Source organism: Delphinapterus leucas, chromosome 7, assembly GCF_059928025.1.
Source record: "Delphinapterus leucas isolate spDelLeu-1000000601 "Yukka" chromosome 7, BTC_Dleu_Yukka2, whole genome shotgun sequence".
Lineage (NCBI taxonomy): Eukaryota > Metazoa > Chordata > Mammalia > Artiodactyla > Monodontidae > Delphinapterus > Delphinapterus leucas.
In genome coordinates, this window is record NC_143135.1 from 4,409,619 (window position 1) to 4,479,519 (window position 69,901).

Here is a 69,901-nt window from a genome sequence, read left to right on the forward strand (position 1 = left end):
GCATCACCCGCAGACTCCAGCCAGAGGGGCCAGGACCACCTGAGGCTTCCCAGGGCCAGGTGTGGGTGATGCGGGAAGGGGAGAGGATGCTGGGATGGAGCCGTTTGAAGACCTGCCCAAAGGGACCCCTGGGAGAACAAGGGTCTCCAGCGGCGAGTGTCACTCCCGGGGACGGGCATGGCACCTGTCACAAGAGGCACTGGACGGGTAGGAGGGACCCAACAGAGCCCCAAAGAGTCAGCTCTGAACTTGTGGCACCTTCATCCACCCGGGAACCCGTGCCCTTCACCTGGAGCCTCCTCTCCCCTGAGTCCACTGCAGGGTAGGGCCTCCGTCCGCAAATCAGGGAGGAAGAGCCTGGGCGGGAGAAAGCAGTGACCATGTACCAGAGCTCCGGCAGGGACCGCGGGATGTGTCCGGTGGAGCTGGGAGCACCCCAGCCTCCTCCCTCCCCCTTCCCCCTGCTGCACCCTTCTCCAGGCAATGTTGTGGGGCAGGAAAAAGGAGAGCACGCGAGCCTGTGCTCGTCCACATCCTTGGACACAAGGTCCTTCGTGCCTCCTTCCCTTGAATGGTGGGACACCTGTATGGACTTTGGAAACTGACTATCAGAGCCAGAGTTTTACTTTCTTTTTGGTTGTTTTTCTGGTTGGTTGGTTGGTTTTGTCTTTTTCTTTTTCCTTTCTCTTTTCCTTTTTTTTTTCTTTTGGCCGTACCATGGGGCATGCGGGATCTTCCCCGACCAGGGATCAAACCCGTGCCCCCTGCAGTGGGAGCGCGGAGTCTGAGCCACTGGAATGCCAGGGAAGTCCTATTTCTTTTTGTTTTACGTTAAGAACCTGTGAAATTTTGGAGAGGCTAAATTGACCGTGTGTCCTGGGTGTGCCTCACGACCCCGTCTGTGTCCAGGGCTGGACCCTGTCTCTCCCCTAAGTGAGAAAGGGAGCTCGTGAAAGCTCACAGGTGGGGCGGGTGAAACTCCCAGACAGAGGGAGCCTACTGGCCTCAGTGACCCAGCCCAGGGGCCTGGACTCTGTCCCCAGGTGGAGGAGGTGGGGCTGACGGGGCCCCTGAGGATGCTCCTAAACGTCCAAGTACAGGTGATACACTAGGTATCGCCGGGTACCTGGCACTGGGCCGGGGGAGGGGATAGGGATCCCCAACGGAAGGTTCAGCCCTTCCAGGTGGGGCCCACCCAGAGCCCCTCCCTGCCTCAGCCACTGCCAAGCTCAGGGTGACAAGGTGCTCGCCGAGCGGCCCGTTGACAGCTGAGGACATGAGTACAAAGAAGCCAGTGGTCCACTAAGACCCACTGTCATTGTGGTCGAGCCAAGGGCTGGAAACCCAGGAGCCAACACATGAGAAATTCATGGCCACAGCCGTGAGGACAGCAGGCTGAGAGAGCACCTGGCCTCCGAGACAGCCCGGGGCTCATACTCGGCCTTGCCACCTGTGGGCTTGGGCCCCTGAATCTCTTGTGCCTCAGTTTCCCCACTTGCAAGACAAGGACAATGACCCCCACCTACAAAGAGCTCAGAAGTGCTGTTTGCACGTGTCTGAAGTACAAATACTGCACCTGAGCCGGCACAAGGGCTTCCTAGACGTCATTTCTCCAGCCGCCTACCCATCTCCTTCTCCAGTGAGGGAACCAGTGCTCAGGAAGGCCAGCCATGCATCCCGGCGTGCAGAAGGCGGGGTGCAGACCCAGGCCTAGATTCCGGGTGCCCTGGGCTACTTTGGATAGTGGCTAAGACGGGAGAAAGTCACAAGGAGCCCATCCTGCGTCCTGAAGGTCACCTCATCATGCGTGCCACCTCCCACCTCCTGTGCTGACACACGGAGCCCACCAGGGCCTCAGTGACCCTGCCAGTCCTGCAAGTTACACCTGGTGCTGCAGCACTTGCTCTGTGAACTCTGCCACTGATGCACACGGGGATGGAAACAGAGACAAGCCTGGGCCAGAAGAGGAGGCAACGCCATCACCAGCTGTGTGGCCATGAGCAAGTTACCCAACCTCTCTGTTGCCTCAGTTTCCCCAGCTGTCAGCGGCGCCACAGCTGGGGACTTCTCAGGGTTAAACTAGCCAGTGTAAAGTGCTCAGAAAAGCACCTGCAGAGAGCAAGCACTCAAACCGTGGTTTTTATTGTGACTGATTATCACTGTAACTATTATTCTCCTGAGGGTTCCCTTAAGGGAAATAAAATGCTGACGCCTTCTGTGTGCGCTGCTTCACAGACTTGAAAGGAGGTGTTTTCACATCCTTACCTCGTGGGGCCCCCACGGTGAGCCCTGAAACACGCAGATGACAAAACCAAGGCTAGGGAGGCTGCTGTGGGTAGGAGCTCATTTCCCTTTTCCCAGAGGCTGCCAGGAAGCTCGGAGCTGGCCTGCAGCAGCAGAAGGTCCTCAGGTGCGTTTGCAGTCCCTTCTCTTCCTCCCGGCCCCGCCTCTTCTGTTTTCACCCCTTTCACTTCTCTCTCCCACTTCTCTTGTTGGCTGCCGGCTTGAGTGTGGCTGCCCATGTCTCCTGCTGCTCCGTTTGTGTTCTGGTATATAGTGGCCCCCAGGACATATTTGTAGAGCAAATGCTACTGTTTGACACGGGACTCGTGTCGTCTCCTGCATTAGATGGTGTGAATAGCTGCGGATTCTTTCACGCACAGATGTTGGCTACGAGCCAGCTACACGCTAAGCACCGCAGGCCCTGGGGACAGAGGAGGGAGTGGAAACACCCCACTGTGGGCAGGGGGAGTGCAGGGGGGCAGCGTGAGAACACAGGACTGTGGACCTGGGAGCGGGTGGCTGGACCCCCACCTCTCCCCACTTCTAGCCCGGGGGTCCTTGGTGCTGTCCCAGCCCACTCCACCCAGCCCACCCGAGACTGGGAGGGGCCCTCAGGGTCCAGCCGGCTCTCCACGGCCAGTCATGCAGTTAGGGCACAGACCCTGAGCCAAGGATGGGCGGCACCGTCTGCCTGGACCCTGCTGACCAAGACGTGTGTCCTGTTGAGCTGACATCTTTCCCTGAATCCTCTGCCCAGAGCGGACAGTTTGGGCAATTCTGACCCCCCAGAAAGGAGTCCTTTCTGTCATAGCTCCCTCCCAAAACGTTGCTTTTTAAAAATTTACCAACAGCAGCTATGTGTGCTCGTTACATACGTGCTAAAAGAAAGCAAACAAGGGAAGGGGTGGGAAGTTCTCTACCTGTGGTCTCTGGACCGGCAGCAGCATCACCTGGGAACTCTTAGGGATGCAGGTTCCCAGGCCCCCGGATGCTGTGTGGTTGGGGCCCAGGACTGGTGTTAACAAGCCCTCCTCCAGGGCATTCTGAGGCTCCCGCAGGTCAGAGCCAATGGCAGAGACTCCTGCCCGATGCTCAGCCCTCAGCCGGCAACAGGCTTCAGCAATGGGTGCGGCTGTAGAATGGCCTCGGCCGTGGATTCTGCTGTCAGCAGCTCCCGTATCCCCACACGTCTTCCTGCCCGTTAACTGCGATGAAAAAGCAAAGGCCAGGCAGGTCTGGCTCACCTGGCGACAGGTGTGGCAGGGCCCAGGCACGGATTAGCCAACTGCTGTTGGACCCGGGGCAGCAGCCGGGCCGCCCAGGTCCTGCAGGTGTGGGCCGGCCGCCCTGGGGCGGCTCCGATTGTGTTTCCCAGGAGGACAGCTCGGCCGAACGTGATCAGAGGGCCGGGGGGACGCAGCATCTCCCCGCCACTTTGACGTGAGGGGCGTTGTGAGCCCCACGCCCCCTTCTTTGGTTTTTAAGAGTGGTGCAGCGCGCCTGCCTTCCACCGTTTTGTTCTAAGCGAGGGATTGTTCCGTGTTTTAATCAGAGCCACCAATTATCAGCAAGGAACGAAGCCAAAGCCTGGCTGTTCTGGTGAAAGACCAGATTCGGAGGAGACCGCATGAAAGACCCACACCCGCCTGCTGGGACTCCGCTCCAAGGTTCCACCGACAGATCGGGCCCCGGGCCTGGACCCTGCCCGGCTGCCAGGGCTGGGGGGCGGCACGTGGGAGGGGGCCCGGGAAGGGACCTCAGTGGCCTCTGTTGCTCCCACGAGGAACCTGGGCCTGCGGGGCCGGCAGAAACCCCACACACAGATGCTGCTGGCCGCCTCTAGGGCGCACAGAACCCCCCAGCCTGCCCCATGCCCCCGCTGCTGCCCACTGCCCTCGTCCAGGGGGCCACGCCTGTCCCCCACTCAAAGCCAAGGCTACAGCCACTCCCCTTCTCACCCCTGCGTCCCTGGATCTTCCCCACAGTCCACACAATTCCTCCCACGTAAATAACCAACGTTGTCTTGACCCCCCTGCCTTCCAACCATCGCTCTCATGTCTCTGCTCCCTTGGCAACAAAATTCCCAGGGGGAGCTGCCCATACCCTGTGTCTTCAACTCCCCTCCTCTTGTGCTCTTCCGTTATTACATTTTAATATATTACATTTTGGTATGTACAAAGGAATATACGGTAAGTCCCCTACATACGAACGAGTTCCATTACGAGAGCGCATTCGTAAGTCCAATTTGTTCATTAAGTCCAACGAAGTTAGCCTAGGTACCCAACTAACACGGTCGGCTATATACCGCTGCTTTTACACTTGCTTCTGGACATCCTGGGCTTGAAATAAAAATACTGTACTACCGTACTCTATACAGTAAAGTACACAAAAGCACAGCCACTTGTAGAGGACGCATGCACGTGACCACGTACACCAGACACATGAACTAACTTATGTGACTGGACATATGTGAACACACATTCGCATCTTTGAAAGTTCGCAACTTGAGGGTCCATTAGTAGGGGACTTACTGTATGTAAATGTGTGTACATTATAAAGTTTAATTACACACCCATATCACCCAGACGGTCCTTCTCACTCTGCCCCCGTCTCCGCAGCGCTGACCCCTCTGCTGGATTACAGGCTGCCCCTGAGTTTCACTTTTCAGTAATCCTACTGCCATTGTGTACATGCCCACACTGTAGGGTTTAACTGTGGTTTTGAATTTTATAAATAATATGGTGCCACACAGAGTCTCCTGGAACTTGCGTTGTTCACTCGACATTGTGTTTCTAAGACTTGGCCACGTAGCTGTTTGTGGCTGGAGGTCGTCCATGTTCACTGCTTCATAACAAGCCACCGCATGAATAAACCTCAGCGTCATGTGCCTTCTGTTGGGGACATCTGGGTTGCGTCCATCTTCTCTGCAGGGCTCGCTTTGCTCTTTTGGACATTTTACCACCTGGCACAGGCAGGCAGGGGGTTCTCTTGAGTGTGTACCTTGCAGGAGAATAAGGTATGTCATATTCAACTACAATAAATAAAGCCAAATTGTTTTCCAGACAGATTAAGTCCATTTAAATTTCCTCCAAGTATATATAAAAGTTCTAATCATTCAGTTGGTTAGACTTCTTCAATTCTGACCTTGTAGTGACAGTGAAATTATTGCCATGTGGTTTTACTCTGCATGTCACTAATTACTGGTGAGATCGAGCATCTTTTCACATACTTGCTGGACTTGGGAGTTTGCTTTTCTGTGAAAAGCCAGTTCAAGCCCATTTTTTTTCACTGGTTTGTCTTTTCCTTGCTAATTTGTAGGCGCTCTATACGTGGTCTAGATACAAGTCCTTCATCAGTTATATCTGTTACAAATATCTTCTCCCAGGTTGTGCCTTGCCTGCCTTATGGCATCTTTTCTTTTTCTTTTATTTACTTGGCTGCGTCAGGTCTTAGCTGCGGCATGCGGGATCTTAGCGGCTTCTCTCTGTTGTGGGCAGCCCCGGGCCCAAGGTCCAGGCCACGGGCACCCACACCACCCCGCCCCACCGGTGCCCCTGCGCTGCCCCACAGCCCTGCCCTCCCGCTCCAGCCATGCTCCCAGGTGGGTGCCAACCCCTTCCCCCTCCCCCCGGGCCTGCCCCCCCAACCAGGCCGGCTGTCTCCAACCTACTTCCTGCCAACACCCAGCCCAGGGCTCCCCGGTCCCTGAAGACGCAGGCCCCGCCTCACCCCCTAACCCAGGCCCCAGGGCTCCTCCAGCCACAGCCGCCTCCCAGCCTGCTTCCTTCTGTCTTCATCAGGGCAGACACAGCAGCTCCCGGTGTCCTCGACTCCTGCCACTGTGCTGGGCAATCCCAGGGTCCTCCAGGGCTGAGCCCCCCGCACCTGGCACTCAGCCAGAGCGCTGGGGGGTGACCAGAGACGCTGCAGCGCAGGAAACAGCAGGAGGCCTCACCAGGGCCGCAAGGGTGTAGTGAGAAATGCGAGCATGTGTTCTCTGTCAAGCGCATCTTTGGTGCGGCCGCGATATCCTCCTGAGTTCCACGGAGCGCCTGGCTGGGGACAGAAGACACCGGCAGCACTGCAAAGCGGGTGACCCCCACCAGCCCTGCCCCCCTTAACGAGCAGCCAAGCCCCAGCTCGGCCTTGAATTCGGCCCTACTTCCCATTCAGACAAAGGCTCAGAGGCTGACATCACTTGACACGGGGAACTGACGCAGGGACGGGTGCCCCAGCTTGTGTTCAGAAGGCACCGGCACGGCAGGCGCCAGCAGCGGCTTCAGTCGTGCCCCCCACCCCCCGAGGGCAGAGCCCGCGTCTCCCAGGGCCCAGCGTGGGCTGTCCGGAGTTATCTGCCGCAGGACAGCATAATCCGAGGGGCCTCTTTGCACACAAGACATGGAACGTGGACCCTCTGAGGTGGACCCTCAGCTGGGACCGGCACAAGGACAGGGCAGAGGGCACATCGCCCACAAGAACCAGGCTCACTCTGGGTGGACAAGCTTGCAGCCCAGTGAGGCCGGGCTCCCAGCCTCGGATCACAGGCGGGTCACAGAGGAAGCAGGCCTGCAGGGGGCCTGGGAAAAGCAAGGAGCTGTCCCCTGGGGATCACGAGTCAGGTCAACTGAACCTGAATCCACCACTAGATGGCGCTCAGACCTGGGTGGGGGGTGGACATACAGCCAGAAGGAACAGCAGCTGACCAGACAGGCCTCACCCTCGTCCCCAGAAGAGCAGGGCCTTGCTGAGGCAAGCTGGGTATCCACTTCTAAACCATGTTCCATGAGAGCCTCCCCACCCAAAACCAGCCTTCCAGGAAGGCAGCCTGCACAGGGCGGCAGGTCTGGGAGAGTCCTGTCTACCTCCACAAAGGTCCCCAAAACCTGAGGAATGCCCACAATTTCAGAAAAACTCCGGGATCAGAAACCCAATGTGCTTGGACACACAAAACGTTACCAGCCGTTAGAAAACCTCAAGCAGTTGGATTTCGTGACATTTTAGAAGTGCCGTTTTTTAGTTAAGCTTTCCTCTCATCCCATTCCCCAGACAAGCTGGGGAAGATTGAGATGACTTCCTGCAGTGGAGTCGGCATCTGTACCCTGATTTCCCCTACGGTGCCCACAGCAGACATCACTAATAGATCCCAGCACCCCTTCCCATGAAGATTCCAATCCTTCTCAACAAAACCGCCAGGAGCTACCACCAACCACTCGAACTGGCCCTTGAAATGAGAAACCCATTTATCAACCTGGATCGATGGCAGACCAAGTGGCAACGTGGCCTGCCACGCACTGCTCACTTCCCCCTCCTCCCCACCCCAGCCCCCTCTGTCACACACCCTGAGGACACACAAAGTAGGGCCACCGCTGACTTATACATGTCTTTATGCAAATTAGAAAAAGGTGTCCCCCTCCTGGTGTAGACAGTCAATGCCAGGACACACCCTTGCAGCCAGGTACCCTTGTAGAGTGCACAACCTACACAACCATACCCGGGGTAGTGTTAAGCCCCGACAGTTGTTTTCTTCTTTTCTGTAATGCAAGTACCTGTCTTAAGCTTTGATTGCAGAGGCGTCCATTTCAAACACGGCATCTCAAATAAACACATGGGCAGCCGCTCGATGAGATAAAGAGCCAGGCCACCTTCCTCCACTGAGGCTCCTTTATTTTAGAAATCTTGGTTGAGTTTGATAACTGACCATTTGGACCACATTTTTTTTTTTCTTCCTTGGCTTTAAATTCCTGCTCTTATGTTTTAAATTCACCAATAAAGAGTGAGCCCCTGAAACCCTCGACCCCAACAAAAGCATAACCCCAGGCCCACACTCTCTCTCTCTCTACCCGAGACCTCACTGTGTGGCCCCAGGTGTACTATGTAATTTCCAGGTCTCGTAAGTAATAAACCTTTATTTTTTCAAAGTTTCCTGACGGTGGTTGCTGAAAGGCATCTTGCTAACACAGTACGAACCACAAGGGCTGGTCCAACCACAGCACTGGCTTCTGACAGGCTGAGAGCGGGTGGCCCCGTTCCAGAGAAGCACAGTCGTGTCGGAATAAGGATGACCACCTCCTTCTTTGCAAGACTTATTGATGAAGATGACTGGCATTCTCACCCATAAAGAAACGCACCCAATCACACTCACACGAGCCATAAAACAATAAAACACAGTCCAGATTCTTATCATGTAAAACCAGGATCCCAAGCTTAACGCCCCGGAAAGCTGCCGGTTGGCCTGTGCGGGCCCCACGTGGGCCTCTGGTCCCTGAAGGCCACCAGCAGTGAAGGCACCACGGAAATCCCAGGGCCCAGGGGGAGGGCCACTGCATCTCCCTCCCAGTCACCCTCTTTCAATATTTAGAAAAATAAGTCTCAGGGAAGCAGCTTATAAAAAGAAAGTGGCATGGACAGCGCCTGAGGGGCCGCGGAGGTGGTCCAGCTCGGCTGCAAACCAGGGCCTGCGTGTGTCCCAGCGTCGGCACGCACGGTGGCTCTGCCCAAGGGAGAAGCCTCTCCAGTGGGCCGCGGCCGCCTCCTCCCCCGGCCGGCGCCCATCCCGAGGCCGCATCACCTGCCGCCGCCCCAGCCAGGAAGGCGTCTGGACGTTCACCTGCACAGCTGCAGGTGCGGGTGGTGGCTCAGCTTCTCTGTCAGCTCTTCCTCCGTGGGCTCCTCCAGGACATCCCTGCGGAATCGGGGACAGGATGGATGGGGAGCCCTGGGCACCTCCAGAGGAGCAGGGAGCAGAGCCGATGCAAGCAGCCCCGTCAGTGCTCGGGACGAGGGGCCCCTCGGAACCACCCCCCGGGGACTCAGGTCCACCTCTGGGATGCTTACGTGGCGTCCCTCAAAGCCCGGGAGGACACCTCTCCGCGTGGCTGTAACACAGCAAACGCTCAGAGACGGCAGTTTGACCACCCGGGGCTGACTCTGGGACGGCTGTCACTTCTCTGCACCAGCAGAGGGACAATCTCCAGGTTACCACGGAGAAGAGAAGGGCGAGGCTTCCTCGGGCCACCTGTCTACACCCACCAACAGAATCACCTGGAGACCAACGGAACCTGAGGGTGCTTCCCGAAAGACGCTCACCGGAGAGCAGGACAGAGGCCCGGCCCCGCAGCAGGAGCAGAGGCAGACCCCGGGCTCGTGGGGACCAACCGCCCGCCCACTGCCTCCCCCCTCCACGCACCTGAACAGGAGCTCCACGGTCACCTCAGAGGTGGCCCCTAGGTCCCCTGTGAGGGACTGCAGGTGACTGCGGCGGTCCCACTTGTGAAGGAAGTTCTGGCAAGAGGGAGGGAGGGACGGGTGGCCAGTAGGCGTGGGCCCTGCGTGGAACCAGCCTTGTCCCCCTACCCCAAGGACACCAGGATCCAAGGCCACCAGCTCCTACGGCAGCAGATGCCTGAGAGCCCTCCTCCAGCCCCCCTCCCACAGGTCAAAGGTCAGGAGCATTCCAAGAGGCCCCCAGCAGCCAGGGCGAGCAGCCCCAAGGGAGGACGGAGCCTGAATCCACCAGGGCTGCCCGACCCCAGCACGGCCTCTTTGGACCAAGTTCCGGGTGGGCCCCCATCAGCAAGTTAGCAACTCCGACTGAGAAGAGCCCGGGCAGGGTTGCCGATACCTCCAGAATCAGAGCCAGGAACAGGTTGACCCAGAGGACGGACGACACCAGCCACCACAACACAAAATAGATCTTGGACCACCTGCGGAGAACAAGGCGGCCACCGGGGCCGCCCGTGAGCCGAGCGCGGCTGCTCCCCAGACCCTGCTGCCCCGCCTGTGCCATCGCTGTTCCCGCCCTCGAGCTGGCCCAGCCTGGCCTTCAGGGGCGCTCGGCCAGCGGCCGGGCGGCACGGCCAGCGAGAGCGGGAGCCGGTCTGAGCTCTGCAAGCTCCAGGCTGAGCCCCGTCACCCCACGAGCCCCGCTGTCACGGCCCCCAGAAGCCACCTGCTCCTGCACGCGCCCCGCCATCCCCGGGAGGCGCAGACCCAGATGCGCACCCCACGCAGAGCCGCGGCCGGGGCCGCCAGGACGGGTCACTCACGGGCCTGCGTAGCGCCGGAAGGCGTCCAGGAACACCTGCCAGTTGTTCACGACCATCACGTCCCACAGAGTGACCAGGGCGGCCTGTGGGGCGGCAGACGCAGGGTCCAGGAGGCCGTGGGAGGTGGAGGCGGGGGTCCCGAGGGGCGGGGGGCGCAGGACTCACGGCAAAGTCGTCAAAGTTGTTGGTCCAGTACTCCAGCTGTTCGAAGCTCCCGCAGGGCGCGGAGCCGTTGTCAGGGGCCAGGCTGGGGGGGCACAAGCCGGGTCGGTGGGAGGCGGGGGCAGGACACACACCCGGGTGCCCTGGCACCGCCGCGGCCCCTGCTCGGCGTGGACCCAGCTGGGCCCCTGAGGAAGCGGGGGAAAGGGGAGATGGCCCCCGACCTCGGAGGTGCTGAGTGCGGCGAGGAGGCCAACGCTGTGGACACACACGGCCAGCGGCCGGCCCGGGGGGGCCCTCGGCCCTACAGTTCAGGCCTGGCCCTGGACGCCCCCGCTGCCGGCGCGCGGCCTGGCCTGCAGGCCCAGAAAGGGGCACGGCTGGGGGCTCTGAGCCGGCACGGGAAACACCCTCAGTGCAGGCTCGAGGGAGGGCTTCGGTGAGGGGCGGGCGGGTGGAGAGGCCAAGGAAGAAAGGGGCCTCCTGGCTCCCTCCTGGGGAGCTGCGTCTCACCCCTCCACCCCCCCGCCCGGCCCTGTCACCCGCGGCTCCAGCGCCCCCAGAGGCGGGGCGCTCTCTGCACCTCGGAGCCCCCCTCACCTGCTGTTTCCAGGAGCCACGATGACACCTCGGAACAGGGTGACGCCAATGATGGCAAAGACGTAGTAGGCCACCTAGGGAGGCAGGTGGGGCCTGTCAGCACCCCCCGGAGGGACCCCCGCAAAGCCAGGCTGAGGCCTGCGAGGGCGGCATGCCAGCAGGGATTCCCAACTGCGGGCACTGCCGGCCTTCCCGGGAACACTGGGGCTCCCAGGCACCTGCGCCAGAGGGAAGCGGGGAGGAGCCCCTGTGGGCAGAGCCCCAAGATAAACCGGGGGCCCAGGCATAAGAACGTTGGCTGTCCACCCCTCCTCAGGGCTGGTATGGCAGGAAGAGGGTTCCACTGAGAACAGGGCAGCGAGGGCCAGGGAACGGTGTGCCATGGAAGGGTGACCGGGGGCTGGCCAGGTCCCTCCAGAGAAGTCCCACCACTCTCCCCGCATCCATCAGGAGACGTCTGAGCACTGGGCAGCCTTGTGCCACAGTCAGAGAAGGGGCTGCTGGCCGCCCCTGACCTGTCCCCAGCATGCCCGGTGGTGGGGGAGGGCTGCAGGGAAGAGGCACACACCCCAGGCTAACCCAGCCCCCCTCTGGGCCTCAGTTTCCTCCACTGTGCAAATAGGGGTCTGGGGGGCAGTGCCCGAAGCAAGGTGCCACCTCTAGCATCCCATGACAGCCCAGAGCACCACAGGAGCCCCCTTACTGTCCAAAACAAGAAGCAGCAGGGCTTTGTCACCTTCCCTCCTGCCCTCCAGGCCTCGTGCCTGTAGCAGCACCCAGGGCCCCTGCTCACCGGGCCCTGCCCCGCCTGGGCCACAGGGTAGAGTCAACAGCGGCGGCAGGGGAAGGGCTGACCCCAGGGGTGGCGGGGGGACATCACGGCTCTCTCAGCAAAAGTGACTGTGAGTTCCCCAAATCCCTCTGAGCAAGGATGGTCGACCAAACCCCACTGGGGGCTCTGTGGGCCCTGAGGGGTCCCTGGTGCCTCTTACGTCTTTCATCTTCTCAGTGTGGCCCCTGGCCCAGGACACAGGAGGGATTCAGAAGTGACCAAGAGGATCTCCGGCTGGGGAAGGGGTGTGGTCAGGCAGCGCCTCCAGCCAGACCAGCCCTGAGCTCCTCTCTCTGGCTTCCTGCCCCACCCTGTGCTTCCTGGGCCCTGGTCACCCGCTCCCCTAACACAGGGACCCTCCTTCCGAAGGCCACCAGCCTCCTGTTGAGCCCTGGCTCCCCATCCAACAGTCCAGCTCCGCTCCCCCGAGGGGCCAGCGCAGGCAGCTAGACTCACCGCCAGGATCCCGCCGAAAGCCCGCATGTTTCTGATCAGGTCCAGGATGGTACTAGCCACCACAGCCATCAGCTGAAACGGGGAGAAAGCACAGACCCAGTTCCTCCTGGTCCCACTGAGGTGACACCAACCCGCCCACCACCCAACGCTGACCTAGAAAGGTAAGAGGAGACTGGTGACTTCCCAACCCACACACCTGTACACAAACCCCTCAGGCATCCAGACACACCTCACCTGTACGCGCACCTGAACACACCCACAGCCCCCATACACACCTGTACACACACACCCAAGGCCTCACACACACACCTGTACAAACACCCACGGCCACCCATACATGCCTCACCTGTACACATACCTGTACACACACCCACAGGCCCCGTACACACCTGTACACACACACCCAAGGCCTCACACACACACCTGTACAAACACCCACAGCCACCCATACATGCCTCACCTGTACACATACCTGTACACACACCCACAGGCCCCCATACACACCTGTATACCCACACCTGTACACACACCCCACAGCTACCCATACACACCTCACCTGTACACACACCCATACACACCTCACCTGTACACGCACCTGTACACACCCACAGGCCCCCATACACACCTGTATACCTATACTTGTGCACACACACGCTCACACCTCTGTGCCCACCCATACACACTCACACTTGTATATACCCACCCACCCAGATGCATATACCCCCTTCCCTGCAGACACCTCCACCCACCCAGCCTCAGATGGGTCTAAGTCCAAGACCCTTGGTGAAGCCATGGTGCGCAGGGCCTCGGCCCACACTGCCCACCAACCCACTAAGGCTGGGTCAGCTCGTCCCTGGTCTGGAGGCTCCTAAGAAATGCCAACCTGGAGATGGCCAGTCAGCCCCGGGTGATAGGGTTTGAGATGGGGCCTCAGAGACCCCATCAGGAACCCTGGCTACAGGCTGCCCCGAGCCCTGGAGAAGGGCTTTCCAAGCAGCCTGGTTACCCCACCTGGTAAGTCAGGAGAACACAGCGCTGGATGGTAGCAGGCGGGGACCATGCTGTACGTGTGTGCACATGTGGTTTATGTGCACGTATGTACATGCATGTGAGCACGTGTGTACAGGTGATCACGCATGTGTGTGAGTGCACACGTGTGACTGTGTGTGTATATACAGTCGTGCTTGTATAAGCGTATATTGCGTGTGCTCTAGTGTATGATTGTGTGTGTGTGATTACATGCACGTATGTGTACAATTGTGTGCTTACACACATACACGTGTCGGTGTATGCACGTGTATAGTCACGTGTGTCTGTGAGATGACGCGTGTGCTTGTGTGGATGTGTGATTACGTGTGTGTGTACATAATTGTATGTGTGCTTGTGGGGCTGTGTGTGTGATTACATGCCTGCGTACACTATGTGTATGCGTGTGTATAATCGCACAGGTGTGTGTGTGTGTGTGTGTGTGTGTGTGTGTGTGTGTATGAAGGCCTCAGGGCAGCAGCCCCCCCTCTGCACCCAGGACCTCCGAGCCACCTTCAGATGGGAAATACCCCTGGGTGACAGGTCACTCCCCTGACAGGTCAGGAGCACAGCTTGGTAGGAAGGACAGACATGGACAGGGGAAGGACCTGGACACTTAGAAACGGGTCAGATGTCCTTGGTTTCTTTTCTCCTGAAAAGTGCTTAGGAAAGCAGACGGGAGCCTCCATGCCAGGCGGGAGCTGGGCCTGAGCACCCGACTGCCGCCTCCCCTCCCCTCCCCTCAAGGTGGGTGTTACTCCGGGTGGGAACATTAAGAGAAACCGAGGCTCAGAGGCGGTCACAGGCCACCCCACTCCTGCTCTGGGGGTCCTGGAAACGAGCACCAGTAGCCACCAGCAGCCCGTGCCGAAGGCCTTTCAGAAACGCGGGATGCCTGGGAGCACACCAGTTCCTTGCAAAGGTCAGGGACCCCAAGGAGCACGAGGCCACTCCTGCAACTGGCCGACACGGGTCCCGCCTGCACCCCCTCGCTGTCCTCACCCACAAAGCAGGGCTGGACACTCACACTTCCAACCGCCACCAGCATGGCCCAGCCGCAGTGCAGGGCGGGGCCGCAGCCCGAAGGGCCCCAGGGGGCGGGGGCAGGTGGGCAGGGTGGACAGTGCTCGGCCCGGTCCCTGCCCGCCTGGCACACCCACTCCCAGGGCAAGGTCACGGCGTGCACAGGCGGGGGCGGTACCTCCATGCTGGGAATGATGCGCAAGAAACGGAAGGCTATGAGCACGTTCACCAGCCGAGTCACATCCCACAGCGACAGCAGGCCCAGCGCCTCCGGCTTCCTGCGGAGACACATGGAGACGGGCTGGAGGAGGCCGGGAGGCCAGCGAGGGGCAGACGGGAGACACGTGGTCCACAGACAGAGACGCAGGGACTCAGAGAGAGCCACAGAAGTGCCGGGAACGCGCCCCGTAGCCAACGCCAACCGGAAAAGCTCCATCGTGACAGGAGGGCAGAGCCTGAGCCGCCCACGCCTGCAGCCCCAGGGCGGTCACGGCAACACCTTCCAGGGCACAGCCCGCCGCAGTGCCGCAGGGCTACCCAACCCCCGTCCTACACGGGAGAACACTGAGGTTCCGGACGCCCAGCTCAGGTCCCAGCAGAGCTGGGAGAGGTGGGGCCCCGACCCATCCCCTATCCTCTGACCCCGTTCCCTAACCTCTGAGCCATCCCGAGCCCTGACCCCGTCCCCTTGGTGTCTCTCATGGCCTTACTGGCCTCTCATTTCTATTTAAATTTAAACCCATTCTCACCCAAGATGTTACCCCCCGACCCCAGCTCACCCCGCCTCCCCAATGCAGGTTTTAGTGCACTTGAGAAACAAGGTGAGCCAGCCCCAAGGTGCCGGGCGGTGCAGCAGCCCCACTGCTCCCAGGGCACAGGTCCCCACTGAGGACCGCATGGCCCCCGTCTTCCCGACACAGACCCTTCCCGGAGCCCCACCCCCATCTCGGGCAACTCCCAGCTGCTCCACTGAGACGGAAGCAGCCCAGCAGAGGGACCAAGACACCAGGGCTGCCCGAGGGCCCAAGGTCGGCACGCGTGCTTGTTGGCGGCTGTACTCTGGGCAGAGAGACCCCAAGGTTGCCACAAGCCACACCGCGAGGCGCCCTGGGACCCCTGGCCAGATGTCCATCGCTCTGTGCGGCTAGAACTGGTAGCAGCGTGAGTTCAGCGAGCCCCGGGCCATCCCTGCCATCTACAGGGAGGTGAACTGACACCCAGAGTGGGAGGTGACAACCCCGGGTCACAGGGCCTCCAACCAGAGGAGGGCCCCAGTCCGATTCCAGTGCCCCCAGGTCCTCCCTGCTTCTGGCCCCCAGCACACCTGGGTCCCGTGTCCCATCCTGGGGTGGGGGTCAGGGGGTGCTGAGCCAGGGCACTGCAAGCGGCACCTCCACAGCTTCCCATCCCGGCTCTGGGAACGCTACCCTTCTGCAGGCGGCTACGATGAGAAGGGGCCTGTCCCCGTAGGCCTCAGCAGGGCAGGAGCCGCGGCCGCTCCCCCCGACAGTCGGGCGTTTGGCTCTAGAGCTGCCCGGGCCAGCGGCCGGAAGCCAGGCGCACACCCTTCCCCGGGGCGCTAGCCAGGCCTCCCTGGGTCCTCCACAGTCACATACCAGCCCGGGTGTGGGAAGCGGTACACAGCCAGAGTTGAGATCTCCAAAACCTTTAATCACAAAAGAAAAGAAGCTCGCTACGGCAAAGGCCCACTGGCAGCTCTAACACGCTGTCCCCAAAGGGGGTTCCGGGGAGAAATCAGGACCAGGGGGTCCTATCCCCACGGTGGGTGCCACGTGGGGACATCCTGCAGCTGAGAAAGACACCTGGCCTCAGGCGTCGGGCTGCACACACGAAGGGCAGGGCTCGGGAAGGGCCGGCTGAGTCCCGGGCACGGGAGAAGCTACTCGGTCAGCTGTCTCCCTCCTGCTCCCAGGGGCCCACGGCTCGAATCCATCAAATACGAATACGTGTCATGCCAATATCACTGCTGTGACACGCACACCGGGCATGGCCCCTCACTCCCCCAGGCCCTGGGGAAGGTGTCCCGAGACCCGAGACCCGTGGTGCCCGAGAACCCCTGCCCTCCCCTCACCAACGTCGAGGCCCCACTGGCCAGCGGGGACTGCGGGTTCCCTCCGGGCCTCCCTCAGGGGTCAGGAGAGGCAGCCTGCCACCGCTGCACACCTCCACCCACGATGCGCAGATGCAGCAGAAACCAGCCTCCTGCAGCCGCCCGCCAAGCAGTTCACCCGGGGGAGGCCAGCCCCTGTGTCACCGGAGGCGGGAGCCCCAGTGCCCGCGGCCCCCGGGCCCAGCCAGACGCCGAGCGCTCACCGCCCACCCGAGAGCGCACCTCGGCCCGTCTCAGACTTTACCAGCAGGACTTACCAGCAGGACGGCGGTGAGTAGCCCGTCGAACACATTGCTGCAGGAGACCAGGTACCCCCGCAGGCCCAGAGCAAACACCTTGAGCAGCATCTCCAGCAGGTAGTACAGGATGAAGACGCAGTTGAGAATCTGAAAAGGGAGAAGCGGGACCTGGCGTTCAGTCCCGGTGCCGCCCCTGCGCCCTGCCCAGTCCCCCACTGCAGTGGGGCCCAGGAGGGATTCACGCGGCTTGGACGCCAGAGGGCCCCTTGGATCCCGCCCTGCTGCACGCGGGGGCTGGCCGGGAAGCAGACAGCCCCGCCCCTGCTGGAGCCACGTGACCCTCTCCTCAGCCCCCCTGGGCTGCTCTTCCCGACGCCCCCGCAGCCCCAGACACGGGCATCTTCAGAGCCCCCTTCTTGACCCATAGCCTCTCCTGGGGTGACCTGCACCCCGTGCACGGCTTCAACAACAATTCGCACGTCTGCATCCCCCGACCCAGACTCCCCCCACCATCCGACGGGCCCTCAACCCCCCAGGCCCAGTGTCTCCCAACCCCACATCATTTCTATGCTGGCAGGGCCTGGGTCACCCACACCTCCTCGGGGGTCTCTGCCTCCAACCTGGCCCCTCTGGTCCAATCTCCTGGGGACACCGGGCAGTGTCCTTCCCTAACGGAACCTCCTGGCTCCCAGCAGCATCCTCCCAGTCGCTGGGGGATGTGTTTAGGAGGCCTCACCATCAAAGCTGGTCTCAGGCTATGGGGTCACTGTCTTTTTTGAAGCCAGTAAGTAAAGTATCAAGTAGCTCTTCCCTTAAAGGGGGCTACGTCACGGCGGGGTGATGGGGGGCATGGGGTCATCTGAGCACTGCGGTCACCTTGTCCGGTGTCCAGTCTAAATTCTATATTCTTAGCCAATGCTGTCTCATTCACACCTACACAGAGATCACCGTTAAAGGCAGAAGAATAAACATTATGAGCAGTTATCAAGGGGCATAAAATGATGGAATTCTGCAGTCACCTCAAGAACCCTACGTGGCATTGATCTGACCAGAAGCCTCTCATAAGCAATCAAGCTGACTCAAGTGCTTAAAAAAACTATAGTTGGGGCTTCCCTGGTGGCGCAGTGGTTGAGAGTCTGCCTGCCGATGCAGGAGACACGGGTTCGTGCCCCGGTCCTGGAGGATCCCACATGCCGCGGAGCGGCTGGGCCCGTGAGCCATGGCCGCTGAGCCTGCGCGTCCGGAGCCTGTGCTCCGCAACGGGAGAGGTCACAACAGTGAGAGGCCCACATACCGCAAAAACAAAACAAAACAAAACTATTGTTAAAAAAGATGAAATACAGGTCAGCTGTATCCAACTTGACATTTGTCAGGAATAAAAACCAGCCACCTCTGCAATATGTTATTCACACAGAGGAGACTGAACAATTCCTGTCGAATCCAGGAAAAAAAAAAAATTAGGAAAGTAGAAAACTTGATTTTAAGTGTAAAATAGAGGAACTTCAAACAGCAGGCCAAGAAGCCATTTCCTCAGTTTTGATGTCGTAAGTTTAACTCTATGTTTAACATACGTGACCTGATGTGTCACTTTTTAATTGGACAAATCAAGCTTTTCTTATATAATTAGAGAACGTTCAATGGTTTTCATCAACTTAATATCATTCATAATATTTTTCATTAAAATAAACTTTAAAATACATGCTTTGTGAAGGTCTGGCATTATGGGGGCGGGGGCGGCGTGTACAGCTTTTTGCTTAAAATCCAAAACGGAAAAATTGTTTTTAAGTTCCTAAGGTGTTTGACAAGACCTCAGAATGTTAGGAAAGGAATTCTCTCTATACAACTCTCCCTCCGCCGTCCGGCCTGCATGCCGGTTCACCCAGGGCTCTGCACGGGCTCCCGGCTGCCCTCCCATGGCCGGCACCCCGACCCCTGGGCCATCCCTGTGATGCACTAGGACAGCCCAGCTTCCCAGGGACCTGGGGCCCCAGGTGGGGAGGCTGTGCCCTCTACCCCGCTAACTCCCCAGCACCCCGCACGGCTGGAAAGCTCACCCCCAGCACGAAGTCGTCACGGTCCTTGGGCAGCACATGTGCATCCAACACCAGGAACACCTGTGGAGCCAGAGCGGATGGCAACTCAGCCCCGAAGCCAGGAGGAAGGGCAAGTGAGAGATCCAGGGGGTGGGAGACGCCAGGGCAAATCCTCACTCACACAGATGGTCACGAGGTTTCCAAGGGCCATGAGGTTGCCCAGGTAGTCAAAGTAGTGGTGGCCGAAGAGGAACTGGGCACTCTGCAGAAACTGAGGCCGGTACTCGGGCCGCGGCGGGTGCTGGGGGGACACACACGCTCAGAAACATGCCAGAGGTGGCCATGGCCACAGGGGCCCAACGATGCCTGTACCCCCTTATCCTGGGATTTGACCTCTTCCTCCCTTACTTCCTATCCCAGGCTCTCCAGCCTAAGGAAATCGTCTCAAACACAGTAACGGTTTTATGCGCAAAGATGTTCATCACAGTCTTTCTAACACCAGGAGAGGTGGAAATAACCCAGACGGCCACTGATGCTGTAAGTAACCCGTGACGGACTATCACACAGTCGTCTTAAATGTATGCAAAGCGCCATGTGGAAATACATGTATAAATTACAAGCTAATAACTATGAAAACTCAGCACAGAACGAAGGGACCTCACACACTGTGACCAGGCTGGAGTGGAACTCAAAGGAAGGCAATTAGGCAACAAATACTAACGTGAAGACACCCGTCAGACCCAGCACTCCCATGCTCGGCACCCCACAGAGCCAGGACAGAGGCGCAGGGCGGTCACCGCAGAATGAGATGGGCCGCGCCTGCGCTGTCCCACGCAGGGGCCGCTCACTGCACGTGGCCACTTGATTTAAATTTAAATCCGATCAAATTAAACACTCAGCTTCTCTGTCACGATAGCCACATCTCAAGTGGCATGAGGACACCCATGGAGATCTGACCCAGCCCCACACTCAGACGCATGGTCCCTCGGTGACAAACAGCCACAGCCTTACCCAGTGAACGTTCCCAATCTTCCCACAGTCCTCCACGTGGGAACTGGTGCCCAGAGGCACCTGCCCACACTAGTACGGTGCGGGTGCAGAGAGAATTAGGTACCAATTCCCTCTGCACCCGCACCCATCCCTGCTGCACCCCAGAGGGTGGCTTCCTGCTTGCCCAGTGACTGCAGACCAGCTCCAGGCCGGGCAAACCGGCAAACGTCTCTGTCACCCTGTGGGCTGGACCACAACTTCTCCAAGGGAGTGTGAACCCTGGCCTTGGGGAAGACGCCCCCTCCCAACTCTACTCTTCCTCAGGCATCTCCCTCACCCCTCAGGTACCGCAGAGTTTCCTCGTATCTTACAGTTACTCTTTCATCACAGTTGACACTTCTTAATGTTAAACTTGCCCTGCTAAACCCACTGTGTGGTTTCTGTCTCCTGCTTGGACCCAGACTGATATATTGGCCAAGAGAGATATCAGCATTATCCATGATGTTTAAATGGTTACAAGAAGTATGGACTCATAGATTACCTTGTTATCAAGAAATAACAGACCTTGAAATGATTTCAGTGGTTGTCTCTGGGAAGGGGGACAGCTGGGTGGGGTTTTCTATTTTTCTCTACTACCTATAATGAATGACTGCTATGCTTTTAACCCAAAAAGCTTCTTATTAAAAGAAAAACAGACTTTTGGAAGCTGGCACAGTGCCTTCTCTACAACCAGTTAGCAAGAACCGACCAGTACTGGAGGCTAGGCTGATGGACAGGGGTTGACCACACACGGGAGGGCTCTCGTGGAAGGCTCACGTTTTCCTGGTATCAGCCTGCCTGCAGCATGCCTCTCTCCAGCAGCGATTCCAAATTCACAGGCTGCCAGGGCACCTGGGACCAGCCCCCACACGCTAACAATCCGTGAAGCACCTGCCTGCCCCCCTGTAAGAGGCTGTCATAAAACCAAGGCAAGAACACCACAGCTCCCCAAACCTCTAGGACCCAAACTCCCACCTCAAATCACAATTCTGGACTTTAGACCCAGGGAGTTGTGAGAAGAGAGAACATCGCATGGACCACACTGGGAAAGGCATGGCCAGAGCAGGGGCGTGGTTAGGGCAGGGGCGTGGCCTGCGTGTTAGACCATCCCTGAGTCTGTGCCCAGCATGTGCCCTGCTCTGCCAGTCACAACCACAGCACCTCCTTTTTGATATCATCAGATCCTGATGCCAGAAGACGAAGGGAGAGTCGGTTTTGGAAGACCCGGACCCAGCAGCATCCTACAGGCCAGCAGGCAAGTGCCCAGGGAGAGCCTGGCTGGCCCAGTGGACCCCACCGAGCGAACCCTGAGAAAGGAGCCCGCCTTCCCAGATGTCTTCCTGCCCAGGTCAGCCTGAACCCGTAAAAGGGCTGGATCGCATGACAGCTGCCGAGAGCTGCGTCCTGGGCCCAGCAAACCTCCTGCCCCAGGATGAGGGGCATCATCTAGAAAGGTGCTTCCTGATCTTCTATCGTTTGAGGACCCAGTGCCACAGTTTCTGCAAAATCTGCATCTGATGGCACATACTTACTATTTCCTTCGAGTCACCTGGAAGCAGACACTGTTGCCTAGCCTCTTCCCAAGAGAGGTGCGACATGCACTAACATACAAAGTGTCCGCCTGTGTGTCCCTACTACCAACTCCCATGTCCCGAGGGTGCCACAATGAGGATGCTGCTGACAACAGACATGCCACGGACGCACCGCCCAGAGCTCCAGGCCTAGCAGGGCCTGCCTCCAGGTGACCTGGAAAGACCTCAGGAAAACATGTTCTTAGGAAAACCACCTCTGACCGGGGCCTGAGGCCACAGAGGCTGACCACAAGACCTGGAGAAGCTGACCTTTGTTGTGGGCTAAGATGTATCCCCCAAAATTTTGACATCCTGACCCCCAGAACCTCAGATGTGACTGTATTTGGAGTCAGGGTCTCCTAAGAGGAAATTAGGGGGAAATGAGGTCACTGGGGTGGGGCCCTAGTCCAACGTGACTGGGGTGCTTATAAGAGGAAGAGACCGGGACAGAGAGACACACAGAGGGACGACCCTGTGAGGACACAGTGAGAAGACGGCTGTCTACACGCCAGGGACAGAGGCCTCAGGAGGACCCAGCCCTGCCCACACCAGGATCTCAGACTTCTAGCCTCTGGGACTGGGAGATAATAAGCCGTGTTACTTAAGCACCTCCAGGCTGTGGTATTTGTTACAGAAGCTGAGCTGACTGACTCAGCGGTGACACAGAGCTGCTAGGAGTCCGATCAGCAGGAGATATCTGATTCCACCTCTTCACTTCAATCCCCGTTCGAGTCCGGCTTGGCCCTCTCAAGGCCAAGTGGCTGCAGTGGCAGCCCCCTCCACTGCTCCCACGGTCTGCCTGTGAACAGCTTGGCTGTCTCTCAGCACCTCTGCCACCCCCCTCACCTACCCCACCCCGCGCCCCCGCCTCCCAGAAACCTGCTACGTAAAATGCAGGCGGTCCAGGGTCTTATGGACACAGCACTGAGCTGGATGCTGAGGCCCATTTGGTAACTTTAAAACTCAGTGTCAAGGACAACAAACAAAGGTTTTAGACAAACTCAGGAACCTCGCAGGTTAGGACACATGGGAAGAGGATAAAAGTCTATCACGGAGACGGAGAAAACTGTTTGGAAAGTTCCTCTGGGTCAAGACAACAGTCCCTGTGGTCTGTGAATTTCATAGGTCAACAAAATCTCCCCAAGAGCCACACCATCTCTGTTCCCACGTATCATCCTAAGGACCAGAATCCCTGGGAAGGCAAGTCCTGGCAATGGTCACTAAGCGTGACCCAGATGATCAATGCCATCAGACACCGAGGACTTCCCCCTAACCCTGGGTGGCCCTGGCACTGGGCAGGTGACTCCAGTCTGGCCCGTTACCTCTTTAATCACCCTTTTGTCAAACTCATCGAAGAGCTTCTGAAACTCGTCAGCTGACAGCAGGTCCCCACTGCGGGAATGCAGCTTCTGCAAAGCAGGAAAGCACAGGTCAACGGAGCAGCTGGGCTGAGGGCAGGAGGGGGGAGCTGCCCCCGGCCCCACCCAGACTGCGCCAGCCCGGCTGATCCGAAATGACACCCACTTGACGCCCAGAGCCCAGAGGCACTGGCAGGGGAAGGCGGGGGGCAGGGGGACCGGTACCTCCGTGATGGCCTGTTTGTGGTCACTGTCCAGCTGGACTTTCTGAAGCACCTGCAGGAAGTCCTGGGGCTTCACCCCGACTCTGTGGGGAAAACGCCCCACCGTGAGCCCAGCCAGCTCAGCACCCTTGGGCGCCCCAACCTCTGGCCTGAGCAGCCCTGGGCGATGACAGGGCCTCCAAGAAGGAGCGCCTCATGGTCCTCCTGTGTCCAAAACCCCGAGACCTCATCTTCCACCTTAGAGAGGAGCAGCTGAAGCTGGGAAAGGGGTGCAATCCGACAGGCCCCGTGGCTAACGAGCAGGGGGCACTGAAGCTTCCCCAGTGACACGGCCTCCAAGCCAGGCGGCAGAGTCGATGTGTGTCCCGATGTGTGACACGAGTCACAGCACCAGGGTGTGGGAAGGGTGCCCATGGAGGGGGGAAGGTCAGAGCACACGGCCCCTCACCAGCCAGGGATCTCCAGTGGGTCACGAGGACACACGAGTTAACTCAGACGCAAGGACCATGGAAAGAAACCCTGGAGCCCAGGGACGTCTTCGTGATCCCAAAGGAGCCTTGCAACCTGCTGCCAGCAGGGAGCTCGGCACAGAGTGGGTGCTCAGGAAACACCCCCCCCCCGTGAACACCTCCCCACAGGGCAGCCCCAGGGGAAGAGGGCTGGAGCCCCACACTCACCCCTCGGGGTGGGCTTCTCCCTCTGCCGTCGTGGACGAGAGGACCTTGTAGGCAGCCCGGATGCCCAGGCGCCTCCGCAACAGTGAGGTCTGCAGAGACTTCTGCAAAGGGTATGGCTCTGAGGCGCTCGGCTCAGCCCTCTCCCCAGCCGCCCAGCCCCTTGTCCCCGGGCAGCCCCTGCCCACCGGCAGCCTGGGGAGCACCTCCTTGCCCCATGGGCATCAGAGGGACAATCCCCGACAACAAGGGCTGGTCCTGCCGATAGCCACTCGCTGTGTAATTCACTAAGGTATGCGTTTCTTCTCAGCAGATTTGGGGTCCCTGGCCCCCCTGCAAGGTGGGTTTGGGAGTCACTGCAAGAAAACTGCAGCTCCCTCTAGAGGAGGCGGGGCAGGGGAGGGACCCCAGGGTGGCGCTGGGGACAGCACCTCCTGGGGGGCAGGGAGGGAGGATGGGCCCAGTCCCCCTCACCCACAAGAGGGAGCCGGGGCAATGCTGAGGCCACTGCGGACCCTGTCCCCCTGGCCCCCCGCTGGTCAGCTTCCCGCCAGGTCTCCAGGGACAGCTCCCCTCACAGCCGGGCAGGGTGGGCAGCTCAGCTCACCATCAGGTAGCCCCGGAACTGATTGTAGATGATGGCCGTCAGCAGGTTCATCAGAAACAAGCTCCCTTGGAGAGGAAAAGGCCATGGTGAGCGGTGAGCACACGGGCAGGGGCAGAGTCTGGAAGGATCACCAGCGCTGGGGGCCCAGAGGGTCGACACGGGCATAGCAAGAAGGTGAGCAGCGAGAAAGGCCCGGATGGGCAGAGACAGGGCCTGGGGCCTGGGGGCCTCGTCTGCGGATGGGGGCGCCACCTGGCCTGCCCAGCAGGGGCACTGAGGACAAGTCATCGGTGGTCACAGAATGAAAACCACGGACGGGCCACAGAGAGATGAAGTTACAGGACTGGGGAGGTCCCACCAAGGTGCGGTCACAGGGTCAGGGGGTCCACTGAGGTGAAGTTGCGGGGTCTGGGGAGTACACCCAGCCCCGAGTTTTCGGGATCTCGTCTGCCCCATGTGACCCTGCAGACCTGCCCAGACTCACCTATCAGGGTGAAGGCTATGAAAAAGATGGCGTAGAGCCGGTTCTTGGAATAGGCAGGAATCATCACTGAAAGAAATTAAAGGAAATAAAACACACCCACAGATCCAGTGTCCAGTCTGATTCCCTTCGTTGCCTCACACCACTGCCTTCTCAACAGAAAGGAGGGCCCTGTGTTAGGAGAGCTGGGAGGTCTTCTTGTCCAACTCTGCTCCTCACGCCTCTGCTTGCACACCCACGGGGACAGGGAACTCACTACCTTTCAAGGATGCTCATCCTCTAGGCTTCCCCATGACCATGCCTCCCAGACTGAAAGTTCAGCTCTCCCTTGGGTGACTCGAGGACTCACAGGACACGTGGGGATGGTGCTCAGCGTCCCGAGCACAGCTCTCCCCAGGTATGAAAGCCAGTGGCTACCCTCCTGGGAGGGTCTCTATGGTCAGTGACCATCCGAGCCCACGATGAAAGGCCTCAGCCAGGGCGGCCAGGCCACAGCTGGGCCCCAGAGGACCATGACCACCCCATCCTGGCCACATCCCCAGCCCGAGCGAACAGAGGCCCCAACAGCAACCCTGACACGGTGAGCGTCACAGCCACCGGAGACCCCAGGGCCTCTGACACGCGGTGCGGCCAAGCCTCACCCCACGGCTGGGCCGCCAAGAGGAGACCACCAAGGGCCCCGCTGAGCACAGCTTGATCCATCACCACACAAAGAACACGGTCCACCTCTAGCTTCTCAGGACACAGACAACAAGGGGAAGAGGAGAACGGAACAGAGAAAGAAAATTGGGAAGAAAAGGGAAGAAAAAGGGAAAAAGTCGGAGAGAGAAGGGAAACTAGAAAAAGAGAAAAAGAAAATCAAGAAGGAAAGGAAGGTAGGAGGGAGGCTCCAGCATCACACTTGGGTTCCCCAGCTCTCCACAAAAAGGCCTTAGGGGCTCCCACCCCCTGAGCTGGGCTCTCGGGCTCAGCGCTGACTCCGCCCCCCACCCCGCCCCCACCCAACAGGGCCCCTAGCCCAGCCCCACCCTCCCGGTCACGCACCATCAGGGTTGTTGGCGGTGGTGAGCAACACCAGGAGGGAGGTCAGAGCCTCGGGCAGGTTGCGGAAGTAGGTCAGCCGCTGCCTGTCCCGCCTGTCATCCTGTGGAACGGACGTGGCAGCGCTGAGGTGCCGTCCGGGCCTTAGGCCACCAAAGCCCAGGCCCGGGACCCAGCAAGCCAGGACCACCCACCGAGGCTCAGCAGCCCCAGACTCGCACCTCCCCATCGCCTCCCAGCGGGCTCTGAGCTTGAGGCCGGACAGGACCTAACGCAGGACCTCCGGGCCCGAGGGCCAGCGTCCGGGGATGCCACACACCCACACGGACACCAGCCACTGCAGCGGGTGAACAGCTCTCGGCCAGCCTGGCAGAGAGCATCACAGCCTAGACACAGAGAGGGCCCACGCGGGGGCCAGCCAGCCGGCTCTCAGCCAGACTCTCCACACGCCGTGCCGTGTGCCTTCCACCCAGTGTGGGTGGAAGGCGTGGCGCCCAGACATACAAAACCACCTGATCACTTGGGGAGCCTTGCAAAGCCGCTTTCCCGGCTGCCGCCCAAGGGCCAGCCCTCTAGCAGACACCCTGGAACCCTCAGCGTTCCCAGGTCAGAGGCCCACCCCAGCACCCCGTGCCCAGTGCACCCACCCACCCTGTCCTGGGCTCCGCGAACAGCAGGGTCACTGGACAGACACGCGGGGCCTGAGAGTCTGTTAGCCAGTCCCACACCTCACAGCCTAGGTGCCCCCAACACCCAGACACGCACACACACACACACACACACACACACACAGCACCCACAGAGATATACAGAGACACACACACGCACACGCGCACGCGCGAAGCGTAACTCCTCCCCGGGGGTCTGAGGGATGGTCTTCGTCTTCCCTCACGGGCAGCACGGCCACAACCCCCAAGTGTTGCCACAAACTCACTGCAGACCAGCCCTGGCCAAGCACCGGGCAGGATCCCAGAACAGAGGCGCACGACAGCCCCGCCCTGAGGAGGACGGTGACCCCGGCCGGGACATGAGGAAAGAACACGGGACGGCAGATGCAAGGCAGGCCCCACGGGTGACACCTCCGCACAGCAACAAGCTGCCAGGGGCTGGGAAGCAGTGAGGCGCTGGGAGGGAGGGGGCCCACGCGGGGAGGGGAGGAAGTGGTGGGAGGTGCCCTCTGGAGAGGCGGGCAGGGGCGGTGAGAGGGGCCATCCTGATGGCTAGTCTGAGGGGCCTCCATCTAAGTGAGGTACAGCCCTGGCCAAGCAACCGGCCCAGGAGAGGGGGGGCTTGGGAAGGGGATGAAGAGGCGGCCAGGCAGAGCCGAGGAGCCAGACGCCCTGGAGACGCGGCCGCTTGAAGAAAGACGCCTGGGCTCCAGGGGGGGGGGCCCTGCTGACCTCCTGGTGGCGAGGTGGGCGGGCAGCCTAACCTGGTCCCCATCTCTGCCTGCCAGAGAACGACCTGGCGGATTAACTCGGGGCGGCGCTGTCCGTCACCCCGCAGGGAGCCTGCGCGGCTGGGAACAGGGCAGGGAGCAGAGAGCACGGTACCTTCTCGCCGGGGAAGAGCAGCATTCCCAACACGGTGAAGAGGCACAGGTGGGCGGCCAGCAGCAGCCCAATGCTGCGGCGAGAGTGGCACTCAGCGCCGGGCGCGCGGGCTCCGGGACAACCGACCTGGCCGCGCAGGGGCCTCCCCGCAGCCGAGGCCCTGGGCCAGGTCCCTGCTCCGCCCCAGACCTGCCGCCCTCCCGCCCAGGGTGTGTCCCAGGGGCCCGGGAGAGGCAGTGTCCCAGGACCCCCGGACTCTGAGGGGAAAGGCCACTTCCATTAACCCGGGCTGGACGGGGAAGGGTCGTCCACGTGAGTCATGGGGGTGGGGTGGGGGATGGCGGGGAGGGGAGGGGTCAGAGCCAAGGTGGGAAGTGCCCGCAGAATGGAGCAGGGGGTGGGGCTCAAAGCAAGGTCATTTAGGGGGCTGCCCTGAGTGTGAGACAGAGACCCCCAAACGCCCACCCACCGGCCTCCCCAGATCACGGGAGGGGAGCCCTCGCCCCACTCTGCCAGCCCACCTGACACCAGAGCCCACCTGGCCATCTCTGGCAGTGACCACCTGATGCACTTGAGCGTCTTCTTCATCATGGAGGAGTTCTGCATCAGGAAGAAGGGGCGCAGAAGCCGGCGCACCCGCACGGGCTGGAAGAGACCAGGACCCGGGACCCTGAGCACAGCCACTGCGGGCTGGCAGACGGCACGCGGGCCCAGAGGCCCGATGCTCTGCACGAGGACGGCCCCGGCCCCGGCTGTCTGCGGGCTCCCAGTGTGCCCGGCCTTGACCCCACAGGCTCAACACCCTCCCCGCTCCCTCCCGGGGCCCAGCTTGGAACCCCAGCCCCCAGACCTGCCAGCACCGGGGAAGGGGGGCGACCAGCGTGCCTCTCCGGCACCCAGCTCCTACTCTGGCCGCGGCCGGGCGCCCTGCACGTGTCTGTGAAGCTGGCTGTCCTGCCCTCTGGGGGCTCCTCAGGCCTCCTCTCCGCAGCCCCCAGCCCCTCTGCTCGGCTCCGGGCCTCAGCCTCCAGCACAGGTGCACAGAAACCGAGCAGGAACCCCACACCTCCACTCACACACACACGTGAACACACACACACACACACACACACACACACACACTCCTTCCTCTCCTCCCTCCTGTCACAGTCAAACAGCCCTCCTCCTGTGCTCAGGACCCCGGCCTCTCAGAGGCTCCCCTCGGGGGCCCTTCCTCCCTCCCCCACGTGGACACAAACACCACGTGTTTCCACAACCTGCCACTCGCAACCAAAATGACACTTGCCCCTTTGTTCACCCGTTTCCCGCTCCCATCCCAGCCAATCTGTCCTCCTGTCCAAGGGCAGGGGACCCACCTGCGGTGACCGCCAGGCCTCTGAGCCCAAGGTCACCTCCCATCCTCCTGCCAGGATTGGCAGCTGCCCCGCCCTGCGCCCCGGCCGCCTCCTCTGTGCCCGACCATGCGCTGGACGCCCTGCGCCCCCTCCTCCCCACCCTCTGGCCTCACGCCTCAGGGAACATGTCCGTCCTTGGGATTTTAAGGGTCACAACACATTCAATCTCCAACCCAAGCTCTCAACTCCAGACGCGTCCTAATGGAGGTCTTGTCTCAGAAACGAGAGGCTGATAGAGTCGCCTCCCGGCCCAGCCCTCCGGGGCTGCCTGGAGGCCCAGGGCACCCACCCCTCCCCGTCCCACTGGCCCACTGGCCGCCGCACTCGGCACCGCCATCCCCGCCCCCCCCCACCCGCTCAGCGGGCTGCTCGCACCGGGCCCTTCCGTCTGGCCATCAGTGCCACCTCCAGCGCTGCATGGGCGACCTTCCTTCTCGCCACTCGCCTCGATATTCGCCCCCCCCCCCGCACACATCTGGTGCTTCCTGGTACCGTCAGCCCCTCTCACAACAGAACGAGGCCCCGCCAGCAGCAGCACACAGTAGGCCCTCAGAATGTCTGCAGCGTGAGCGTCCCAAGGACTCACTCAGCCTCCCCAGGCTGCACTCGCCCTCAGAAGGGGCCCCGGCTGCCGACAGGACTGAGAAGGGAGAAGGAAACGGCAGTGAACGGGCGAGGCTCAGGGGTCTGCCCCACTCCCAGGCTGAGGGACCAGGGCCCCAGCTCACCCACGACCCGCTCGCTGCCCCTGGGCGAAAGCTCCAGTCTCGGGGCCCATATCGGGAGTCTTTTAGCCCGTCCCCCAGGCTGAGCAGGAGCTAGAGGTCCAGCCGCATCCACTCCCCGGGTGCTGGGCCCTCGCCTGTAGTCAGACACAGACCAGAGCACGGCTTCTTCCAGATGCAGTCACCCCGCCCAACCCAACCCACCGAGGGCCTTCCCGATGGCTGGGGCCACATCACTGCCACAGATGCAGGGAACACATGTGAAGGGTGGGAAGACGTTCCCACGTGACCTGCCTGCAAGGAGAGCCAGCCCAGTGCCAGCTAAGCCCCTGGCGAGGTTTAAATCACACTGAGAATCACAGCCTAGGCCTCTGAGCCTTTAGAAAGAAGCTACCAACTAATCCGCAGAGAACTAGTCTCTTACGAGAAACAGCCATGGCAGCCATGAGTACAGCCTACCAGCTGACCAGCGGACCATGTGACCTGGCCCTCCAGCCACAAGGCCGGGGAAGCAGGACTCCATCAGGTGCAAAAGGACAGGGAAGACCAGACTGGAGCAGGTCAGAGGCCCCGGTCCTCCTGCAGGCCCCAAGGCCGGGGGAGCTCTTGAAGACCAGCAGCTGGCCACGGAGAAGCACCTTGGGCTTGGTGTGCAGACGGCTCTGGGTGATGGGCCAGTCCCAGCCAGAAGTGGACGGCGTGTGGTGTTACAACCTCCACGGGAAAGTCCCCTAGCGACGGTCCCACAGGGGGAGCTTTACAGAGGGCAGGGTCCACCCTGTACGGACCAGAAAGGTAATGACTCCCAGGGGGTCAGGGCCATGGAAAGAACAGCCTGGGCGTCTGGGGACGAGACCGTCCGAGAGGACACGTGTGGGTGGGCAGACAGTGCCCCCACCACGAGGCAGCAGGAGGAGGCTCTCTGGACAGATGACACATCTGTGGACGTCCTCAGCCTCTCCCCTGGCCACCCCGCACCGATCTCCACAGGCCCCAGGCAAAGTGGCCACAGAGCAGGGACGGGGGTGACGCCCGGGGCCAACCACATGGACCCCCCCACCCAGGCCACTACTGGGGGCCCACCCTGCCAGAAGCAGAGCCCAGAGCCGGCCCCCAGTCGGCCCCCGCGGGGACCCACCAGTCCCTCCCCTCAAGCAAGGCCCTCAGCTGTCCCCAAAGGACATGCAGGCGGGGGTTATGGGCTCTGCCTGCCCTGCCCTCCATGCCTCTCCCTGGACCACTGTCTGAGCCTCAGGACCAATGCTGCATCCAACCCGGGCACAGCCCACAGCTCCCACCGGCCTTACCATGGCCCTACCCTGAAGCAGCTGGCCTGTGGGAGGGCCTGGTGGCCCTGAGGCGGGGCCGGGGGGGGGCGGTGAGGGGGACAGCCCTTCGTGGGGTGGGAAAACCAGCAGAGGCTCTGAGCACTAGGACAAGATGGGAGCAGCGACACCACTCCCCACCCCACAATCCCGGGCCCTGCTGGTCCGGAAGCATCCGCTCCCGAGATGCTTCTACCAGGGACGCACGCTGGGCCCACTGGGCTGGACCACAACTGTTCATGAAAAGATGGTTGGGGGCCAGTGCGGGCAAAAAAGCTCCAATTACCAAGGACAGATTGGGATGTTGCTGCCCAGAGGGGCAGGGAGGTCTGCGTCCAACATGAAAAATTATCACCAAACTCCAGTAATAAAAAGCCAGGATCACCGAGGACCCAGGCCCCTCGGGAAGGAAAGTCTGGGTCCCCGTACAAGGGGACCCAAGGCATGTGGGGCTGGGGCGGGGGCAGCTGGGCTCCTGGGCCACTAACCGCACAAGGCCTGCGGGTCTTCGTGACCAGTTACACAGACACAAGTTTGTATCCAGCAGTGGCCCCCTTTCCCCCCCCCTTCCTAATCTCACGCAAGGCCCCTTGGTGTGCTGAGGTTCACAATCCAGCCTTAAGGTGACAAGTGCTCAGGTGACATGAGACGGTCACTCAGAAGTAGGGCCGGCGGTGGTTAGGCTGGTGTCTGTCCGCTTTCTGGGGGCGGGTGAGGGCCTCCTCCTTGGTACGAAGATGGCAGCACCTTCTCGGGGAGAAGCATGTGCTGGCGCGCTCCTACAGGGCCACGGCGGAGGCACGGGGGCTGCAGGGGGCACTGCGCCCTCCACCGCCCTGCAGCCCTGCTGTGAGCTGGGCCAGGACCCGCCGCTGACACCTCTCCTTCATCGGCCGCCCCTGCCTAGCGGGAAGGAGGCGGGAGGCACGGGCTGGGGACCCGCTGTCTCCCGTCACCTTGATTCTCCCGCCGGCAGCACCCAGGGCGTCCAGTATCCCCCTCCTCCGGCACCCCCAGAATCAGCATCGTGGTCGCACCTCCTGGAGGAGCCAGCACCCCGTCCCCAGCGGGCAGGGTCCCAGCTCTCGGAGCCCCTCCCCTGAGCTTCCAGGTTCCATAACCCCAATCTCCCTCCTTTCCTCCCCTAGCCCCAGGTTGGGGGCCAGGGCGGTTGCCGCCTGCAGGTCTGTGTTCGCCAGGCCCCCTTCTCGATTTCTTGCTCACTCATCCCCTGTCTGAGGCCCGATGTTAAATTCTCTCTACTAAAGCACCCGATGGGTGCTTCCCCAACCAGCCCTGATGGCTCAGGATGTCCCCAAACCGACTGCTCCCAGCTCTGCTCTATCAAATCACAGGGCGATGCTTCCGGGCGTTCGGGGGGAACAAAGATGCTGTCGTCAGCAAGGCTGGGGGCTGCCAGCTCGGCTGAGGCAGGGCAGGAGCCCCGGAACTCGCCCCCAGGGCCCTGTACCTCCCCCAGGCCTCAGTGCCTTCATCTGCTGGATGGGGACAAGCTCCCTGGACCGTGGTGACTGACGTGCTCTGGGGGGCTGGCAGAGCCGGGCAGGTGGGCCAGACGGATGCAGGGCCTCGGGACTCCCGCCCACCGTTCCCCTGGGCAGCTGCGTCCCCCCAACCCCCAGAGCTCCCCGCCGCCCCCCTCAGAGTCGCCTCACCACCTACCTCCTGACAAATGAGGCTCAGCGACACGGTCCAGTCCACGAGAGACACGAGCAGCACCACGAGGTAGGCCAGCAGCCAGGGGTTCTTCCGAAACTGGGCCCACCCAACCAGGTAGCTCTGCAAGAGGGACGCGGCTGAGCCGGGGGGTGGCCACACAGACCCCGGCCGGGCAGTCAATCTGAGGCCTGTGATGCACGCGGGCGCTAGGCAGCCTCAGCGAGCAGCACGGTCCCCGCGGGACTCATAGCAGGAATCTGAGCCACAGTCAGAAGGCCCACGGTCCTCGCCCAGCCTGCGGGTGACCCCGGGCAGCCCGTGACCCCGGGCTCCGCACTGACCGGCTGCGCCCGTGTCCTCACGGGTAACGGGGTCCCTGCCTGTCCTGCCTACCCAACCACCACTGTAGCTTGTGCCTAGGAATCGTTCCGGAAACACCTAGGAATCTGACCAGATGCGCAGGGGACGTGCCTTGGGAAGGCGGGAGTTCGTCACCTGTTCGGCGCACCTAACTGCCCTTTCCCATCACTGACCCCCGCCGGAGGTCACAGCTTGCAGATAAAACACGTGCTCTCTCTCACCTTTCGAGACTTCCCAAATGGACCAACCATTCCAAACAGGCTAATGAGAACTTCTACCCAGTCTCAGTTCCAGTTTAAAAGCCCCCAGACCTCCTAAGCACATTATAGGCTAAAAAGGAAGAAATAAGAAACTGCTTGGGCCCTCAGTCACACACACACACACACACACACACACACACACACACACACACACACACACACACACACGGGTGCCCTGCAGGCAGGGTGTGGACGTGCACGTGGGCCGGGCGGGAGCAGCGAATCGCTGTTGTTTGTCAGAAGTGACAGAAGGCGTGGCCAGTGGTACACCCTGCATCTCAATGGGAAGTCACTACAGCTCTGAAGCCCTGACACAGCTCTGCTCACGCAAGCAAGGCAGGGCCCACCTCCAGCTTCTAGAAGGACCTGCGTCAGGAAGCCAGAGCTGCACACGGCCGGGGGTGGGACAGCAGCCCTTCCCCTCCGGGCTTCTCCTCTGTCAGGGCGGGAGCGTAGGCCATGGAGAGACGCCCGGTCCCCTGTTGTTCAGCGGGGGTCTCTCCCCACAGAGGCACTGCCAGACCCTCGGCCACTCTTTCCCGGGGTCCCGCAAGGCTGTGCGCCCCCGATGGCTCGGCTGTCCCCCATCTGTGGTCTGGGAGGGGGGAGAGCCGTCCAGGAGGCAGCCTAGGCCTCTGCTCCGTGGCGCACAGTGGGACAGGCAGCTTGCTCCAGGAGCGCGAAAAGTAAACCCAGGAAGCAGCAGCCGGGCCGGGAGGGCGCGGGTCCCAACCTCAGCACCTGTGCAGCCCCCTCACCTTCACGGAGACGTCAGCCGCGAAGACCAGCAAGCAGAGTGCCTCGACACCCTCGGTCAGGCCGCAGGGCGGCTCCCAGGGGGCCGGGCGGTAGCGCACGTCAGAGGTGCTGGTGAGTGACGAGGGGGTCTCGATAAAAGCCAAAGCCAGGATCAAGAAAATGGTGAAGCTCAGAGTCCTGGAAAAGGGACCGAAACTGGTCAAAAGGCAAAAGAACCAGCCACACTCCGGGGCCAAAGAAGCAGAGGAGCAGGCGGGATGCCGGGAAGGGTCCAAAGGCTAGAGCCCACACTTCCTGCTCCGTGGCCACTCGTGTGTGTGTTCAGATAACACGTATCGGCGCACAACTCAATTGCCGTGGCTGGCCGGAAGGTTCTGGAAAGGAACCCTCACCACAGAGGGGCCGGGCTCTGCTCCGATAAGGAGGGGAGACGGCGGGGAGGGGAGCCTGCCTGCCCCCCGAGACCCCCCTCCCCAGGCCCGGCTGCGGGAGCCCCGCGGATCGTGCGTGCACTCTCACCACTGGCTCGTGCTGGAGTAGTACCGTCGGTACAGCCACAGAGACCTGGCGTCCACGCGGTGGTTGATGGAGCGATACTGGAAGTGACGGTCATGCGAGGCACGTGAGGGTTCCCTCCGTGCCACACAGCACAGCCAGCCCCGTGCAGGGCACCCCTCTCACCCACGACAGGCCCGAGGTGGGGACACAGGCTGGGGATCGCAGGGTTCACCTCCACTCAGTACAGGGACCAGGGGCTCGTCGGGACCCAGCAGGGTCAGACCCTCCCAAGCTGCAAGGTTTCCCCAGGGCCAGTAGGTGGACGGACACTTGCTGGCTGGATGCACAGCTGTGCCCTGTCTGTGAGGCTCTCTCCTCCTCTGTGCAAGGCTGACCCCACCCCACCTCAGCTGTGTCACCATGCAGGACGCCCCCAGCCTCATCCCCCAAGCGGGGCACTGGTGGCTTCTACAGTCTCTTTCCCTAATTAAGCCTGTGTGTCGTCTGCAGGCAGGGGAAGGTCTTGCCACCTTTGGGCATCTTTCACGGGACCGAGATCAGGGCAGCACACGACAGGCCCTCGGCAGGTGGTGAATCAGTGAAATGAGGGACGAGGGACACAGAAGAGCACCCAGCACATGTCTCCTTAAGGGGGACTCGAGGGGACCATGCCCCAAAGCCCAGTCATCGCAGCCACAATGACCACACGGCCCAGCAACCGCAGCCCTGGCCCCAGGATGGCAGGAGTGAAGGGGCCAGTGGGGCAGCCATCGTGCAGTCCCCACGAGCCCCAGGGACAAGCCGCTGGGAGCAGGCGCCGCCCACCTGGATGGCGTCTTCGATGAACACCACAGCCTGGTCCAAGCACAGATCCCGCCTGGCCACGGCACCTGCGGGCGGAGGGGACACGTAGGGTGGTGAGGGGCCTCGGGAGGCGCTCGTCCACTACAGGGCCACCAAGAGCAAGGCAAGAACCCAGCTGCATCCTTTCCAAGGCTCTGGAACAGACGCCTCTTGCCCAGCAGCGTGTGTGCACGCCCACAGGGCAGGACCCCCAAGGGCTGGGCCCCAGGTGGGGCAGGGTCTGAGCACGGGCTCCGGGCCCAGAGGAACAGCAGCTCCCACGGTTCCCACCCCCTGGGGTGGAGTGGCAGAGGGCACAAAGCAGCCAGTGGGTCGGAACCAGGCTCAGGGGGCTCAGACCCCGGCTCCGCACCTACTGGCTCAAAGGCTGAGGGCCGTGGGCTTAAGCTCACTGTGCCCATCTCCCCCTGTCAAATGGGGGTGTTAACAGCCACACAGCTTGGCCCCCAATGCAAGTGCAGGACCCCCCAGGGCCGGCCCGGCACACAGAACGTGCTCACAGCCACACTTCTGCCCCGTCCCAGCACCAGACTCCAGGTGACCTTCGTCAGGACGCTGCACCCCAGCTTACGCGACTGTAAGATGGGGCAGCGCTACCGGCCTACCCCCTCACCAAACAAGATCACAGATTTAACACTCACACAGGAAGATGATATCTAGAAGCTTGAGGCGCTGCGTGACCCTCCATCAAATACTCAGCACTAAGAAGGACCTTCTGAGGCCATCGTGGCCCCCTGCTTGTGTCACAGGCCCACAGGGCCAGGTGACCGCAACTGAGACACCCCGAGGGTGGGAGGCAAGGGAACCTTCACCAACCAGGGACTGGGGTCCTCGGGGCCAGGGAGGCTGGGGTGGTGCAGGTTCCTGACTAGGAGGGGCCTTCAGGACAAGTCACATGACTCAAACCTCTGGTGTGTCACCTTGGCCTAGGGTTCTGCCCACCACGTGGTGGGCAGCTTTGCACAGAAGCCTGATGTAAAGGGCCAAGAAAGGCATGAGGAGCCGCAGCTCAGAGGACAAAGGACCCCCCAGAGAGGCCCCGGAAAGGGCGCAGCCCAGGCCCCGGGGGGGCAGAGCCGGCACACAGCCCCCAGCAGCTCCCAGATCCGGGCTTGGAAACGAGGTGAACAGGCCTGTCACCATTTCTGTTGAAGATTCTAATTTCACATCTGCCCTTGAGCCCAGCAGCTGCCCAAACCACCCTTAACCAGTACCGAGAGATGCAGAGATGTCGAGGCCAGAGGCGGGGGAGGCCGGGCACCTGGGCAGGGCTCCGGGCCCGTGCCTGCCGACCCCAGGGACGCAGCTGCCGCTGTCCTCAGGGCCTGTGCCCACCGGGGACGTGGGGGACCCTGGACAGAGACAGGAGGCTGGACTCTGTCCTGTCTCCGCCTTCACCTTGCTGTGTCACCCAGAAACAGCACCCTCCACCGTCTGGGCCGCAGATTCCTCCCGTGGGCGACCTCCATGCTCACGCGAGGGGCCGGAAAGTTCTCCCACGGAGGCTCTGAGGGTGGCGACTGCCTGCTTCCCCTGGAAGCGCCCGGGAACGCTGTGATGTGAAGGCACCCTGTTTTGTTCCCTGCTGTACCCACAGAGCCCAGGACGGCGTGGGACTCGGCACACAGCAGCCCACAAGTCCCACTGATCGACTGAGTGAACAGCCGAGGGGAGCCTGGGAGGGCAGGGTGATCTGAGGGGCCGCAAGAGGCCCCATGTCACCAAATCCCCGGGTGAGAATGGGACTCAGCCTGGAGAGATCCAACGAGACAAGCTTCCTGGATAAGCAGAGACAGGCAGCCAGGGCCCCCAGAGCTCGCTCCAGGACCAGGACTGGGTGCAGCGGAAGAGGCTCCCTCTGGCCACCCGGCCCTTAAGGCACAAACCTCAGGAAAGCCATCCCCCACCGCTCTGCGGCCCCGACACCAGCCTCCCTTTCCCATCCTGCGGTGGCCGGAGGGATCCTGTCACAAACCCTCAGATAGCAACCACAGCTTTCCGTGGGTCCCCACTGCTCCAGGAGAAAGTCCACACTCCACCCCCAGCCCGGCAGCTCTGGGGCACACCCCGCCCGCCTGCCCGCCTCCTCCCCTGCTGCTTCCTCCACCCTGTGCCCTCCGCACCACTCACCCTGAACGTGGCTCCGCCAAGGCCAAGCTCTCCAAAGCCTCCCAGGCTGTCGGCCCTACCAGGAACACCGTCCCCCAGCTTGGCGTCTAGGGACTCTTTGCCTCAGGTGGCGATCAGCTGTCAGCGCCCCCCCCCCAACCACTGTAGAATGTCGGAGCACAGAGGACATGGGGGCTCGAACACCTCAACCCTGCACTGGTCCCCCCGCCCCAAGCCTGCCCTCCCCAACATCCCAGAATAAACCCCCCTCCCGCTCTGGCTCCAGCCCCTGCCCACTCCCCACTACCTGGGTGGGGTCCTGACTCGCTGCCTCTGTGACCCTGGACAAGCCCCTGACCCTCTCTGTGCCTCAGTTCCTGCGGGCCCTACACAACAGGACTGATGGGCAGGTGGAATGGGTTACTGTAGCGAAAGTGCTATGCACGGTAAGCTCTTCATAAACATTTGCTATTATTGTTATTCTCAAAGCCCCTTCTATGGCACAGTGACCCCCTGTCCTCTGACTTTTCCATAACCAGTAAGAGGGTAATTCCCTGACCAGGAACAGGAAGAGAAAATGACTATCCCCACCCTGTGGTCACGGCCCATGAGGTGGGGCTGGGTCTGGACCTGACCACCGGGCCCACTGGGGTCCACGGAGCACCCAGCAGCAGCCCTCCCCCACCCTTGTCGGTAGGAGAGTCCAGCTAGCTGCAGACAGGTGGACCCTGAGCTCAGGACCCCATCCAGGAGCCCCGCACGGGAGCTGGGCAGAAACTGAATGAGGGTCTGCAGAGCCTGGCTGGACAGCCTGACCGGGGAAATCCAGAACACAGAGTGTCCTGTCCATGTTCTCAGAAGCCCCCACCAAGGCCACGGCGTCGGGACAAAAAGCCGTCCCCAGGGTCCCCCTTCACCAGCCACACTGCCTGCCCCGGCTCCTGTCCCTAGGGTGGGTCTCACCTGTCCTCCATGCACTCTCCCGGGGCTGGACCTGCAGTGATCAGGGTTTTCCGCCCAGAATGGCCATCAGCACTGACGTGCACCAGCTCTGCCACCTGGCCAGGCACCTGGACTCTCTCTGAATCCTCACAACGCCCCGACCACCCCCCTTTTATTGAGACTCAGAAAGGTTAGGCAACCTGCCAAGGTCACACAGCCGGGAAGTGGCCTCCCGGCGCAAAGGCTGCATCCCCAGAATGCCACCATGTCCAGGGTCCCGGGAGGTCTTGCACGGACTGGACGGAGAACTTTCCCAGGACAGCCTCTGAGATGGGCAGGTGGGCATGTTTTCCATCTCCTGCCAGGGACCCGCCCCAATAATCCCAGGACAGACACACACTGCGGACCCCTCCCCAACAGAGGAGGAAAGTGAGCCCAGAGACAGAAGGTGGCCTGGAAGGAGCACCCAGTGTGGGTGCCTGCAGCGGCTGAGACAGATCCCAGGTCTATGTTCTTGGACAGGTCCTGGACACTCTCTGGGCCTCAGTTTCCCCCTCTGCAAAACGAGGCTGAGGCCCTTCCATCCCTAACCCAGCACCCAGTGCCCTTGGGGTCTGCCAGGGACAGAAGGATTTCACCCTCCCCGCCCTCCTTGGGTTTCAGCAATCTCTCTGCGGGTAAACAGGAAGAGGAGGATAGAGCTGCAGAGAAGGAAGGAAGGAAGCTGCCCCGGTCTGGGGAGGCCTGCCCCAAGCCGACGCTGAAGGAGGAGCCTCACAATTCACTCCCAGCTGGGTTCGAATCCCACCTCGGCCACTTCCTGGCTGTGCAACCTTGGGTAGGGGAAAGCCCCTCTCTGTGCCTCACTTTCCCCCGTAAGAACTGGGGAAAACGGAAGTGCTTCCTCCTAGGAATCACCAAGGTGATCCACGGAAAGCACGAGGCCCCGGGCGCTCCGAGGGGGCTTCAGGGGGCTGGCTGCCCCTGGGCTGAGCGAGGAGTCTCAGCCCGACCGGTCGGAGGCAGGGCGCGACCCCGCAGAATCGGGCTGAAGCCCGCGCCCTGGCCGGGGTCCGCACGGCGCAGCCGCCCCGCCCTCGGGAAGGCGGCTCCCTGGCGCGCCGCGCCGCCCGGGCCCGCTCGGACCCCGGCCGGGAGAGCGGGGCGCGCCCGCAGGGACAGCAGTGACGCGGCGCGGGCCGGCGGGACCCCCACGCGCCACCCCTGCGCGGCCCGGCCCCTCCCCAGGCCGCGGCTCACCAGGGCCGACTTGGACGCTGTGACAGGAGGGTACGCCCGCCGGAGTATGGCGGGCACTGCCGCCGCGGGTCCGGCTCAGAAGGGGCTCCGATTCCTCCCGGGGGTCTGCCATGGGGTCACAGCCGGCCACCCGAACCTCACACGAGCACAAGACGCGAGCGCCGAGCTCCACTGCTCAGGCGCAATGTCCCCGCCCCCGGGGTTCGGGTGGAGGCGGGGACAGCCCTCTGATGTACAGGACGCTCCTTCCTACCAACCAATGAAGACGGAGATCTTGCTCTTGGAGGCGGGGGCTTAGCCGACCACGCCTCCTGGCGGGTGGGGCTCAGCTTCCTTCCATCAGGGCGGGGCTCTAAGGCCTTCTAAGGAAGGCCTTCTCTCTCAAAGGGTGGTGGTCCCCGGCCAGCTCCGTCAGCATCACGTGGGCACGGGTTAGAAATGCACATTCTTGGGCCCCCTCAGACCCGCTGAGTCGGAAACTCGGGGCAGGGCCCAGGAATCTGTGTTTTGCATGTGACTTTTGGGTACATGGGAGTGACGCCAAAGGTCATCCCCCAAAATGGAATTTGAATTTACCCTCTGATAATGAAATTAGGGAGGTTAAGTATAATTGAGGGTAAAGTTTATAATGACAAGTGATACATTTGAAAATAATATTTACACTATATATAAAAAGTATTTCCAACATTAATATGTAAAGAGCTTTTTTTCTATTGCTGCAGTGACACAATACCACAAATTTAGCTTAAAACAACTCCCACTTATTATCTCTAAGTCCCGGAGGTCAGAAGTCCAGTGGCTGGGCAGGGTTCTCATCTCAAGGCCTCAGCAGGCCAAAGTCAAGGTTTCAGCCCACCTGGGCTAGGCTCATCCAGGTGGGTGGCAGATTCACTGCCATGGGGCTAGGACTGAGGTACCCATTTCTTCTCTTTTTTATAAATTTATTTATTTTATTTATTTATTTTTGGCTGCGTTGGGTCTTCGTTGCTGCGCACGGGCTTTCTCTAGTTGCGGTGAGCAGGGGCTACTCTTCCTTGTGGCGCGCGGGCTTCTCCTTGCGGTGGCTTCTCTTGTTGTGGAGCACGGGCTCTAGGCGTGCGGACTTCAGTAGTTCTGGAGCGTGGGCTCAGTAGTTGTGGTGCACAGGCTTAGCTGCTCCACGGCATGTAGGATCTTCCTGGACCAGGCCTCAAACCCGTGTCCCCGGAAGTGGCAGGCGGATTCTTAACCACTGCGCCACCAGGGAAGCCCTGAGGTACCCATTTCTTGCTGGATGTTGGCTGGGGGTCATTCTTGGCTCCTAGAGGCTACTGCATTTCTTTATTTATGGCCCCCTCCATCATCGGAGCCAGGAAGAGAGCACTGAATCCTCCCATGCTTTGAATGAGATGCTTCAAGATGCAGCAAGGTGCTTCCAATCCTTCTGACCTCCCCCTCTGCAGCATCTCTTTGCTTTTAAGGGCTCATGTGATTACACTGAACACATGGGATAATCCAGGATAATCTCCTTAGTTTAAAATCAGCTGATCAGGGCTTCCCTGGTGGCGCAGTGGTTGAGAGTCCGCCTGCGGATGCAGGGGACACGGGTTCCTGCTCTGCAACGGGAGAGGCCGCAACAGTGAGAGGCCCGCGTACCACAAAAAAAAAAAAAAAAAATCATCTGATTAGTACCCTTAATTACATCTGCAAAATCTCTTTTGCCATCTAACTGACCATAACCAGAAGCATGATGGGGAGGGGGAGGTCATGGGGCCCGTAATTCTGCCTCCCATAGAGCTCTTAAAAATCAGTTACAGATTATAAAGCAGAAACTAACACACCATTGTAAAGCAATTATACTCCAATAAAGATGTTTAAAAAAAGAGAGAAAAATCAGTAAGAGGGACCCCCCTGGTGGCGCAGTGGTTAAGAATCCACCTGCCAATGCAGGGGACGCAGGTTTGAGCCCTGGTCCGGGAACTAAGATGCTGCGGGGCAACTAAGCCCACCTGCCACAACTGCAGAGCCCACGCGCTCTGGAGCCCGTGCACCACAACTAGAGAAGCCTGCATGCCGCAACAAAGTTCCTGCGTGCCACAACGAAAAGACCTGAGGCAGCCAAATAAATAAATTTTTTTTAAAAATCAGTAAGAGGGGCTTCTCTGGTGGCTCAGCGGTTGAGAATCTGCCTGCTAATGCAGGGGACACAGGTTCGAGCCCTGGTCTGGGAGGATCCCACATGCCGCGGAGCAACTACGCCCGTGAGCCACAACTACTGAGCCTGTGCATCTGGAGCCTGTGCTCCGCAACAAGAGAGGCCGCGATAGTGAGAGGCCCGCGCACCGTGATGAAGAGTGGCCCCCGCTTGCCACAACTAGAGAAAGCCCTCACACAGAAACGAAGACCCAACACAGCAAAAAATAATTAATTAATAAACTCCTACCCCCAACATCTTCTTTAAAAAAAAAAAATCAGTAAGAAAAAGATTAAATTCCCCCCAGGTGGGAAAGGGGCAAAGGGTAAGAACCAGAAGTACACAAAAGAAGAAATATGAATAATGAATGCTCGAAGCAAAGCTCCACCTCATTAGAATACAGGCATGCAAATTAAAATAACAATGAAATCCTTGAGCCCATCACTTGGCAAGTATTTAAAAGATGATACAGCTCTGGAGGACACCAGTGTGGTTACCCCAGGAGGGTAGAGAGAAATCACAGGATGCGTTCATGGGTTTGGTTTGTTTTTTTCTTAAACAATCTGCGTGCATTTTAAAACCTAGAAAAGGCTCCCGCCCTGTCTCCATCTTGGAATTGGGAGGAAAAGGGAGAGGGACACTGGGACGACGGGGGCTGTGGTGAGGAGAGAGGCGGAGACTGAGAAGAAGAGAGGGGCAGAGGGCATCGGGACCGCCCTCAGCTACGTACAATCTTTCAGCTGTCCTCGAGAGAGAGAAAGGGAAAGGGAGGGGGCCGGGGTGGGAGTGGGGGCTCTCACCCTCGGACTCCGGTGTGAGAGGGGCTGTGCCGTCGGAATCCTCCAGGTAGGCCCCCTATCAGTGGCCAAAAACCTGGGGCTCAGTCCCCTCTGTCCCGAATTTCCGGGCCTGACCCTACGCCTCTGAAATATCCGGGTCTCGTCTCCTGAGATTCCAGATATCTGGGACTCCTCTCTAAACCTGGGGCTCTGTTTCTGGGGTTCAGGACCCTGCATGCACCAGTATCCGGGGTTCATTCCCCATGAGTTCAAATATCAGATTCTGTGGCTCAGAACCCACAGTCAGAAATCCGGGGTTCAGCAGCCAGCGCCCTCGAGGAGGGACCCCTCAGGAAGGGGCGGGAGGTTGGGGGAAGAGGTGGCAAGGGGGAAGGTCTCCTTGGCCCTCTCCCTGCTTGGCAGAGCCGTTGGCGGACCCCAGGAGGAGGTGGAGACTCTGGGCACCAGAGTGACCCCTAGCAGGTCAAGCCCCACTCTCAGGACCCCCAGGGGCCACCATGCCGGGCCGGGAGCCTGAAGGACCCCGACGTGGCTGAGCTCTTCTTCAAGAACGACCCGAAAAAGCTCTTCCGTGACCTCCGGGAAATTGGCCATGGCAGCTTTGGAGCCGTGTACTTTGCCGGGGATGTCCGGAATAGTGGGGTGGTGGCCCTCAAGAAGGTGTCCTACAGTGGGAAGCAGTCAAATGAGAAACGGCAGGACATCATCAAGGAGGTGCGGTTCCTGCAGAAGTTCCGGCATCCCGACGCCATTCAGTACCGGGGCTGTTACCTGAGGAGGCACATGGCTTGGGTGGTGGTGGAGTATCGCCTGGGCTCAGCTTCTGACCTCCTAGAAGTGCACAAGAAGCCCCTTCAGGAGGTGGAGATTGCAGCTGTGAACCACGGGGCCCTTCACGGCCTGGCTTATGTGCACTCCCACAACGTGATCCGTAGGGATGTGAGGCTGGAAACATTCTGCTGTCAGAGCCAGGCCTGGTGAAACTGGGGAACTTCGGCTCTGCATCCGTCATGGCACCTGCCAACTCCTTCGTGGGCACCCCGTACTGGATGGCTCCAGAGGTGATCCTGGCAATGGATGAGGGGGCAGGACGATGGCAAGGTGGATGTCTCGGTCCTTAGGCATCACCTGCACCAAGCTGGCGGAATGGAAACCACCGCTGTTTTGCATGAATGTGATGAGTGCCTTATATCACATTGCAGAGAGCGAGTCTCCGGTGCTCCGGTCAGGACACTGGTCTGAGTACCTCCGGAATTGTGTCGACTCCTGCCTTCAGAAAATCCCTCGAGACAGACCAACCTCAGAAGTTCTTCTGAAGCACCGCTTTGTGCTCCGGGAGCAGCCACCCGCAGTCATCATGGACTTAATCCAGAGAACCAAGATGCTGTCCGGGAGTCAGACAACGTGCAGTACCGCAAGATGAAGAAGATATGTTGCAAGAGGCGCCCAGTGGCCCTGGCACTGAGGCCCCAGAGGAGGAGACCAAGCCCTCCATGCAGCGGGCCGAGACACGGGCCGGTCTAGAGAGCCCTCCAGCCAGAGCAGCTCAGTCAACAGCCTGGCAGACACCTCTGACAAGGAGGCACAGGCCCTGAAGCCCGGGACACGGCCGCGATGCGGGAGGGCGAGCACGCCATCATCTCCCACAGCTCCATCGTCCACCGGCTGCCGGGCTCTGACAGCCTCCGTGACGACCCCTACCCACCAGAGATGAGCCCGGGCCCTCTCCAGCCACCTGCAGCCCCGGCTCCCACATCCACCACCTCTTCTGCCTGCTGACAGGCCTACTGCCGCAGCCGGGACCGCTCTGCCACCATCCGTACTGCCTGCCTGGTCAGCCATCAGACCCGGGAGCGCGCGCAGGACTCAGCCCTGCGGCAGCAGCCACAGGCAGAGGCGACAACAGCATCGTCGGGGCGTCGGGGCTGAGGTTGAGGGCTGAGCCTCAGGAGCGGGAGCTCGAGGCGCGGCGGGCTGGCTTTGGGGCTGAGGCCGAAAAGCTGTCAAGGCAGCACCAGGCTACCGGCGAGAAGGCGGCACGAGCTGCCCAGGCTGAGGCGGGTAATTTCCAGCAGCACGTCCTCGGGCAGCAGAAGAAGGAGCCGGCCGCCCTGCCGGAGGCGCAGAAGCGAGCCTCCAAGCTTCGGAAGGCGCAGCTGAAGGAGGGGGGATGGGGCTGCAGCGGTGGGCGCGGTTGATGGAGGGTGAGGCGGCCCTGACCTCCTTGCTGTCCCGCTGCCCTCGCCGGGGAGCACCAGAAGCCCAGCACTCCCAAGCGGGAGAAGCCTGGGTGGCTTTTGCGGCCGAAGGAGCAGCTACAGCAGCGCCAGGCCTTGGAGCTGCAGTGTCGCCAGTACCAGCGCGAGATGCTGCTGGCTCGTCACAGCCTGGACCAGGACCTGCTTCGAGAGGTAGGCCACCCCTTCCCCTGTTCCCCTCCCAGATCCCAGACACCTACATCCTTTTCCATTTGCCTCACTTGTGGTTGCCGTTCCCCTCTGCCCTCATTCGTGTTACGGCCCGGCTTCTTTTCCACACCTCTTTCGCTTCTCATGCCTGCCAGACCCTGCTAGAGTTCCCAGGCCTGCCAGGAGCTTGGCTCCCTTCCACCTCTCATCTGCACCCCGTGTCTCCCCACCCTCGGCTCCCTCTGCCGAGGAGTCCTGGGGCTCTCCCTTCCTTGACACCAACAAGGCTTTCGGACCAGTTTCTGGGCTCTGCCTCTCTTTTGCCTCAGGACTTGAACAAGAAACAGACACAGAAGGACTTGGAGCGTGCATTGCTGCTACGGCAGCATGAGACCACACGGGAGCCGGAGCTACGGCAGCCCCAGGCCGTGCAGCGCACACGGGCCGAGCTCACCCACCGGCAGCAGCAGACGGAGCTGGGCAACCAGCTGGAGTACAGTAAGCAGCATAAGCAAGACCGCGGCAGAGCACGCGGCCCAGGTTCGCCAGCAGCCCAAGAGCCTCAACGTACGTGCAGGCCAGTGTTCCCCGGGCCTCCCACTCCCCGCTCCTGGGGCTCTGGGACCACCTAACACAGGCACCCTTAAAGAAGAGCAGCCCTGCTAATCTGGCCAGGGGGCAGACCAAAGAATCCTGGGAGGGCTTCCCTGGTGGCACAGTGGTTGAGAATCTGCCTGCCAATGCAGGGCACACGGGTTCGAGCCCTGGTCCAGGAAGATCCCACATGCCGCGGAACAACTAAGCCCGTGCGCCACAGCTACTGAGCCTGCGCCCTGGAGCCCGCAAGCCACAACTACTGAGCCCACAAGCCTCAACTACTGAAGCCCATGAGCCTAGAGCCCATGCTCTGCAACAAGAGAAGCCACCGCAATGAGAAGCCCGCGCACCGCGATGAAGAGTAGCCCCCGCTCACCGCGACTAAAGAAAGCCCGCGCACAGCAACGAAGACCCAACACAGCCAAAAATAAAATAAAATAAGTAAATCTTTTAAAAAAGGAGAAGAATCCTGGGAGAGGAGGAGGAAGCAGTTCCAGAGAGGAGGATTCTGGGGGAGGAAGGGGGTGCCTTGGAGCCAGGAGAGCAGAGGATATTGGGGAAAGAGTCAGGAACCCCTAGCCCCCTAGCCCCAGTCCACAAACACAGAGGAGTTTGGCTGACGAGGAAGTTTGGGGGCTACCTGGGGAGGAGATAGAGGAGCGTAGAGTTCCATCCCCGGCACCCCAGGAGAAGAGCCCCGTGGGCCAGGGGGCATTCGGGAAATGGAGGTTGTGGGAGAAGGAGGATGGTAGCCTCTTGCATGAGGAGTTGGAGCTTGGCTGGGTCCAGGGTCCAGCAGTGACCCCAGTGCCTGAGGAGGAGGGGGCTCCTTTTAGGGCCCCGAGGGATACTGGAGATGGCTGTCCCTCACCAGACATGCCCCCGAACTCCCTCCCACACCCCTGAGGCCCAGCCCGACTAGCCAGCTCCCTGGACTCCTGTCCCATGGCCTCTTGGTTGGACTCTCCTTTGCAGTGGGGTCCTCCTCTGGACTCCTGCCCCCGCTACTTCTGCTGCCGCTCCCACTGCTGGCGGCCAGGGGGGTGGTGGCCCGCAGGCAGCCCTGCTGGCGCTCGAGGTGGGGGGCTCCTACCTACTGCTTTGTACAGCTCTGCACCTGACCCCTGTCTATTCCTACTCCTGGCTCAGGGCACCGCACTGGGGGCCGTCCTCAGTCTGAGCTGGCGCCGAGGCCTCATGGGTGTCCCTCTGGGCCTTGGGGCTGCCTGGTTCCCAGCCTGGCCAGGCCTGGCTCTACCTCAGGCAGCTCTGGCAGCTGGGGGCAAACGGGTGCGGCAGCAGGGCCCCTGGATGCACCAGGGCATCTCTCGACCCTGGTTGCATGCTCTGCATGCATGACCTTCAGGGCCCTATAGGGCCACGGGGGACCTGGGCCTATTCGCACTCTACCCCAAGACCAACGAGGATGGATGGCTTCCGCAGCCGTCTGCCTGTCCCTGGGCCCCCCCGGGGTAATCCTTTCACTGCCCGACACCCACTAGCCCTGTTGGCAAGGTTTGGGGCCCCGTGCAAGGGCTGGAACTGGAGCCTGGCACAGGCCAGCCGGGGTTTAGCCACCCGCCTGCCCCCCTGGGCCATCCACACACTGGCCAGTTGGCCGTGAGCGGCCCAGCCATATCCCCCGTCTGCTACCACGCAGCCAGCGCCGGCTAAGCCACCACCAGGGACTCTAGCTGCGCGCAGATCCCGAACCCGCCAGCCCCGGGGCCCCGCCCCCCTGGAGGTGTGACCAACTCTAGCTCCTCCCCAGCACATGTCTAGAGCATTGAAAATGCACTTCATCTGCCACCACTCAGTGATGTTTCTCCAGTCCCAGATCTCTCCTCCCTTTCACCGCTCCCTCCTCGGTACGCTTGCCCACCTCACCCCTACCCCTTTGGGCCTCTAGACAGGCAGCGTCGTCTGCCGTGGAGTCCAGAGATTATACCTGGGGTTCTCCTGATGCCCCCCCCCCCACCCTAAGTTATTGCTGTTCTGCCCCGTGTGTGCTCATCTCGCCCTCATCGACTCAGGCCCGGGACCGGGGGTGGCAGTGGGTGGGAAGAGTCATGTGGGTTTTTTTTCTCCCTTTGGTTTTGTTTTTCTGTCTCCCTTCCAACCTTTCCCCCACCAAAAAAAGAAAAAAGACAAACACACCTAAAATACCTGAGCAGAACGGTAAAAACAAAAGAAATTAAATAAATAAATAAAACCTAGGAAAAAGTAAGACATGTTTGTTCTGAAAAAGGAAATAATAGATGCACACAGCCCTTTGCAAAAATGGCCCATCCCCCAAGGACTTGTCTTTACTGCAATTAAAGAATTCCTTTGATGTTTGTACAAACTCATGAGGCCTGAGCGGAAAGCAGTGCCGTGTAAGCATTTACATGGACTTTCTGGAGTCAGGCAAGGCTGGTTTGGATACAGGTGGGGTTAACAGAAGGAGTGCTCATAAAAGGGGAGAGAGAAACAAGGTTTCTCAGATGCCAGTGCGTGACCCTGTACAACCAAACTGACCCTGGGGTGCAGACACATGGCCTCTGCGCCATGTCCACTACTAGCTTTCAGTAAGTAAGCCAGCCTCGCGCTTGGAGGTGCCCGTGGGGAGAGAAAGGGCTGGCGGGGCCCTCTGGGAGGCCGGGTCCTCACAACAGCCTGGTGGTCCCATGTGTGGGTCTCCTGGAGCCCAGGGCACTGACTGAGGGGACAGGACCAAGGGAGCAGAGCTGGCCTGGGAGTGAAACCAGAGGGGCACCAGCCTGGCCTCGATGTGGCCTCAGGCAAGCCACAGCCCCTCTGCGTGCCTCAGTTTCCTCTTCTGTGAAGTGGGATCATAACAAACCCAAGACCGCTGTGAGGCATGAAGGGGATGGCACTGGCCCTCAGGACTCTCTGGGCATACACAGCCCCCCTAGCGGCAATGTAACCTCCGCTGAGGTCCAGCCCCCGGGTGAGCTGCCTCCTCAAGGTCCAGTCGCTCTGTGAGGTTGACCAAGAGCCACCACTCAGCCAGTCCTGCCCAGCAAGTGTCTACTGAACACCTACTGCCTGCCGACACCAGTCTGAGTGCTGGGATAACCAGTCTGGGCGCTGGGATACAGCAGTGAACAAAGCAGGTGCTTTGGGATGCCGGCATCCTGACTCTGCTACTTCTGCTCCTAGGCTGGCCCAGCTCTGAAGACGTAGGCATGTCATGCCCCTCTCTGAGCCTGTTTCCCCATCTGTAAAGTGGTGGGGGGGGAGAATTACACCAGCCTCACACGGCTGTTGAGAGGATACAAGCAAGGTGACACGTGTCAGGCGCTGGGCAGAGGGAGGCACTCAGTGTCAGGGGCCAGCTGGCCCTCGGAGCTCCTCGTCTGTCCGGTCCAGTGGAGGACACAGACGGAACTGGGAAAGAGGATGCTGTGACAGGCTTGGAGGAAGGGACGCAGACTCAGTGGGCTCTGGCCACACCCCCCAAAAGGCCATGGGATGGGGAAACTGAGACCAGAGGTGACAAAGGCTCTGCCAACATCTCCCCTTGTCTGTGGCTGACATTGGATGAGGTCACCAGGCCTCCTCCCAGCTCTGCCCATGGGTCTTTCTGGTGCTGCTGACCAGGAAGCAGGCCTGCAGGAAACCCGGGGTGTGACAGTGACGTCATCTGACACCTCTACCCCCATCTTCCTCTCTCCTTCCCCTTCCTCCCGTGGACCTACTGTCCCTCCTCAGCCCACAGGCAGGTGACGGCCACAGCCAGAAGTTGCCCTAGGGACTTCCCTGGCAGTCCAGTGGTTAGGACTCTGTGCTGTCACGGCCAAGGGCGTGGACTCAATCCCTGGTCGGGGAACTAAGATCCCACAAGCCGCGTGATGTGGCCAAAAAAAATTTTTTAATAAAATAAAATTAAAAAAAGAAGCTGTCCTAGAACCAGGGTTCCCAGATCCTTGGTTCCCTCAACCCACTGGACACTGGGCAACAGCAAAGAGGCCACAGAGCCACTCCTCCCCCCTTGAGGATGCTGCACCCTGCATAGGCTGTGGAAGGGAGCGGTAACCGGCGTGATCTCCTGTGCAGCCTCAGCCCCCTCAGCAGAGCAGAACTCAGCCTGGGAAGAGGCAGCCCTTGCTTCACCCTGTAGACAGCTGCACCCAGACACAACCCAGAATTATCTCTGAACACACCTGCTGTGGCATCAGTGACCCTCCCGCCAATATCTCAGTGCTCTCGGAACTTCAGTCAGTCATCTCCTTCTTCCTCCCGATTTCTGCCGTCCCACACCCATCTGTACGTTTATTTACCTTATCGCTCTCTTCAAACTGATTTAAATGGATTGCTTTTCCCTGCTTAGTGTCGTTGCAAGCAATAAATGTCCCAAACCCAATTTCACGTGCTACTTATGTTTTTCCTAAGACACATTCAATGAAATCTTTGTATTGGTTATCTATGGCTGCATAACAAGTAACCCCAAAACATTATGGTTTGAAATGATGTTTGCTGTCTCCCAGTTTCTCCCAGACTGGAATCCGAATACAGCTTAGCTGGATGGCTGCCTGCATCTCTCCAGGCTGCAGTCAAGGTGTGGCAGGGGCTGCAGACCTCTCCAGGGACCGGGCTCACTGAGCCCCAGCGGCTGCGGGCTGGGTGCAGTTCCTCACGGGCTGATAGACCAAGGGTCTCAGTTCCCTGCCCCATGGCCTCTCCATAAGGCAGCTCACAACAGGGCAGCCAGCTTCATCAGAACAAGAAAGTGAGAAAAGTCAGAGAGGACTAACGCGATGGAGACCACCGTCCTCTAGAACCTAATCTTGGAAGCAACATCCATCACTCCTGCAACGGGGCAGTCGCAGAGCCGCTGGTTTACAAAGCAGATGAGAAAGGGCATCCTTGGCACAAACTCTGTTCCCTGCCCTGCGCCCAGGCAAGGAAACAGACCTGAGATTCATAAGGGGCCAGTGTCCTCCTGTCTCCTGCCACCCCCTACCCCACATACACCGTAAACGAACGAGGAATCCACCCACCACCCCCCGCAGCTACCTTTGCAGCGCTGCTCTTGTGGTCCTTGTCCCCGGAACCTGCAGTGGAGGAAGGTGTCCTCTTGGTGGGGACACTGGCTTTGAGTCAGCCTGGGCATCCTTCAAGCCATACCAGGGCCACTGTTGGCGGCTCCCAGCATCAACAGAGAGCTTTCTCTCCCAAGATACCCGCCCGCGGGACGCACCAAACGTGGTTCGAACGACAGAGATGCCCCCACGGCTCCCGAACGCTGGCCCCCAGCAGTGTTATTTTGGGCAACGTGCCAACGATGTTGGCACATTTCTGCATTGTTTTGTAGGGTTATAGGGTTAGAGGCTGCCAGGGCATGGAGAAGACCCCAGAGGGGCCCAAACGTCTTCCCAGCCTGGGCTCATGACCGTCAGAGGTCGGGCACCCTGGGCCTGCTCATGACGCTGCTTGATCTCATCCATTTCCTTCCTGGTCAGTTCAGGCCAACGCCCACCATGGGGCTAGGTCTCCCCGTCACCTGCAGGAGCAGAAAACATGTGCCCACGGTTTATGTGCCCATAAAGCCAACGTAGCTTTATGGTTTAATTCATTCACTCACTCATTCATCCATGCATCTATTGAGGGCCTCCTGCATGCCAGGAACTGGCCTGGGTACTACTGAATAAGACAAAAGATGCTCCTCGTAACAGTTTCAAATGATTTCTAAAAGCACATGGAAAAAAAATTTTAAATCACCCGTCCTCATGGTTACAAGGGAAAATCATGGGCCTGGAATCATGCAGATCTGAATTCATATCCCTGCCCACGACCACCTTCCTGAGCTCGGGCAGCCCCACCCCCTTGCTGAGCCTCGGTCTCTGCCTGCATAAAACACGGACAATGATGGCGGCAACTCCCACCTGCAGCGACAAGGGACACGCAACAGGGCCTCAGACCCTGTCCCTGCTCTCCTGGCCCCTCCCTTCTATACCATCTCTGGGAGAAACATGATGCAGTGTTTTAAGATCACCAAGAACTCTCAAGTCCCTTGTCACACTTCAGTCTTGAAATGACCACCAAGATTAGTGCAGAGACGATCCTCCTGTTGCACTTGGGGAAACTGAGACTGAGAGAGGCCACGTGCTTTGTCCACAGTCACACAGCGAGTGAGGGACACAGTGGACATCAAGCCTGCCCAAGCGTGGGAAGAGAGCACATCGGCTGAGCACGGGGCCAAAAGCAGGGGCGTTGGTGACCAAGACCTCGTCTGTGCCCTGGGGACCAACCCCTGGGAAAACCAGATCCTTCCCAGGCAGGGCACAGGCCACACTGGCTATTTTGAGTTCTCCCACACATGACACAAGCAACAGGAATCTGGGGAGACCCGGATCACTGGTCGCATCGGGAACCGAGCTGCTCGGGTGGCGGCCAACGGATGGGCTGAGGGTGACAAGGGTCTGCGGGGCGGGGGCTGGAGAGCACAGCCCAGATGCCTTCAGGGTTGGGGTACCTGCTGGAGAGAAGGCCCGTGGGGAGCTGGAGTGAGAGCCTGGGAGAGGCGGGGGCCGTGTCAGCCTGGGGAGGAATCTGGGGCCTTTCCAGGTCAGGCAGGCACATCCGTGTCCTCCTGGGCTGGGATCCTGAGACAGAGTTTGAGCAGTGTGTTTGGATGGCAATCCCAGAAGCAGGGAAGGGAAGGAAGCCATAGAAGGTGCCCCATCAACCCGTAGCAGCCAGGCTCAGTCCCCGTGGGGACCTCAGAGAAAAAACATCAGGGTATCCCCGCCTCCTCGGGGCAAGGAAGCCTAGATGCTCCCCCAACTCCCCTGCGACAAGGCCATTGGCTGGAGCCATTCCTAGGGTGTGAGTCTCCCAGTGCAGAAAGGCACAGGTGCTGGTGGGAGGGTATCGCTGGCCTGGCCTGTATCCGTGTGTCCACAGCGCTACCAGCCGGCACCAAAAGCATCCACTGAGACAAGGCAGGGCGGAGCTCAGACCATCCCAATCGGGGCGCCTTATTCACCTAGCACCCCGGTGCACCCAGCCCTGGCCACGCACCGAGGCACAGCCAGGAGCACGCAGTCAGGGCCTCTCTCTCTCGGAGACCGTGTCTCATCAAAGAGACCAAAAATGAGAAGAGCACCGTGGGGAAATGAAAAGCATACGCTGGATTCGTGCACAAAGGGAGTGAGGGACGGATAAACAAAACGTGGCAGATCCATACAAGGGCATATTATCCAGCCATAAAAAGGAATGAGGTGCTGAATCTTGATGGTAAATATGCTAAGTGGAAGAATCAGATACAAAAGGCCATGTAATGTAGGATTCCATGAATTCGACGTGTCCAGAAGAGGTAAGTCCACGGAGACAGAAGGCGGTTGGTGGTGGCAGGGCCTGGGGGAGGGGAGGGTCGGAGAGACTGCCAAGGGGTACGAGGTTTCTCCTCTGGGTGGTTAGAGTGCTCTGAAGTTAGAGAGCGGTGATGGTTGCACAACCTGGTGAATATACTGAAAATCATTGCATTTTATACTTTAAAGGGTGAAGTTTATGGTAAGAGAATTCATTAAATCTCGATCCTAAAAAGCACACCTGGGGACTTCCCTGGCAGCTCAGTGGTTAAGGCTCCACGCTTCCACTGCAGGGGGCCCGAGTTCGATCCCTGGTTGGGGAACTAAGATCCCACATGCCGTGCAGCATGGCCAAAAAAAAACAGGAATAAATAAATTTTTTTTAAATTAAGAACACACACAGAGGGGTCCTCTTTACATGAGATGGTCAGGGAGGGCCTCTGGGAGGAGGTGACATTTTAGCTGAGGTCTGAAGGATGAGGAGGAAGTGGCCATGGGGCAGGGCAGGAGGGGGCGTGGCACGTAGGGGGAGTGACGGAGGGCTGAGGACAGTGAGCTTGAGGGGAGGGGCCCGAGGTGCAGGGAGGAGGCGGCAGCAGACCCCATAGGGTTTGGCATCCGTGCTGAGGGGTAGCTTGTTCTGACAGCAGCTGGAGGGTCTCAAGCTTGGGAGAGAAACATGTGGGATTTATGCTTTTAAAGTGTGGTGGCTGGGGCTTCCCTGGTGGCGCAGTGGTTGAGAGTCCGCCTGCCGATGCAGAGGACGCGGGTTCGTGCCCCGGTCCGGGAAGATCCCACATGCCGCGGAGCGGCTGGGCCCGTGAGCCATGGCCACTGAGCCTGCGCGTCCGGAGCCTGTGCTCCACAACGGGAGAGGCCCGCATACTGCAAAAAAATAAAAAAGTGTGATGGCTGGACGGGGTGGACTAGAGGGGACAGGAGACAGAACCCCCCAGGAGACCACACGCCTCCTGGGAATCCCTTGGGACTGGGGCTTACCCAGTACAAAGCTGTTCTCACCCCCATGCCCTAAGAGGGACTGTGGGTGGGGACACCTTGCTCTGTTGTGGCCATTTGTATCCTGCAGTATCTTAAAGGCACCCTTGCCCTGAGATGATAAACCCCAGGGTGAGGGAGAAAAGGCCGCAGCACAGAAAAGGGGCTGAGCGGGCGACCGCATCCGGCCACAGGGAGGGTGAGAGCGAGGCAGCAGGGCAGGGGTGGAAGCAGACCCCGGGGCCGCCTGGAAAGCACCGCGGACTTTGAGCTTGCTGCCCGGCCAGCTGCCCAGGCTCCTCAGGGTGCAGAAGGGAGGTTGGGGGGGGCACGGGCCCAAGGGGCAGAGTCCACCTGGACCAGGAAACCTGACGGGGAGGGACTGGTGGTCTTCCGGGCTGGAGACGGCCGTCCTGCCAAGGATCTAAGCCAGGCCAGCGGATCTGGCAGGTCACACTCAAGGTTTGTTCTGAGGGTGGAGGGGAAGTCCCCACACGACTCAGCAACACGTGAGCTCCTCAGAGAGCCAGCGACGTCCCAGCAGCTGGAACAGGGAAGCATCTGGGAGAAGGATGTCAAGGGAACTTCGCTGCCCTTCAGAGCTGACTGAGGGAGCCACACTGGACCCATTCATCCCTCATCAAGTGTCTTCGGTGTCCCAAGTCCTGGCAGGGCTTCATGGGAAGGCTTCCTGGAGGAGGTGACATTTGAACCGGGCCTGAAGGATAGTGGGAGTTTTCCAAAGAACAGCAGGTAGAGAGAACACACAAGCACAGACCTAGAGGTTGGAAAGGGCCTGCACCAACCAGGGAACCGAGCAGCCCTTGCCTGGGCAGGGGTTGGAAAGTTGGGGGTACTCCTCCAGGAGGGGGGTAAGCCTGGGGTCTCTCTGCCAGGAGCCCCCTCGAGCTGGACCAAGCTAGGATGGGCCAGCGACTCCCTACTTGGTTGATTCCTTTGACTCTCCCGGCTTTGCTTGTCCACCTGCCCCCCCATCCCTGAGACCCTTCCCCAGGTGAGGATGCAGGTGGCACGGTGACCACAGATGTGAGGGAACCCCACATTTCTGCTGGGAGGGATTTGGTACAGTTCAGAGCCAAGAGGGCGTGCATTCACCTTGGCAACGGCTCCCACCATCTCAGGGAGAGGCCACTTTGCTGACCCCCTTGTAGGGAATCCCACCGCGGAAAGAGGCCTTAAAGACAGGCAGTCGCGCCCTCCCTATGGTCAGGGAAACCACCAGCACATAGGGTGCATTCTCAGGGTGGAGGCTGCAGCCCTGGGATGGGACCCAGAGCTCGTGCATGAGCTGGAATTCAGTCCCACTTGCCCTCTCAGCCAAGTGCACCAAGGACATGGGACCCAAAGACAGCGCACGGTGGTCCCGCTTGCAGCTCTCTCTGGCAGGCCTCAAGGTCTGGTGACAGGGGCCCAGAAAGGCCCAGATCCCCACAGGTGTCATGCTCTGCTCTTTGGTGCTGCTTGTTTCTATTGAGAAACAGCCCACCTCGAGCTGCCATCAAGCCTGGGACTTGCGGAACAGACACTTCTGCTGCTATTTCAAGAGAGCTTGAGGGCAGTCTGGGGAAGACGGAAGAGTCATGCATCTTTTTTGATCTCTCCAAATTCCCCTATAGAAATGGACAGAGCACCTAGGATAGCAAAACCCAAAACTCATGGGTTGCAGCCAGGATGGAACTAGACGGCCAGGTGGCCAAGGCAGGCAAGGAGGTGGAGATGAATCCCCAACAGGTGCTGGAGCCACGTGGCGTCAGCCTCTACGAGGGAGGACGGGGAGGCAAGTCAACGGGGCTCTGAGGGTCCTGAGAACTGAGGACCCCCCACCCCAGCTGCCAACAGTTCTCACTGCAGAGCGTGGTGGTCCCATCCGAGAGCAGACGTCAGTACCTCACGTGCAGGCTTCTATCTGTGGTGACCGCAGGAGGACGGCGATGGGGTCACACGGTGCTGGGGCAGTCTGGACGCTGAACCCACGACCAAGTTATTAAAGTACCAGAAAACTTCCATGACTGCCCTTCAAAAGTCCACATCTCTTGTAATCACAGGGTGAAGGTTTTCGAAAACCAGACCCAAACTCTGACCCCGTGGGGTCAGCACAGCCGTTTGAAATCGTAGCTACACGGGTTCCCTGGGGTGAATCAGGGTATCTACGGGAAAGAGGGGAACCCCAAACATTGGAACGGATCCCATTTGGAAAGACTGTGGTGCTGCTGGACCTCCAAATCCCTCAGACACTCTGTTGCCTGCAGAAGCCGTCCCAAGTCCCCCCCTCCATCACTCCTAAGGGAGACGCTTCCTCTAGGGCCTGCCACCACCTCTTGCTTCTGGATCTGAACTCGAATCGCAGGAGCAGGGGTATAAAATCTGACCCAGGGGGACTTCCCTGGCTGTCCAGTGGTTAGGACTCCTCGCTTTCACTGCCGAGGGCACGGGTTCAATCCCTGGCTGGGAACTAAGATCCCGCAAGCTGCGCGGCACAGCCAAAAAACAAAAAATCTGAACCAGGAAGATGTACTGCATACAACAAAAGAAATGACAGGCATTACCAGTTTCCATTGGCAGAAACCTCGGGAATAAGCACGGCAATGGCCCTGCGGGTGTCAGGCCAGCATGGAAGAAACGTAATGTTTTCTGATACGGATGCAATCGCCCATCCCAGACTCAAATAACCCAGAGCTGGGCGTGGCTCTAATAGAATGCTCATGTCATTGACTGAAGTCTGGACCCAGCGGTGGCTCCTCTTCTTTTTTTTTTTCCAAAATCAAAATTTAACTATTTTTTTCAATTAAAAGAAAGATTCTTTAAATTCTACAGTGCTTTACAATTTTCAAAGATTTCACACACATACTCAGCCATAAAAAAGAACAAAATGATGCCACTTGCAGCTACATGGATGCAACTAGAGATTATCATACTAAGTGAAGTCAGTCAGAGAGAGAAAGAAAAATACCAGATGATATCACTTACATGTGGAATCTAAAATATGGCACAAATGAAATTATCTACAAAACAGAAACAGACTCACAGACATAGAGAACAGACTTGTGGATGCCAAGGGGGAAAGGGGGAGGGAGAGGGATGGACTGGGAGTTTGGGGTTAGCAGATGCAAACTATTCCATTTAGAATGGATAAACAACAGGGTCCTAATGTATAGCACAGGGAACTATATCCAGTCTCCTGGGATAAACCATAATGGAAAAGAATATTTAAAAAGAATGTATATATGCGTATAACTGAGTCACTTTGCTGTACAGCAGAGATTGGAACAACATTGTAAATCAACTATACTTCAATTCAAAAAATCGAAAAAAAAGTTTCACACACATGGTTTCGTATAATCTCATAATAACCCTTTCCCTCCCCATCCCCTATGTTGCCCCTCCCCCAGCCCTCTCCCCACTGGTAACCACTAGTTTGTTCTCTATCTCTGTGAATCTGCTTCTTTTTTGTTTCATCCACTAGTTTGTTGTATTTTTTTAGATTCCGCATATAAGTGATATCATACAGTATTTGTCTTTCTCTGTCTGGCTTATTTCACTTAGTATAATGCCCTCCAAGTCCATCCATGTTTCTGCAAATGGCAAAATGCTGGTGGTTTTTTTGTTTTTTTTTTAATGGCTGAGTAGCATACATTGTATGTATGTACCACACCTTCTTTATCCATTCATCTGTTGATGGACGCTTAGGCTGCTTCCATACCTTGGCTATTGTAAATAACGCTGCTGTGAACATTGGGGTGCACGTATCTTTTTGAATTAGTGTTTTTCTTTTGTTCAGGTATATTCCCAGGAGTGGAATTGCTGGGTCACATGGTAGTTCTATTTTTGGTTTTCCACAGTGGCTGCACCAATTTACATTCAGTGGTGGCCCATTTGAGATGGAGATGAGATTATGGGATTCCCTTGGTAAACTGTAAAGGACAGTTTTTTAACTTTGGCACTTTTGATATTTGGGACAAGATAATTCTTTTTGTTGGGGGGAGGCTCTTAGGGGGGGTGCTTAGTGGCATCCCTGGTCCACTAGATGCTAGTAACACACCCCACCCAGTTGTAACAGCCAAAAATGTCTCTAGACATTGCTAAATGTCCCCAGGTTGGCGGGCGGTGTGTGGTAGCAAAATCCTCCTTGACTGAGAACCCCTGCTGTAGAGAAAGTTCTCCAAACACTTGGGGAAATAGGAATATTGGAGTGGATTCATTATATACAACCCACTCGCCCACACCCTAACCGTGCCCCAAGAGGGCCCTTCACCAAAGCTTTGAGAAATACAGTTGGGAGGGGAGCACAGTGCGTGGAAAGTCTTCGTGGCTGTTCTCTGCGGGCTAGGAATGACCCTGGGAGACGCTGCCATTGAAACAGCCTTCCTGAATTCCATGAGGATGAAGGAATCCCAACACAGCAGGGGCCAAGGAGACAAGAAGGGTGTAGTTACCATCATGGAAACATGAATGACCAGAGGAGCTCTTTGGTAGCGGCTAATTGCTCAGGAAGTACCTGGGACTGAAACGTTTGGTTTAACCCCATAAAATTGGTGATAGGCAACCATTTTTGACCTGAACTACCATTTAACATGGTTCAGACTCATAAAGGAGCAGCTAACTGAGATTTACTTGATTGGAATAAGCAAAGAAAACCCTCTACATCTGATTCACAGGACAACAAACTGACCCACCATATCGATGACATCGGGCAGATTGGACCCAATGAGCCAGAAACATAAACCCTCCAGAAATCTTGGTCAGACACATGCATGTCAGGGGGTGGGAAGTGATCCCCACAAAATGCAATGAAACTTCTAGAAGGACAATGGTCTGGGACGTGTTGAGGTAGCCTCGCCAAAAGAAAATACAAGTTGCTAGACCAGCCAGCTCCTACTGCTAGGAAAGTCCCACAATGCCTGGCGAGCCTCTTTAGATTTTGGACACAACATACATCTTATAAAGTGTGCTCATCCAACTGGTCGACCTGTAAGGCTGCCTGTGACATGTAAGGCAGGTGTGAGTAGATGCCAGGACAAGAGAAGGCTCTGGGATGCATCCAGTATGCAGCGAAAGCTACTCTGCTGCTCAGGCCAAATGACCCAGCAGATCCGATGGAGCATAAGGTGTCAGGAGATGGGGGGATTCTGTGGGAAGTCTTCAGCAGGCTCCTACTGGGGTACTGCAGAACAGACCGTTCAAATTTTGGAGCAAAGCACATCTTCTTCTGAAAAGAACTCTTCTCCTTTTGAGAAGACAGCTCCTGGCTTGCCTCTGGGCCCTAATAGAGACTAAATATGTGAACACAGGTTGCAAAGTTACCATCCATCTGAGCTGTCCATCCGGAACTAGGTGTTACCCAACCCAGCAAGACAGACACTGAGATGCCCACCACGGCTCTCCACGGTCAAGGGGAAGTGAGACACAGCAGATCAGACCTGAAAGCACAAGTCATTGCATAAGCGGATGCTAGACTCCCACGGCACCTCCTTTGCTGTGTCAGCCCCTCCCCTCTCCCTCCATCCACGCAAATGATCTCCCGGGAGTTCCTTAGGACCAGCTGACAGGAAGAAAGACTTCAGGCCCGCACGATAAGCTGGCATCATCTGAGGGTGGACAGCTGAAGCACTGCAGCTCCAGGGAGGTGGTCCTGAAGGGTCTGGGGCCACATTTTCAGACATGTGCCTGGTTTTTCCTTTTACCTGGAAGGAGACGGGGGGGGAGGTATGGGTCTACACTGACATGTCGGCAGGACCTAATGGATGGTCAGGGACCCAAAAGGAACAGGATTGGGGGACTTCCCTGGTGGTCCAGTGGTTAGGACTCTGCACTTCCACTGCAGGGGATACGGGTTCGATCCCCGGTCAGGGACCTAAGATCCCACGTGCCGCACGGCGCAACCAAAAAATAAAAAGAAAGGAATAGGATTGGATGATTGGTCGCAGGAGGTCAGGAGAAGAGGCCTGAGGAAGAACCTCTTGGAGTAGGTGCAAGGTAGCCAGATAGAGATTAGCATCCCATGTAAATACTCACCAGAGGCCAGCTTCACAGAGGAGACTCAGTGTCATCAGATGGACAAGACGGCCTGTCTGATGGCGTCAGCCAGTCTGTGTCCCCAGCCACCCTGCTTTGCATGGACTCAGCAACCCAAGCTTCCCTACTCCAAAGCTGACTCAGCTCAGTCACTGCTGCGAGCCCAGGAACCCCCAGGAGACACCATTCCCCGGGGGACAGCCAGCCACGTGGTTGTGGGTTGATTTCATTGGACCACTTCCATCATGAAAGGGGCAGTGATTTGGTTTTCCTGGAATTATGACTGCTCTGAACATGAATTTGCCTTCCCTGCCTGGAAGTCTTCTGCCAAAACCACCACCCATGGACATACGGAATCTCCTTGGTCATTACTAAACCCCACAACACTGCTTCTCACCAAGGAGCTCATTTCTCCACAAATGAAGGTGCATCACCAGGCTTGAGCCCACTGGCTCCTTGGTCTCACCATGTTCCCCATCGTCCTAAGCATCGTTGAATGAAGGGATGGCCTTTTAATGCCTGGGTGATGATACTTTGCTGTTTCTAAGATACGGCCCAGGCTCTGAAGCAAGAGACGAAGAAGGTGGTTATTGTACCCGCCGGCATGACTGGTCCTGGTTCAGAGGGGGAATGCAGTGGAGAGACTACACCCAGAGTCCAGAGATTCTCTGGGGCTCTAGGCACGTGGGCTTCAGTAGTTGTGGCGCACGGGCTTAGTTGCTCCGTAGCATGTGGGATCTTCCCGGACCGGGGCTCACACCCATGTCCCCTGCATTGTCAGGCGGATTCTTAATCCCTGCACTACCAGGGAAGTCCCATGTATCTCCGTTTTTGGAGGGAGGATTAGTGTGTCTTGGGTTGAACAGGGGACAATGGGGTTCTGTTAGGTATAGAAAGATATTATTGTTTTCCTTTTTTCCCACTGGAGCATGATTGCTTTACAACATTGTGTTCGTTTCTGCTGTACGACAAAGTGAATCAGCTATATGTATACATATATCCCCTCCCTCTCGATTCTCCTTCCCACCCCCTCCCCGTCCCACCCCTCTAAGTCATCACAGAGCACTGAACTGAGCTCCCTGTGCTATACAGCAGCTTCCCGCTGGCTATCTATTTTACACTTGGTAGTGTACATATGTCAATGCTACTCTCTCAGTTCATCCCACCCTCCCCTCCCCCCCACTGTGTCCACAAGTCCATTCTCTACATCTGCGTCTCTTTTCCTGCGCTGGAAATAGGTTCATCCGTACCATTTTTCTAGATTCCACACACATGTGATAATATATGATATTTGTTTTTCTCTTTTCGACTTACTTCACTCTGTATGACAGACTCTAGGTTCATCCACATCACTACAAACGACCCAGTTTCATTCCTAGAAAGATATTATTGTTTTCTTTATTTAAAAGTTAGGTGAAGGGACCCCCCTCACACCCATTAGGATGGCTACTGTGAAAAAAGTATAGAAAATAACCGGTGTTGGTGAGGGTATGGAGAAATTGGAACCTTTGCGCACTGTTGATGGGAATGTAAAATGGGGAATGAAAACGGTATGATGGTTCCTCAAAAAAATTAGAAAGAGGACAACCATAAGATCCAGCAATTCTGGGTACAACCCCAAAAGAACTGAATGCAAGGTCTCAAAGAGGGATTTGCAACCCAAACACGGAAGCAACCCAATTGTCCATCAGCGGATGAATGGATAAACAAAATGTGGTCCATCCGTACAATGGAATATCATTCAGCCTTAAAAGGGAAGGAGATTCTGACACATGCTACCATATGGGTGAAGTTTGAGGGCTTTATGCTCAGTGAAATAAGCCAGTCGCAAAAGGACAAATACTGTGTGATTCCGCTCAGAGGAGGTCCCTAGAAGAGTCACATTGATAGAGACAGAAAGTAGGATGGTGGTTGCCAGGGGGTGGGGGAGGGGAAGAGGAGTGTTTAACGGGGACAGATGTTCAGTGTCACTAGATAAAGAGTTTTGGAGATGGTTGCACAACAAAGTGAAGGTACTCACTGCCACAGAACACAGAAATGGTTAAAATGGCAAGTTTTCCGCTAGGTGTATTTCACCACAATTTATCTGAAAAGACCCTGGAATTAAAAAAAAAAAATTTTTTTTTAAATGAGTTGAAAGACACACACATACCAATCAGTGTAATCTGTTCAGCTGGCCCAGGCCTCGGGGGGAAAATTCCAGCTCCAACAGCTGAGGGGCTAAACAGTTCTGAGTTTTATCTGGAAAACAGTTACTTCTGCCAGAAAGTTTAGGAAACATGGCCTCCCATAAACAGGAGACAACAGAGCAGTCAGACTGGAGAACAACTCTGCAATTTTGCACTTGTTTCATGGAAAACTGTGACTAATTCATGTGGGGATCAAGGCATATTTTTTTGTTGTTGTTGTTTTGGGTTTTTTGGTTTGTTTTGAATTTTATTTTATTTTTTCATACAGCAGGTTATTATTAGTTATCCATTTTATACATATAAGTGTACATATGTCAATCCCAATCTCCCAATTCATCACACCACCACCACACCCGCCGCTTCCCCCCCTTGGTGTCCATACGTTTGTTCACTACATCTGCGTCTCTATTTCTGCCCTGCAAACCGGTTCATCTGTACCATTTTTCTAAGGTTCCACATACATGCATTAATATACGATATTTGTTTTTTCTCTTTCTGACTTACGTCACTCTGTGTGACAGTCTCTAGATCCATCCACGTCTCTACAAATGACCCAACTTCATTCCTATTTATGGCTGAGTAATATCCCACTGTATATATGTACCACATCTTCTTTATCCATTCATCTGTCGATGGGCATTTAGGTTAATTCCATGACTTGGCTATTGTAAATAGTGCTGCAATGAACATTGGGGTGCATATGTTTTTTTGAATCATGGTTTCCTCTGGGTAGTGCCCAGTAGTGGGGTTGCTGGGTCATATGGTAATTCTATTTTTAGTTTTTTAAAGGAACCTCCATACTGTTCTCCATAGTGGCTGTATCAATTTCCATTCCCACCAACAGTGCAAGAGGGTTCCCTTTTCTCCACACCCTCTCCAGCATTTGTTGTTTGTAGATTTTCTGAGGATGCCCATTCTAACTGGTGTGAGGTGATACCTCATTGTAGTTTTGATTTGCATTTCTCTAATAATCAGTGATGTTGAGCAGCTTTTCATGTGCTTCTTGGCCATTGTATGTCTTATTTGGAGAAACGTCTATTTAGGTCTTCTGCCCATTTTTGGACTGGGTTGTTTGTTTTTTTAATATTGAGCTGCATGAGCTGTTTATATATTTTGGAGATTAATCCTTCGTCCGATGATTCATTTGCAAATATTTTCTCCTATCTGAGGGTTCTCTTTTCATCTTGTTTATGATTTCCTTTGCCGTGCAAAAGATTTTAAGTTTCATTAGGTCCCATTGGTTTATTTTTGTTTTTATTTCCATTACTCTAGGAGGTGGATCAAAAAAGACCTTGCTGTGATTTATGTCAAAGAGTGTTCTTCCTATGTTCTCCTCTAAGAGTTTTATAGTGTCCAGTCTTACATTTAGGTCTCTAATCCATTTTGAGTTTATTTTTGTGTATGGTGTTAGGGAGTGTTCTAATTTCATTCTTTTACATGTAGCTGTCCAGTTCTCCCAGCACCACTTATTGAAGAGACTGTCTTTTCTCCATTGTATATCCTTGCCTCCTTTGTCATAGATTAGTTGACCATAGGCATGTGGGTTTATCTCTGGGCTTTCTATCCTGTTCCATTGATCTATATTTCTGTTTTTGTGCCATTACCATACTATCTTGATTACTGTAGCTTTGTAGTATAGTCTGAAGTCCAGTGGCCTGATTCTTCCAGCTCCATTTTATTCCTTCAAGACTGGTTTGGCTATTCGGGGTCTTTTGTGTCTCCATACAAATTTTAAGATTTTTTGTTCTAGTTCTGTAAAAAATGCCATTGGTAATTTGATAGGGGTTGCATTGAATCTGTAGATTGCTTTGGGTAGTATAGTCATTGTCACAATATTGATTCTTCCAATCCAAGAACATGGTATATCTCTCCATCTGTTTGTGTCATCTTTAATTTCTTTCATCAGCGTCTTATAATTTTCTGCATACAGGTCTTCTGTCTCACTAGGTAGGTTTATTCCTAGGTATTTAATTCTTTTTGTTGCAGTGGTAAGTGGGAGTGTTTCCTTAATTTCTCTTTCAGATTTTTCATCATTAGTGTATGGGAATGCAAGAGATTTCTGTGCATTAATTTTGTATCCTGCAACTTTACCAAATTCATTGATTAGCTCTAATAGTTTTCTGGTGGCATCTTTATGATTCTCTATGTATAATGTCATGTCATCTGCAAACAGTGACAGTTTTACTTCTTCTTTTCCAATTTGTATTTCCTTTTATTTCTTTTTCTTCTCTGATTGCTGTGGCTAGGACTTCCAAAACTATGTTGAATAAGAGTGGTGGGAGTGGACATCCTTGTCTTGATCCTGATCTTAGAGAAAATGCTTTCAATTTTTCACCATTGAGAACAATGTTTGCTGTAGGTTTGTTGTACATGGCTTTATTATGTTGAGGTAGGTTTCCTCTATGCCCACTTTCTGGAGAGTTTTTATCATAAATGGGTGTTGAATTTTGTCAAAAGCTTTTTCTGCATCTATTGAGATGATCATATGGTTTTTATTCTTCAGTTTGTTAATATGGTGTATCACATTGATTGATTTGCGTATATTGAAGAATCCTTGCGTCCGTGGGATAAATCCCACTTGATCATGGTGTATGATCCTTTTAATGTGTTGTTGGATTCTGTTTGCTAGTACTTTGTTGAGGATTTTTGCATCTATATTCATCAGTGATATTGGTCTGTAATTTTCTTTTTTTGTAGTATCTTTGTCTGGTTTTGGTATCACGGTGATGGTGGCCTCATAGAATGACTTTGGGAGTGTTCCTTCCTCTGCAATTTTAAGGAAGAGTTTGAGAAAGATGGGTGTTAACTCTTCTCTAAATATTTGATAGAGTTCACGTGTGAAGACATCTGGTTCTGGACATTTGTTTGTTGGAAGATTTTTTATTTTTTGAAACTTTTTCTTTTTTTATTTTATAAATTTATTTATTTTATTTGTTTATGTTTTGGCTGCATTGTGTCTTTGTTGCTGTGTGCGTGCTTTCTCTAGTTGCTGCGAGCGGGGGCTACTCTTCATTGTGGTGCTCTGGCTTCTCATTGCGGTGGCTTCTCTTGTTGCGGAGCTCAGGCTCTAGGCACGCAGGCTTCGGTAGTTGTGGCACACGGGCTCAGTAGTTGTGGCTCGCGGGCTCTAGAGTGCAGGCTCAGCAGTTGTGGCTCATGGGTTTAGTTGCTCTGAGGCATGTAGGATCTTCCCAGACCAGGGCTTGAATTCGTGTTGCCTGCATTGGCAGGCAGATTCTCAACCACTGTGCCACCAGGGAAGCCCTGTTGGAAGATTTTTAATCACAGTTTCAACTTCGTTACTTGTGATTGGTCCATTCATATTTTCTATCTCTTCCTGCTTCAGTCTTGGAAGGTTATGCCTTTCTAAGAATTTGTCCATTTCTTCCAGGTTGTCCATTTTATTGGTATAGAGTTGCTTGTAGTAGTCTCTTATGATGCTTTGTATTTCTCTGCTGTCTGTTGTAACTTCTCCTTTTTCATTTCTAATTTTATTGATTTGAGTCCTCTCCCTCTTTTTCTTGATGAGTCTGGCTAATGGTTTATCAATTTTGTTTATCTTCTCAAAGAACCAGCTTTTAGTTTTATTGATCTTTGCTATCGTTTTCTTTCTTTCTATTTCATTTATTTCTGCTCTGATCTTTATGATTTTTTCCTTCAACTAACTTTGGGTTTTGTTTGTTCTTCTTTCTGTCGTTCCTTTAGGTGTCAGGTTAGATTGTTTATTTGAAATTTTTCTTGTTTCTTGAGGTAGGCTTGTATTGCTATAAACTTCCCTCTTAGAACTCCTTTTGCTGCATCCCATAGGTTTTGGATCATCGTGTTTTCATTGTCATTTGTTTCTAGGTATTTTTTTATTTCCTCTTCGATTTCTTCAGTGATCTCTTGGTTATTTAGTAATGTATTGTTCAGCCTCCACTAGTTTGTATTTTTTACAGATTTTTTTCCTTTAATTGATGTCTAGTCTCATAGCATTGTGGTCAGAAAAGATACTTGATACGATTTCAATTTTCTTAAATTTACCAAGTCTTGATTTGTGACCCAAGATATGATCTATCCTGGAAAATATTCCATGAGCACTTGAGAAGAATGTGTCATCTGCTGTTTCTGGATGGAATGTCCTATAAATATCAATTAAATCTATCTGGTCTATTGTGTCATTGAAAGCTTGTGTTTCTTTATTAATTTTCTGTTTGGATGATCTGTCCATTGGTGTAAGTGAGGTGTTAAAGTCCCCCAGTATTATTGTGTTACTGTCAATTTCCTCTTTTAGAGCTGTTAGCAGTTGCCTTATGTATTGAGGTGCTCCTATGTTGGGTGCATATATATTTATAATTGTTATATATTTTTCTTGGATTGATCCCTTGATCATTATGTAGTGTCCTTCCTTGTCTCTTGTAACATTCTTTATTTTAAAGTCTATTTTATCTGATATGAGTATTACTACTCCAGCTTTCTTTTGATTTCCATTTGTACAGACTATCTTTTTCCATCCCCTTACTTTCAGTCTGTATGTGTCTCTAGGTCTGAAGTGGGTCTCTTGTAGACAGCATATATATGGGTCTTGTCTTTGTATCCATTCAGTGAGACTGTGTCTTTTGGTTGGAGCATTTAATCCATTCACGTTTAAGGTAATTATCAATATGTATGTTCCTATTACCATTTTTTTATTTGTTATGGGTTTGTTTTTGTAAGTCCTTTTCTTCTCTTGTGTTTCCCACTTAGAGAAGCTCCTTTAGCATTTGTTGTAGAGCTGGTTTGGTGGTGCTGAATTCTCTTAGCTTTTGCTTGTCTGTAAAGCTTTTGATTTCTCCATCGAATCTGAATGAGATCCTTGCTGGGTAGAGTAATCTTGGCTGTAGGTTCTTCCCTTTCATCATTTTAAATATATCATGCCACTCCCTTCTGGCCTGTAGAATTTCTGCTGAGAAATCAGCTATTAACCTTATGGGAGTTCCCTTGTATGTTATTTGTCATTTTTCCCTTGCTGCTTTCAATAATTATTCTTTGTCTTAATTTTTGTCAACTTGATAACTATGTGTCTCAGTGTGTTTCTCCTTAGGTTTATCCTGCCTGGGACTCTCTGTGCTTCCTGGACTTGGGTGGCTATTTCCTTTCCCATGTTAGGGAAGTTTTTGTCTATAATCTCTTCAAATACTTTCTCAGGCCCTTTCTCTCTCTCTCTTCTCCTTCTGGGACCCCTATAATGTGAATGTTGTTGTGTTTAATGTTGTCCCAGAGGTCTCTTAGGCTGTCTTCATTTCTTTTCATTCTTTTTTCTTTATTCTGCTCTGTGGCAGTGAATTCCACCATTCTGTCTTCCAGGTCACTTATCCGTTCTTCTGCCTCAGTTATTCTGCTATTGATTCCTTCTAGTGTATTTTTCATTTCAGTTATTGTATTGTTCACCTCTGTTTGTTCTTTCGTTCTTCTAGGTGTTTGTTCTTTAATTCTTCTAGATCTTTGTTAAACATTTCTTGCATCTCCTCGATCTTTGCCTCCATTCTTTTTCCGAGGTCCTGGATCATCTTCGCTATCATTATTCTGAATTCTTTTTCTGGAAGGTTGCCTATCTCCACTTCATTTAGTTGTTTTTCTGGGGTTTTATCTTGTTCCTTCATCTGGTACATAGCCCTCTGCCTTTTCATCTTGTCTATCTTTCTGTGAATGTGGTTTTTGTTCCACAGGCTGCAGGATTGTAGTTCTTGCTTCTGCTGTCTGCCCTCTGGTGGATGAGGCTATCTAAGAGGCTTGTGCAAGTTTCCTGATGGGAGGAACTGGTGGTGGGTAGAGCTGGGTGTCGCTCTGGTGGGAAGAGCTCAGTAAAACCTTAATCTGCTTGTCTGATGATGGGTGGGGCTGGGTTCCCTCCCTGCTGGTTGTTTGTCCTGAGGCGACCCACACTGGAGCCTGCCCAGCTCTTTGGTGGGGCTAATGGCGGACTCTGAGAGGACTCACGCTAAGGAGTACTTCCCAGAACTTCTGCTTCCAGTGTCCTTGTCCTCACGGTGAGACACAGCCACCCCACCCACCTCTGCAGGAGACCCTCCAACACCAGCAGGTAGGTCTGGTTCAGTCTCCCCTGGGGTCACTGCTCCTTCCCCTGGGTCCCGATGCACACACTACTTTGTGTGTGCCCTCCGAGAGTGGAGTCTCTGTCTCCCCCAGTCCTGTTGAAGTCCTGCAGTCACATCTCACTAGCCTTCAAAGTCTGACTCTCTAGGAATTCCTCCTCCCGTTGCCGGACCCCCAGGTTGGGAAGCCTGATGTGGGGCTCAGAACCTTCACTCCAGTGGGTGGACTTCTGTGGTATAAGTGTTCTCCAGTTTGTGAGTCACCCACCCAGTGGTTATGGGATTGATTTTATTGTGATTGCGCCCTTCCTACCGTCTCATTGTGGCTTCTCCTTTGTCTTTGGATGTGGGGTATCTTTTTTTGGTGAGTTCCAGTGTCTTCCTGTCAATGATTGTTCAGCAGTCAGTTGTGATTCTGGTGCTCTCGCAAGAGGGAGTGAGCGCACGTCCTTCTTCTCTGCCATCTTGAACCAATCCTCCAAGGCATATTTTTATCTTATGTGCCCACATGCACCAATGGCAGGCCCAGTGGAAACACAGAGCCTAGTGCAACATCATCCCTTGCCTACCTCCCTCCTGTCCCCCCAGATCAGGAGTGGGTTTACACCAGTCTCCCCCCAACTACTGGACTCAGCCTGTCTCCTCCCGCTCAAGCCACCCTCCTTGGGGTACCTGCCTATGTCTTGCAGTTGTCACAACAGCACACTGATGGAGGCTGCGGCGCTGGTGAGCTGACTGAGGACCAGACCTCTCAAAGCCAGGCAGGAGTGAACTCTCAGGGTTTTCTTCCTTCTCTGCCTCACTTCTCCATCTTTGTGTAGTGCTTCCTGGGATCATCTCCCAAATAAATGACTTTCAGCCCCCCAAGAAGTTAAGAATAGCTAAAGGGGTGGGGAGTAGGCTGGGCTGGAGTGTCTGCCCCTGCACCATGTCCTCTCTGAGTGATACTGGGTCAGCACTTCCCCAGCTTCTGCCCCGGCACCAGTGGGTGAGTGGCCAGTATCCTGAAGGCTAGTGACTGCTTCTCCCATCCTCTGGTTCCAGCCTTCCAGAATTCCGTGGCCCAGCCCCACCCACATTCCTGTATGAAACCCCTTATTTCCCTGATAGTGTGGTGTGTCTGTTTCCTGATCCAACTCAGAGAGAGAGACAGAGACAGAGACAGAGAGAGATGCTGCAGGGGACCCTATAGTTGAAAATAGGGGAAAAGAAGCATATCAACCAGTGCATCTAGTTGGATCCTGATTCACACACACAATCCTGTAAATAAACCAATAAATAAATGAATCTGGACACTGCATATTTGTTGATTTTAAGGAATTATCGTTCGTGACTTTTAGAAATGATCATGGTGGACTTCTAAAATGAAAATGTGGCCTTTGAAAAGTTTCCTTATTTTTCAGTCCCATGCTGAAATGGTCACGGGTCAAATGATGTGATAACTGGGATTTGGTCCCAGGATGCAGACGTGGAGGGAAGGGAGCAGGGATGGACCACAGCTGGTGTCAAGGCTGACCGAGGAGTTTAAGGTGGGCAGGGCGGCGGGGCAATGACGCTGGGGGTCCCTACTGGCTGAGTGATCCACATTAAGGAGTCTGATGAGTGAGCAGAATGCACAGTGGGACAGTGCAGTGGTCGTGGTGCAGCAAGGAGTCCAGGTGGGAGGTACAACGGGCCCGCACCAGCATAGTGGCCGTGGGGAGGGAGAGAAGTGGACACGGCTGGAAAATGTCTGAGCAGCAGGAAAGTGAGGAATTGGAAGCTGGACAGA

At 56.9% G+C, this 69,901-nt stretch overlaps 1 protein-coding gene and 1 pseudogene across 7 annotated transcripts; one reads left to right on the forward strand and one right to left on the reverse strand.

Annotated features, from left to right (window-relative positions):
- Nucleotides 1–8,171: 8,171 nt before the first annotated feature.
- On the reverse strand, nt 8,172–39,739 carry TPCN2 (two pore segment channel 2). Of its 7 annotated transcripts, XM_089914369.1 has the most exons (27): nt 39,545–39,738; nt 35,195–35,259; nt 34,391–34,467; nt 33,871–34,048; nt 32,496–32,612; nt 27,907–28,013; nt 27,369–27,441; nt 26,037–26,201; nt 25,819–25,918; nt 24,778–24,843; nt 24,294–24,358; nt 23,690–23,790; nt 23,014–23,095; nt 22,753–22,839; nt 19,012–19,131; nt 18,852–18,911; nt 16,816–16,944; nt 16,044–16,093; nt 14,606–14,705; nt 12,379–12,450; nt 11,091–11,164; nt 10,494–10,575; nt 10,329–10,411; nt 9,905–9,986; nt 9,470–9,564; nt 9,118–9,302; nt 8,172–8,965 (listed from the first exon to the last, which is right to left on the reverse strand). In XM_089914369.1, the coding sequence occupies exons 1-26, from the start codon at nt 39,654–39,656 to the stop codon at nt 9,128–9,130; spliced, it is 2,517 nt and encodes an 838-aa protein (XP_089770495.1). In that variant the 5' UTR covers nt 39,657–39,738; the 3' UTR covers nt 8,172–8,965; nt 9,118–9,127. The 7 variants fall into 7 exon arrangements, with proteins under 7 accessions (XP_089770495.1, XP_089770497.1, XP_022446861.1 ...); XM_089914371.1 differs by lacking the exon at nt 32,496–32,612 and having other exon boundaries at nt 39,545–39,739; XM_022591153.3 differs by lacking the exon at nt 26,037–26,201 and having other exon boundaries at nt 39,545–39,737.
- Nucleotides 39,740–42,249: 2,510 nt separating this feature from the next.
- Nucleotides 42,250–47,450, forward strand: LOC111184035 (serine/threonine-protein kinase TAO2-like; annotated as a pseudogene).
- The last annotated feature ends 22,451 nt before the right edge of the window (nt 47,451–69,901 follow it).

Coding starts and splice junctions, on each gene's coding strand:
- TPCN2 (XM_089914369.1), bottom strand. CDS start 39,656: ATGGCAGACCCCCGGGAGGAATCGGAGCCCCTTCTGAGCCGGACCCGC. Junction 35,260..39,544: donor CAGCGTCCAAGTCGGCCCTG/GTGAGCCGCGGC, acceptor CTCCGCCCGCAG/GTGCCGTGGCCAGGCGGGAT. Junction 27,442..27,906: donor TCACTGCCAGAGATGGCCAG/GTGGGCTCTGGT, acceptor CTCTCGCCGCAG/CATTGGGCTGCTGCTGGCCG.